The sequence below is a fragment of the Nicotiana tabacum genome, chromosome 3 (assembly GCF_000715075.1).
Source record: "Nicotiana tabacum cultivar K326 chromosome 3, ASM71507v2, whole genome shotgun sequence".
Classification (NCBI taxonomy): domain Eukaryota; kingdom Viridiplantae; phylum Streptophyta; class Magnoliopsida; order Solanales; family Solanaceae; genus Nicotiana; species Nicotiana tabacum.
The window spans coordinates 189,189,598-189,261,686 of NC_134082.1; the positions used below are offsets into that span (position 1 = coordinate 189,189,598).

At 37.3% G+C, this 72,089-nt stretch overlaps 2 protein-coding genes and 1 long non-coding RNA gene across 6 annotated transcripts; 1 reads left to right on the forward strand and 2 right to left on the reverse strand.

The window, feature by feature from the left end:
• The first annotated feature begins 22,053 nt into the window (after nt 1–22,053).
• Nucleotides 22,054–31,611, forward strand: LOC142179564 (uncharacterized). Its single transcript, XR_012708077.1, has 2 exons — nt 22,054–24,467; nt 31,247–31,611. It is a non-coding gene; the product is annotated as an uncharacterized LOC142179564 (long non-coding RNA).
• Nucleotides 31,612–37,263: 5,652 nt separating this feature from the next.
• Nucleotides 37,264–40,720, reverse strand: LOC142175407 (uncharacterized). The gene is made up of 4 exons (XM_075242055.1): nt 39,026–40,720; nt 38,361–38,874; nt 38,173–38,196; nt 37,264–37,561 (listed from the first exon to the last, which is right to left on the reverse strand). The coding sequence occupies exons 2-4, from the start codon at nt 38,719–38,721 to the stop codon at nt 37,488–37,490; spliced, it is 459 nt and encodes a 152-aa protein (XP_075098156.1). The 5' UTR covers nt 38,722–38,874; nt 39,026–40,720; the 3' UTR covers nt 37,264–37,487.
• A 1,298-nt stretch (nt 40,721–42,018) lies between these two features.
• Nucleotides 42,019–45,318, reverse strand: LOC107768562 (equilibrative nucleotide transporter 3-like). Of its 4 annotated transcripts, XM_016587686.2 has the most exons (10): nt 44,869–45,009; nt 44,630–44,714; nt 44,417–44,521; nt 44,144–44,299; nt 43,913–44,056; nt 43,712–43,817; nt 43,392–43,567; nt 43,140–43,300; nt 42,522–42,780; nt 42,019–42,426 (listed from the first exon to the last, which is right to left on the reverse strand). In XM_016587686.2, exons 2-10 carry the CDS (start codon nt 44,675–44,677, stop codon nt 42,316–42,318), a joined length of 1,266 nt encoding a protein of 421 aa, XP_016443172.1. In that variant the 5' UTR covers nt 44,678–44,714; nt 44,869–45,009; the 3' UTR covers nt 42,019–42,315. The 4 variants fall into 4 exon arrangements, with proteins under 4 accessions (XP_016443172.1, XP_075106435.1, XP_075106436.1 ...); XM_075250334.1 differs by lacking the exon at nt 44,869–45,009 and adding an exon at nt 45,118–45,318 and having other exon boundaries at nt 43,913–44,299; XM_075250335.1 differs by lacking the exon at nt 44,869–45,009 and adding an exon at nt 45,010–45,318 and having other exon boundaries at nt 43,913–44,299.
• Between the last annotated feature and the right edge of the window lie 26,771 nt (nt 45,319–72,089).

The window sequence follows — 72,089 nt, forward strand, 5'->3', positions numbered from 1 at the left end:
TACAAAAATGTACAATTCCTAAACTACCCCTTCCGACCTTACTGAAACTCAAAATCTACCAACCGGATTGAAACGAAGGTGTACGGACTTTTTTGACAGACCTCGATCAAAGCTTGACCAAACGACGACGAACATGAACAAATGAAGCCGCGCCGAAGCAGCAACAGTAGTTGACGCGGCAGAAACGGAGGAAGTAACATCGCTTCACAGTAGAGCTGTTCGACGCACCTGTGCGTGCTCGTCCATGGCGGAGAAGCAGCAGCTCGGAGGAGAAGAAACAGCAGCAAAACGAGCTGAAGAAGCATGGACGCCGCTGGTCGTTTGGACGTGACGACGACGAAGATAACAACGAAGCTATACGCGGCCAGCAGTTCACGTAGCTCGCGACTAGCTATATCGCGTGACAGCAACAGCTCATGCCTGGGCGGTAACCTGGCGACTGGGTTCGTCTGGGATTCTGTCCGGCGATGAGGTCATCCAACAGATGGTCGTTCATGGGACGCAAGGGGGAGGAAGAAGAAGAAAAAAAAAACAGCGATGGAGTTTTCTTGAGGTCGTTTATGGAGTTTGAGGTCGTTCATCAGTTCATGGGAGGTCAGCTTGGAGGTGTTTGGTGAGTGTGTGTGTGAGTGTGATGTGGGGATAAAGGGAATGGGAGAGGGGCAGCCATGGTTGGAATGGAGTTTTGAGGAAGAAAAAGGAGAAATGGGGGGGGGGCGGATGCAAGATAGGGGTATTGGGTCTTTTGGGTTATGGACTGGGTCGACCCAGTTCGAAATGGACTGGGTCGTAGGGAAGATTGGGCCATTTTTTGGGCCTGTGGCTTGAAGTTGAAGAAGAGGCCTAATTCCGACTTTCTTTATATTTTCGCTCTCTTTTCTTCTTTTATTTTTCTAAAACTAAATTATAAAAATACTTAAACTATTATTAAGAACTAAATTAAGTTATAAAAGTGCAAATTAACTCCCAATAACAATTAACGCACAATTAAGTATTAATTAAGCATAAAATTGTATATTTGGACATTAAATGCTAAAAATGCAAACGATGCCTATTTTTGTAATTTTTAATTTTTTTAAAACAAATTTAATTATTATCAATTATAGAATTAAATCCTACATGCAAAATGCGACATATTTTTGTATTTTTTATTAATTTAGCAAATAAACACGCACAGACAACTACAAATAATTATTCAAAATATCACAAAATTGCACACCAAAGAAAATCATTTTATTTTTGAATTTTTGGGAGTAATTATCATATAGGGCAAAAAAATCACGTGCTTACAGCTGCCCCTCTTTGCCCGGAGACACGAAGGGTTTTCGTGCAAAGATAAAGCGAGCGATTTTTGCCCATCCGAGTACTCTGTTGAAGCATTTTTTGAAAAAGATTTGACCGAACCTTTGCTTCAAAGGTTTCCTACATATCCTGGGCTAAACAGGAATCAGGTCAATGTAGTTCGGGAAGTCTTGGTAGCTGGGACTACCATGGGACTGCAAAGTTACTGCTGTTGCATGCTACTTTTACTGTTTGCTGACCTCCTTATTACACCATGCTAAAAAAATAAGAAGCTAGACTAAGCTAGAAATTACAGAATCTTATCTGTTTTCCCCTTGCTCCGGTTGCCTTGCTTTTTGTCGGTTTGTGTTTCCTCTGGTGCCTTTTTACCAAGACTTCTGGCCCTTGGTTTTTTTTTTTTTTTTTAATACCAGTTTTCGTCATTTTGTTCGGTCCGCTGGGGACATGGCTTTCTTCATTAAGCTTTTTGGTTGTTCCTCTTGGGACACGATTATCTTCATCAGATTCATCAAGACGCGTCTTTTCTTTCTTTTGACTCATGCGCTTGAATTTGCGCTGGGACTTCTTGTTTCCACCTTCTGCCTTCCGGTGTTGGGATTTTTATTGTTTCCTGCTGGGGATTCTTGTTGTAACCTTCTGCCTTCCGGTGGGGTTACTGACTTCAAAATCTGCAGTATAAGACTGAAAAGTATTCCTCTCGTTATACAGGTGGGCGCCTGGACATGAAATGAAAATGTATACCCGCAGTATACTGGTGGGCGACCTGGAAATGGAAAAATGAAATGTATGCCCGCATTATACTGGTGGGCGACCTGGAAATGGAAAACTGAAATGTATGCCCGCATGACCTAGAACATGAAATGAAAACATAAATGCATACCCGCATTATACTGGTGGGCGACCTAGAACTGAAATGTATTCCCGCATTATACTGGTGGGCGACCTAGAACTGAAATGTATTCCCGCATTATACTGGTGGGCGACCTAGAACTTAAATGTATTCCCGCATTTTACTGGTGGGCGACCTAGAACTTAAAAGTATTCCCGCATTATACTGGTGGGCGACCTAGAACTTAAATGTATTCCCGCATTTTACTGGTGGGCGACCTAGAACTTAAATGTATTCCCGCATTTTACTGGTGGGCGACCTAGAACTTAAATGTATTCCCGCATTTTACTGGTGGGCGGACCTAGAACTTAAAAGTATTCCCGCATTATACTGGTGGGCGACCTAGAACTTAAAAATATTCCCGCATTATACTGGTGGGCGACCTAGAACTTAAAAGTATTCCCGCATTATACTGGTGGGCGACCTAGAACTTAAAAGTATTCCCGCATTATACTGGTGGGCGACCTAGAACTTAAAAGTATTCCCGCATTATACTGGTGGGCGACCTAGAACTTAAAAGTATTGAAATTGCTTTCCCGTTCTTCCGAGAAAATTTTCGACAATTGGCAGAAAATTTTCTGCCCCGGTTTATACTGGTGGGTGACCTAGAACATGAAATGAAAAGATAAATGCATACCCGCATTATACTGGTGGGCGACCTAGAACATGAAATGAAAACATAAATGTATACCCGCATTATACTTGTGGGTGACCTAGAACATGAAATGAAAACATAAATGTATACCCGCATTATACTGGTGGGTGACCTAGAACATGTAATGAAAAGACAGAAATGTATTCCCGCATTATACTGGTGGGCGCCTAATTGGTAAAGAATAATTTGAATTTGTTTCCTCGATTCTCCGAGAAAATTTCCACTTGTGGCAGAAAATTTTCTGCCCCAATACTGGCGATCTTTCTTATGGCGTATCTTTAGGCCATCATCAACATTTTATTTTCCTGTTCAAATCAAAGAAAATTTTGTTAGTTTTTTTTTCTTTTTTTTTTGAAATATGGCGAGTGGTCATGTCACTCCTGATGGGGATGATTGTTCCCTTTCCCTTATTCCTGTTCGGCGTTCTCAAAACTTGTTGGGGATGATGTTATTTGCTGGGGATAACATTCTGCTGGGGATGGTTTTTCCATTTATCCCTTCACCATTTTGTATCTCAAAAATTTCTGGAGGTTATTTTGCCGAAGATGAATTTTCCTTTCTTCCCTTCCCCTTCTGTGTTGTCCGACCACCTCGTAGCTTGGTTGATATTCGGTCGGAGTACTCTGGGGATCGTCTTGGAACTTGGCTTACAATTTCCTCAACATGTGTTTTTTTTTCGGCTCTTCCCCGTACTTTCCTTGCCATTTTAGGACTGTATGATTCGGCCTAGCAACCAACGTCTTTTGTCTTATTGCCTTGTCTCTTGCCTGCCCTTTTCACATTTTATGTTGTACCATTTTGGCAACTGGTAGTAAGCTCTGAAAGACCTTTCTTAAAACATAAATTTCTAGAAAAATTCTTTTAAACAAAGAAATGAAAAGATAGAAAAATGAGAAAATCTTTCTGAACAAAAAAAATGAACTTATCTGGGTGATACAACCGATTCCAATGATCATGTTGTGCATTCCGGATTAATCAACCCAGTCTATTTGTGTCGATCAAACTTTCTGATGTCTTCACTTGCTGGGGATAAATAGGTGCCCAATTATTCGCAAAATACGGATCTTTTCCGTCAATCTATCTTGTCGCCTTATAATGCCCTTCGCGGGGTTTTCACTAACAAGGCTCTCTCATTTCTCACAACTCCCGTCGCCTTATGGCGCCTGTGAAGGTTTTCGCCGATAAGACTCTCTCATCTTATTTTCTCAGCTTGGGATTGGAGTGTTGCCGATAAGATTTATCTCTGCCGAGAATTCTTTTGGCTATAAATTCTTTCAATTCATGATCCTCATTCAGTCAGGGACCGACGTTTTATTCTTGGTTTTCATTTGCCTATCTTAACACCTCTCGGATACTGATCGGGAGGTTTTTTTTTGGATATCAATATAGGTTTTAGAAGAAAAGGATATAAAATTCAAAATAACTTTGATGGGTAAAGTATTACAACTCTTGGAATCAAACTCTTTTTTTTTTCTTTTTTTTCTTTTTTTTTTCAAAATTTAGAAACATAATTTCTGCCCCAGTTTTCTTACTTGGGGATTTTTCTTTTGATTTTTTTTTATTTTATTTTATTACCTTATGACCGAGCCGTGAGGCGCCTACGTATCCTCTTTGAGGAATCAGGTCGAACGTAGTTCACTGACTCCTTTGTTTTCTTGCGACCTTCAAAAAGTTTTTTTTTTTCATACATTTTTTTCATTAATGATTCCAAGAGAGGGGTATAAAAAGATAAGTATGGCTCAAAGGGGTAAAGCAAAGGTTAAAAGTGTTTGGATAGAAGAAAGAATTGCCTCCGTCATTTCATTATCCGATAAGCACTAAGTACACACAGACAAATAAACAACAAAAGAAATTACACATAATATCTTTTGACTGCATCAGAATTGATAGCCATGTCGACGCATCTTCCTTCAACATCCGTCAGACGTAAAGCGCCATTGGATAATACTCTGGTCACAATATACGGCCCTTGCCAATTCGGGGCGAACTTGCCTTTTGCCTCAATCTGATGTGGGAGGATCCGTTTCAATACTTGTTGCCCTACTTCAAATTTTCTGGGCGCACCTTCTTATTGTATGCTCTTGCCATTCTCTTTTGATACAACTGGCCATGACATACTGCTGCCAATCTTTTTTCATCCATTAAACTCAGCTGCTCTAGTCGGGTTTTGACCCATTCATCATCGTCAATCCCGGCCTCAGCGATAATTCGAAGGGAAGGAATTTTAACTTCTGCTGGTATTACTGCTTCGGTTCCGTATACCAACAAATAAGGAGTCGCACCTATTGAAGTACGAACAGTAGTGTGGTATCCTAACAACGCAAATGGTAGCTTTTCATGCCATTGTCTGGATCCTTCAATCATTTTCCTCAATATCTTCTTTATATTTTTGTTGGCTGCCTCAACTGCTCCATTCGCCTTGGGCCGATACGGGGTGGAATTACGGTGTGTAATCTTAAACTGTTCACATACTTCTCTCATCAAGTTGCTGTTAAGATTAGCACCATTGTCCGTGATTATTATATTTGGGATCCCAAATCTACAAATGATATGGAAATGGACGAAATCCACCACTGACTTCTTGGTTACAGACTTAAAAGTTTTGGCTTCAACCCACTTAGTGAAATAATCGATGGCTACCAGAATGAACCTGTGACCGTTCGAAGCTGCCGGCTCGATAGGCCCAATGACATCCATGCCCCATGCTACAAATGGCCATGGTACGGACATTGTGTGCAATTCCATTGGTGGAGAATGAATCAGATCTCCGTGTATCTGACACTGATGGCATTTTCGTACGAAACTGATACAATCATGCTCCATAGTGAGCCAATAATATCCCGCTCGCAGAATCTTCTTTGCCAACACATATCCGCTCATATGGGCCCCACAAACTCCAGCATGTACCTCTGTCATCACTATCGTGGCTTGACCTACATCAATACATCTCAGCAATCCCAGATCTGGGGTTCTTTTGTACAACATTCCTCCACTGAGGAAAAATCCATTTGCCAGTCGTCGAATGGCTCTCTTTTGATCTCCGGTTGCCTGCTCCGGGTATATCCCCATCCTGAGGTATTCCTTGATATCATAAAACCATGGCTCGCCATCCATTTCTTCTTCTATTATGTTGCAGTAGGCATGCTGATCACGAACCTGAATATACAATGGGTCAACATGGATTTTGTCTGGATGGTGCAACATCGATGCTAAAGTGGCCAAAGCATCGGCAACCTCATTGTGAACTCTCGGGATGTGTCTGAACTCCACTGATCGAAATCGCTTGCTCAGATCGTGCAAACATTGTCGATATGGTATAAGCTTCAAATCCCGTGTTTCCCATTCACCCTGGATCTGATGTACTAGAAGGTCCGAGTCTCCCAAGACCAAGACGTCCTGAACATCCATGTCTGCAGCCAATCGTAGGCCCAAAATACATGCCTCATATTCAGCCATGTTGTTAGTACAATAGAAACGTAGCTGAGCTGTAACAGGATAGTGATGTCCTGTTTCTGAAATAAGTACTGCTCCTACTCCAACTCCTTTTGCATTAGCAGCCCCGTCAAAGAAAAGCTTCCACCCTGGCTCCTCATTCAGTTCTAACTCCTCTATATGTATCACTTCTTCATCAGGAAAATACGTCCTCAAAGGCTCGTATTCTTCATCAATAGGATTCTCAGCCAAGTGATCGGCCAATGCTTGAGCTTTCATGGCCGTCCTCGTCACATAGACAATGTCGAACTCTGTGAGTAATATCTGCCATTTTGCCAATCTTCCTGTGGGCATAGGCTTCTGGAAAATATACTTTAATGGATCCAGACGTGAAATAAGGTAAGTAGTATGTGACGACAGATAATGCTTAAACTTCTGTGCTACCCAAGTTAGAGCACAACATGTCTTCTCAAGTTGAGTGTACTTATTCTCATAGACTGTAAACTTCTTGCTGAGATAATAGATGGCTTGCTCTTTTCTTCCTGTGATGTCGTGTTGACCCAACACGCAACCAAACGAATGATCCAGGACCGTTAGATAAAGGATTAATGGCCTCCCCGACTCAGGTGGAACCAATACAGGTGGATTGGATAAATAACCTTTGATCTGGTCAAATGCCTCCTGACATTCTGCCGTCCATTCTATCGCGGCATATTTCCTCAGCAATCGAAAGATGGGTTCACAAGTTGTTGTGAGCTGAGCGATGAATCTGCTGATATAGTTCAATCTTCCCAACAGACTCATTACTTCTGTTTTATTCCTTGGTGGCGGCAATTCCTGGATGGATTTGATCTTTGACGGATCCAACTCAATGCCTCGCCGACTGACGATAAATCCTAACAGCTTTCCAGATGGAACACCAAATGCACATTTGTCTGGGTTGAGCTTAATGTCGTACCTTCGAAGTCTTTGGAAAAACTTCCTAAGGTCTGCTACGTGGTCTTCCTGACGCTTGGATTTGATGATCACATCATCTACGTATACTTCGATCTCTTTGTGTATCATATCATGGAACACAATAGTCATTGCTCTCATGTATGTTGCCCCAGCGTTCTTCAAACCGAATGGCATTACCCGATAACAATAAGTCCCCCATGGCGTAATGAAAGCTGTTTTCTCTGCATCTTCTTTATCCATCAAAATCTGATGATACCCAGCGTAGCAATCCACAAAGGAGCCGATTTCTCGCCCGGCGCAATTGTCGATCAAGATATGGATATTGGGCAATGGAAAGTTATCCTTTGGGCTTGCCCTGTTTAGATTACGGTAGTCGACGCATACCCTGATCTTCCCATCTTTCTTTGGTACTGGCACTACATTAGCCAACCAATCAGGATATCGAGAGACCCGAATAACCTTTGCTTGTAGTTGCTTGGTTACTTCTTCTTTAATCTTCACACTCATATCTGTCTTGAACTTCCTCAGTTTCTGCTTGACGGGGAGGCATGTCGGGTCAATGGGTAATTTGTGAACCACTAGCTTGGTGCTTAAACCCGGCATGTCGTCATACGACCATGCAAAAACATCTTTAAACTCAATGAGTGCTTTGATTAATTCTTCCCTGATGCTAGGCTCAATGTGGATGCTGATTTTGGTTTCTCGGACATTATCCGCATCCCCTAGATTTACAGCCTCGGTGCCATTCATATTAGGCTTGGGTTTCTCTTCAAATTGGCATAGTTCTCGGTTTATTTCTTCGAAGGCTTTATCCTCATCATATTCAGACTCATCGTCATAATCGATCTCTTGTATCATTAAATCAGAGTCAGATTGATTTATTAGACTAGGTCGAAGATCCGTCGTGCATGCCATGTCATTAGAACCAGTAAAAAGAGAACTGTTCAGAAAGAGAAAAGAATAAAACAAAATTAAAATGAGACAAGAAAAGAATTTTATTAAAATGCGGGATAACAGGGTTCACACTTTTACAAGATAAAATAAGATTTGGATTACACCCTGAATAATCCGAAAAATAAGAAAGCAAAAATCAAAGCCTACTACCAGGACTCTCCCCGAGTAGGAAGAGGAGTAACCGTCCAATTGTTGGTTTTGGCCTCAGGCCCCATAAACTGTATGTTTGTTCCGCTGGAACCCTCTCCGACTTCTACCATATTGACATTAGTGAACAATCTTTCGAAGCTCTGATTCAGATCCCCGTCAATCCCAATCAATGGCCCGAGAACTTTCGGGACTGGTGACCCCTTGGCGCTTGCTCTAACAAAAGATCTTGATAGACGTGGCACAGGTTTGGGAAGAAACCAAACTTTCTTCTTCATTTTCCGAGCTCGTTTTACATCTGCCGCAGTCGGTTTGAACCCCAACCCAAAGGTCTCCAAATTCTTGGGCAAGGAAACAGGTTGAACAATTCCCTGAAGTTCAGCTCCCAAGCCTTTTCCTGGCATAAACCCATTACCCAGCATTTCTGAAACCATCATAACCGTTGCGGAAGCTATCCTAGGATGCTGAATGATTTCACCCTCGGGGAACTTGTTTGCCGACACTACATCAAAAATCTGGTAGACCCAGGGACCTTTGTCATCATTGGTCTCTATGAAGGGTACAATGGCGCCTCCTACGGTGCACACAGTGTCCTCGCCGTGCAACACGACCTCTTGTCTATCCCACTCGAACTTGACCATCTGATGCAAGGTGGATGGCACTGCTTTGGCTGCATGGATCCACGGTCGTCCTAACAGAAAGTTATAAGATACCGTAGCATCTAATACCTGGAATTCCATGGTAAACTGGACTGGACCGATGGTCAACTCAAGTATAATATCCCCCACGGTGGCTGTTCCATTTTCGTCAAATCCTCGGACGCAAATGCTATTCTTTTGGATTCTTCCGTGGTCGATCTTCAATTGGTTCAGGGTGGATAATGGACAAATATTGGCACTTGAGCCGTTATCCACTAATGCCCGAGTAACTGCCGAATCTTCACATTTGACAGTTAGGTAGAGAGCTTTATTATGCTCCGTGCCCTCCACTGGCAGATCATCATCTGAAAATGTTACCCTGTTCACCTCGAAAATTTTGTTGGCAATCGTTTCCAGGTGATTTACAGAAATCTCATTGGGCACATGAGCTTCATTCAGTATCTTCATCAGGGCCCGACGATGTTCATCCGAATGGATTAATAATGATAGCAGTGAGATCTGGGCCGGTGTTTTCTTCAATTGTTCGACCACGGAGTAATCCTGCACTTTCATCTTCTTTAAGAAATCCTCAGCTTCTTCTTCTGACACAGGTTTCTTTATTGTAGCTGGATTGGGTCTTCTCAACTCCGCCGGAGCAAAACACCGTCCTGATCGAGTTAGTCCCTGCGCCTCACAACTATTCTCCTCCACTTGTTGTCCCTTGTACATCACTACTGCCTTCTCATACTTCCAAGGCACAGCCTTGCTATCAATCATTGGTGTTTGAACTACTGGTTTTATGATGACCGGTTCCCTGCAGACCCCTTTCACAACAACCACGGGTGCAGATGATGCTCCCGTTATTACCAACTTGGCTGGTTCTGGTTTCCTTGTAGCGGCAGATGGATTCTTCCCCAATATCACCACTGGCTTGACATCTTCCCCCTTCAACTGTACCCCTGCTTCCTCATTGATCGATTTTTCTTTTGGAGTGGCACGGATCATCATCACTGTCTGTGGGGGTTTCTTCGGCTCCCCTCCTTCGTGCACAAGCTCGATCATGTGGGCTTCAGGGTGCTTTGGCAATGGGTTCTGGTTAATGTTAGGTGCCTCCGGTGCTTGTACCTCAATCTTGTTGGTATCAATAAGATCTTGTATTGCATGTTTCAGCCTCCAACATTTCTCGGTATCATGTCCGGGAGCTCCCGAACAATATTCACATCTTACCGAGTGATCCATATTTTGGGGTAAGGGATTTGGTAATCTAGGCTCAACAGGATTTAATAAACCCAACTGCCTCAATTTGTGGAACAAGGCAATATAAGTTTCCCCCAACTCAGTAAAAGTTCTTTGCCTCTGCAATCTTTCATTTCTGGCGGCCGGATTTCCCCTGAAACCCATCCCTGGAGGGTTCCTGTAGGCTCTTGGTGGTGGGTATGTGTTATGTGGAGGTGGGTATGTATTGTGGGGAACCGGCGCGCGCCATTGTGGGCGAACCGGAGGTTGGGGGTATGTCTGGGCTTGATGGACGGTGAAATGTTGTTCTTGTGGTTGGTAGTAGGGTTGTGGAGGGTAATTTGGAATGTGTGGGTAGTTTAGACGATGGGGTCTGGGTTGGTAATGAGGGGAAGGACCTCTAGATCTGGACCAATTGTCGGCCTCTAATGTCGTGACCTCCTCTCTCCTTTTCTTCCCTAGCGCACCTCCCGTGCCGCTCTGAATGGCCTGAGTTGTTGCCTTAATTGCCGAATAACTCAGGATCTTATTGGACTTAAGTCCCTCTTCTATCATACCTCCCATTTTCACAACTTCATTAAATGATTTGCCAACTGACGTCACCAAGTGACCAAAGTAAGTTGGCTCGAGAGTTTGTAAGAAGTAATCCACCATTTCTCCTTCTCTCATTGGGGGATCAACTCTGGCTGCCTGTTCTCTCCATCGGAACCCAAATTCCCGGAAGCTCTCTCCGGGTTTCTTCTCGAGCTTTAGCAATGTGAGACGGTCTGGGACTATCTCAAGGTTGTATTGGAAATGTCCTGCGAAAGCCTGTGCCAAGTCATCCCAGGTGTACCACCTGCTCGGATCTTGTCTTGTATACCACTCTAACGCCGACCCGCTCAAACTTTGGCCAAAGTAAGCTATTAATAGCTCATCTTTGCCCCCTGCTCCCCTCATTTTGCTACAAAAACCTCGTAGATGTGCCATAGGATCACCATGCCCTTCGTATAAATCGAACTTGGGCATTTTGAACCCTGCTGGTAATTGAACGTCAGGGAAAGGGCATAGATCCTTGTAAGCCACGTTGACTTGGTTACCTAACCCGTGTATGTTCCTGAAGGATTGCTCCAGGCTTTTAAATTTCCGCATCACCTTGTCCTGCTCTGGGCTCTTAGCCGGCTTTTCAATCTCCGCCGGGACCTCAAAGTGGGGATTATAGGTATGTGGCTCGGGTGGTTTGAATGTGAGTTCAGGGGGTAGTATTGTGTATCGTGAGCCTGAAACAGTGGCTCACTAGATGATCTGTGCAATGGGGCTGGGGGAGGTGCCACAAAGACGGGAACATTTGGTGGAGGAGGGTTTTGAGTGGGTGGTGGAGCTTGGGAATCATAAGCCTCTTTCTCTGATAATAGTGATGGCTTGGGAAACTTGTTGAAGGACCGGGAGAAGGGTATTCCGGCGTGTGTGTTGGTTGGAGGGTAGGAGTAACGGGTAGTTCTTGCCCCTTCTGGGCTCTAGCTAAGGCTATCTGCATTTCATTCATTTCTAGCCTCATTTTTTCCATTTTCTCCAGGGCTTCCTTCAGCATCTGATTGGCCGTTTTTTCTGACTCAACGCTGTTGTCTGACCCAGTCATGCTTTCTGGTATAGGACCTTTTGATCTTGTCTGATAATGGTACGGTGCCAGTACGCTCTAACAACTAACTGATATTGATTGGAAAAACAACAAACTTGTCAGTGTTAGAGTCTTAACAGATATTGTAATTGCACGTTAGGGGGATGCAATGCTCCTAGGCAGTTAATCATTTCTAACATGCTTTTGCTCCGACCGTATGCATCATCCCGGCTTATTTTTGCTCTGACAAATATATATTCTTCCTTTTTTTTCTTTTTTTTTTCTTTTTAATTACGGTCGAATCCTATAGAGATTGCCTACGTATCGTGACCCCGCACGAATCAGACCAAGCGTAGTTCGTGCCATAAGACCAAATATTTTTTTTATTACTCAAAATAATGCTATTACAAGCCATCACAAAAAAACAAAAAATACAGACTTTATATATATATATATATATATATATATTGTTTTTTTTTTTTTTTTTTGTTTGAAGAGAGAAAAAAAGAAAAAAAAACATATAGGTAGACAACAGACTCGAAAAACAAACAAGTGCAAGATTGAACTAGGGATACATTAAAGCTTTGAATTTTGGTGCCCGCGAGGCATCATTCGGCCTTTCCGCGGGCTTGGGGGCCAGGCTTCTTTGCAAGCTTTTTAGTTCCTCCATGATCTGATGGACATAACCCATGATTGAGGCAAATAGGACATCACGAGGCATCTCTTCACATGTTAGGCACTTTGTGGTGATATAGCGCCCTATATCATTGATCCTACCCTTGATTCTATCCCTCTCTATGCACAGCTGTTCTATCCGTTGATTCTTTAGTCCCAATATTCGAGTATTGTCAATGAGCTGCTCTTGGAACCTCTCCATTTGTTCTTCCATCCGGGCTATCGACTCATGGCAGTGTTCTCTATATGTTCTAGCATCCTGGGCTTGTTTGAGGACCCGATTATTGAGAATGGAGTTTATCTCTCTCAATGTCGCAACACTCATTTCGTAGTCCCTTTTTACTTGCCATAGGTGCTCTCTCCGTGATGTTGTAACTGTAGCCCACCTGACCCGCATTCTTGTTATACAAGCCTGGGATCTCTCCAAGTCTTCTCGGCTTTGGCTGACTTGATTTCTCAATTCCGCTATCAACCTTTCATCAGAGCGACGTTTCTGTCGGTCGCTATCACTCTTACTGACTTGGCGAATTCGGGCTTTTAGTGCCTGGTTTTCTTTGGCTAATTTGTTCTTCTCACCCTGCTCTGAGGCTACTTGAACGTTGTTTTCAAACATAAGCCTTTCAATTTGTCGCTTCAGCTTCCCGATTTCAACCCGATAGCCTTCCTCTCTCACTAACCAGCCCCACTGTTCCTGCGAATCATCCGTAAATTGTTGGACGTGAGCTCTTTTGGCAGGCCTCTGACGAATCGGGAACCTTTTCCCAAACCAAACATCGTATTTTGGGTCTACCTCACCCTTAGCCAGCTCTCGAACCATAGTCTTGGGTTCAAGGAATCTACATTCGTGCCACAGCTTTCTAATTTTTCCTTCGGGGAACACGACTCCTGGACTCAACTCAATGGCGTGCTTGCTTAGATCCTCATCAGTGGGAATTACCTGAAATCTTCCTAGTTGGCGCAGTACCCGATGAGGAGCATATGGTTGGATGCTACGAAGTCCCATCAAAAGAACATGACATTCCTCGGCCGCCATGTATATTACCTCAGTATCATTCAACCACCCAAATGCCCATTCAACTTGGTCGGCTGTTGTTGACCTCAATTGTGCAAGCCATGCTTCGACGCCTTCGGGAAATATGACGCCTGTCATTCGTTTCTCAAAGCCGCTAATGCAGTTTCTCTCAGTCAACCCGTGGTTCATGTATCCCACTCGGTGATGGAGGTGTTCTTGCATCCACAGCTGGAGTAACAGATTGCATCCCTGAAAGAACTTGCCTCCTTCTCGGCATATAGTTAAAGCTCGGTAGATTTCGGACAAAATCAAAGGAACCACAGTACTGTCGGTTCTTTTGATTGCAACATCGGCCATCCCTACAAGGCCTATCTCTATTTTTTTATCTTTGCGGGGACAGACCACAACTCCCAGAAATGCTGTGATAAATGCCAAAGTACGTCTTGCTTCCCACTTGATTCTGTTCCCAGTGTGAATTAATCCGAGGTTTGGTTCTTCCAAACCCTGAGGAATTCCGTACCGTTGATACAAGAATTGGAGAGTACAACATCCCTTCGACAAATCATCATTCTGTACCTTCCGACTAATGCTTAGCAAATCCAAGAACGCGTGCGGAGATACTGGTCTTGGTGAAAGTAAATACTGCCCTCTTAGTTTCCCATTCAACCCCGCATATCCGGCGACTTCCTCTAGTGTAGGTGAAAGTTCAAAGTCAACAAAACGAAACAAGTTCAAAGTTGGGTCCCAGAACGGTATTAGAGCCTCGATGATATCTGTCCTTGGCTTGATATTCAACAAATCGACAAAACCTCCCAAAACTCTTTCCACTATCTTTATACTATCCTTTCCCATATCATTCCACCACATGTGGAGTTGCGAAGGGACCTCGCTACACACTGAGAATGATTCATTTTGACTTGTGCTCATCCTGCACATTTATTATAGTGATTAAAGAAGGAAAAACTTTTATTTGACTTAAAAACTATCTATATTCTAAAGAAATATTTTTTGGACTTTAATTTGTTTTTTTTTTTTTGAAAAAACTTTTAAGGAGAAAGGAAATATTTTTGAACTAATATTCTGAATTTATGAAAGAAATACTACAGAAAAAATATTTTTGAATTTTATTTTGAATATCTTTTAAACAAATAAATGGGATTTTGAAATTAAAAGGAAATATATTTTTTTTTAAAAAAAATTGAGGTCTAAAAGAAAAACTTTCTAAAGAAGTGAGTAATGTTAAATATTTTTGGATTTTTTTTTTTGAATACAGTGAGCCGAAACCAAAGAGGTTTGTCTCTGATCTCACATCCGGTGAGAATCAGACCTGCGTAGTTCAGGCTATAAACTAACTAATTTTTGAAAACAAACAAATTTTTCCTTTTTCTTTTATAGCAAAAAAAAAAACTATTTTCCTTTTTTTTTTTTTTTGAAAATAAAGCAAATTAAAATAAAAGACTTATTCCTACACACTTTCTGCTTTCTAAGCAAACAAACAATTAAAAGTAAAAATATATATGTTTTTTTTAAAAAAAATTCGGCAGCATTTCGACAGTACTTGGACACTGATTTTTCTAAATTAATCATCTAACTTTCCACTTGCTATTTTTATTTTATTTTATTCTTTACACTCCCGAGACTCAGAAGCCGGTCAACATGCAAGACCGAGCAAATAAATGCACATAAAACAAATAAGATGCATCAGGATGGTCATTTTCATTTTTGGTGCACCTGTCCTAGACAGACCCAACCCCTGTGTTGAGCCTCCAAAGTCAGATGCACGTGATGCAAACAAACGTTCCTAGTAGGGATCCGGCATGTGGCTTTGTTATACTAGGTTCAGAACCTGAGTGTTTGTTCTAGACCTGGCTTACCCGAGCGGACAGCTCGAGCCGAGGGGGTAGCGTACCGGGAATACAGAAGCTTCACCGGCTTAGCAACTTGTCCGAACCTCGTTCTAAATTGGGATTTTACACTATACAGAAAAGAAGTCGTACGAAGTACACCCTTCTTCATGATTTAGAAGACTCAGAGAGGAGATGGGTTTCGGCACAGTTTATACACAGTTCATGTAATATCAAAGCGGTAAAAGCAGCATTTAGCATATTAGGCTCAAACATGTAAAAATCAGATAAAACCAAATATAACAATTTATATGAGCTCGAATTTCTAACCCTGAACCACTGGTTCTGGGTTAATTCCCCAGCAGAGTCGCCAGAGCTGTCACACCTCCTTTTTCCGCACCGCGAGGCGCGTAGGGAGTTTTTCCAATTAAAGGACAATCAAAACGGGATTTATTTATTCATTTCAGAGTCGCCACTTGGGAGATTTAGGGTGTCCCAAGTCACCAATTTTAATCCCGGATCGAGGAAAAAAATGACTCCATATTACAATCTGCGTACCAGAAATCCGGATAAGGAATTCTGTTAACCCGAGAGAAGGTGTTAGGCATTCCCGAATTCCGTGGTTCTAGCACGGTCGCTCAACTGTCATATTCGGCTTATTTATCTGATTTTAAATACAATTATGAACCAATGTGCAAATTTAACTTTACCACTTTATTATTATTATTATTATTTAAAAAAAAAATTGTGAACATCGTTTAAAACATGTCTTTGGATTACGTCACATGAAATGCACCCGCAATCCGGAACACATTTTTATTCAATGTTTTAAGATTTAGATTTGGATCGCATGAAATGCGCATCCGAGTTTAAGAAGGTAAAATTGATTAAATCGCGCCTAAAGAGTCTAGCGCGTCATTATCTTTGGGGAAGGAAGTGAAATTCACTAAACAATCCATCCCAAATTCTAAGTAAAAATTATCTTTTTTTAAAATTTTTTTTAAATAAATAAATGAGATTGGAGAATTCTGTAAATTTTTGTATTATTTACATCTATTTATTTTTAGCGAAATCCTTCCTTATTTTAAGAATATCCTTTAATGACTACCTTTTTATTATTACTAAGTTTGTTTATAAATATAAAATCAATATCTACATTCTTGAAAATGACATATTAAATAGAAGAGGAAAATAAATATTAACAGAAAGTCATAAAATTATAATCATAAATACAACATGGAATTATCGAAAAGTAAAAAAATAAAAATAAAAAAAACTAATTATCCCATAGTTGGATTAAAATTTTTAGTAAGACTTAAGCTTATTGAAACTAATTATTTACAAATACTGAAAATTGAAAGAAATAAAAATAAAAACTTGAGTACTAAATCATATTTCTAAAAATTTAAACAATTTAACATTAACTAACTTTGTTTTAATTCATCATGTCCTAATACTTGTTCGCAAACTAATTCATGTTATAACTGAAATTGACTACGTGATTCAGATTAACTTATCGTTGACGAAAAACCTTATGAATAAGGAACTTAATTAATTTTTGCCAAACTGATTCAATAACGCCATTTTTACGTTATTTCTTCTATTTTTTGTTATTAAACAGTTTTAATTAATAATCAAGCTTAAATATATTTCCTAATAATCTGGTTAAGGCGTTATTTAATATGTCGCTATAATATGCCTAGTTATGCCAAAGGACAGTGATTTACAGAATAATAATACATGAATAACCTAAATACAATACAAAAAATTAAATTAAACTAAATTAAAAAATTAACACTCCATTCTTCATTTCAGCTTACAAAATGCCAAAATTACAGTTGTGTACCTGATATTGTCAATATAAGAAGAAGAAAGTCAGCAACGTAATACGTAACACAACAACAGCAACAATAACCAGCAATAACCAGTCAACGAAAATCCCAGCGACAGCTTTGAGAAATTCAAAATAAAATCCAGGAATGCCAAAATAACGGACAGAAACCAAGGGAGATTTTCAGATTTTTGAAAGGCTAGTTAATCTTCAACCCTTAATTTCTACACATGTATACCAGAATATTTATCAGGTGTGTACTACTTTCTCTTCTAATTTTCAACTCTTTTTTTTATTTTTTATTTTTCTCTTTGTATGCTTTTCTTTTCTTGAGAGTTTGAATGTTTTTTCGGAATAAATGTTCAGCTCTTTTTTTTTTATCTCTCTTTTTTCTCTGTCTGTATTTCTTCCTCCCTATCATTTTTCAGACCTCTATATATATAATCCCCACCCTTTAATCAATTAAAATCAATCCTTTTCTCTACCAAACTCATTATCTTCCCACTCATCCCCATTACATTAAATAAATATATCACACCACCCCATTTTATTTTGTCCCCCATGCTTCTTTTAAAATAATGCAAGATTCCCCTTTAAATTAAATCTTGTCCCCCCTTTATATTAAATAATAATATCACAAACCACCCCATTTCATTTTGTCCCCCATGCTTCAAATAAACAATTACAAAAATGTACAATTCCTAAACTACCCCTTCCGACCTTACTGAAATTACCAAACTACCCCTGAACGTATTACAAATTTACCAAACTACCCATCAGCTATAACACATCAATTAATCAAACTTAACCAAAATATAGACAATATGATCAATTTCTAACAATGTTCAAACAACAATATGAACATGGATGAACATCATAACAACAATATCACATGAACATGATTTTAACAACATTTCAACAACAAATCACATGAACACAAATTGAACAACCAAGAACAACTAAAATTTGATTGAACAATATTTTAGCAACAAACAATCCTATTTTCGGATTCAACACCAACAACAAACAAAGTATGAAGATTTCTAAATTCAATCATATTGAACTTAAAATCAACTCTAACAACATTACTACAAACAATTCTTATAGTAAACTTAAACAAGATTATGAGACAAATTTAAAAAAAATAATCATAAGTGATAAACAAGAAATCAAACTATACAAAATTCGGATTCAAGATCATCTAAACAAAGTATGAACATGAGTAAATCTATTTTAACACAACAAACATGACGGATTAAACGATTAAATCAATATATTCCTTTAACACAACTAAATTCTTTAAACAAATAACAAGATCGACGAAGAAACAATTATTAACTTAAACTTGAACTTAACAATACTAACAATTTCTAACAATTCATAAACACATGAAACAAATTGAAGAAATAGTTAATTAAATTTCAATTTGAATCTAACAAACAACAAACTAACAAATATTCACTTAAACAATAATACAAACATGAAATAAACATGAAAACAACTAATTAATCGTTTATTTGAAATCTGAAAAATTAATTTAACAAAACATATGAACAAACTAAAAAAAATTAATTCAAACGATAGACATGAACAAAACAAACATTTGCCGTTTTTAGATTCGAGAAATATCAAAACAAAATACGGATAAAATAAAACTCAAAATCTACCAACCAGATTGAAACGAAGGTGTACGGACTTTTTTGACAGACCTCGATCAAAGCTTGACCAAACGACGACGAACATGAACAAATGAAGCCGCGCCGAAGCAGCAACAGTAGTTGACGCGGCAGAAACGGAGGAAGTAACATCGCTTCACAGTAGAGCTGTTCGACGCACCTGTGCGTGCTCGTCCATGGCGGAGAAGCAGCAGCTCGGAGGAGAAGAAACAGCAGCAAAACGAGCTGAAGAAGCATGGACGCCGCTGGTCGTTTGGACGTGACGATGACGAAGATAACAACGAAGCTATACGCGGCCAGCAGTTCACGTAGCTCGCGACTAGCTATATCGCGTGACAGCAACAGCTCATGCCTGGGCGGTAACCTGGCGACTGGGTTCGTCTGGGATTCTGTCCGGCGATGAGGTCATCCAACAGATGGTCGTTCATGGGACGCAAGGGGGAGGAAGAAGAAGAAAAAAAAACAGCAGCGATGGAGTTTTCTTGAGGTCGTTTATGGAGTTTGAGGTCGTTCATCAGTTCATGGGAGGTCAGCTTGGAGGTGTTTGGTGAGTGTGTGTGTGAGTGTGATGTGGGGATAAAGGGAATGGGAGAGGGGCAGCCATGGTTGGAATGGAGTTTTGAGGAAGAAGAAGGAGAAATGGGGGAGGGGGGTGGCGGATGACTTAGTAGTTTTAGGGTTTTTTCTTTTCTTTTTTTTTTATTTTGTTTGTAAAATAATAGGGGTGTTGGGTTATGGACTGGGTCGACCCAGTTCGAAATGGACTGGGTCGTAGGGAAGATTGGGCCATTTTTTGGGCCTGTGGCTTGAAGTTGAAGAAGAGGCCTAATTCCGTCTTTCTTTATATTTTCGCTCTCTTTTCTTCTTTTATTTTTCTAAAACTAAATTATAAAAATAATTAAACTATTATTAAGAACTAAATTAAGTTATAAAAGTGCAAATTAACTCCCAATAACAATTAACGCACAATTAAGTATTAATTAAGCATAAAATTGTATATTTGGACATTAAATGCTAAAAATGCAAACGATGCCTATTTTTGTAATTTTTAATTTTTGTAAAACAAATTTAATTATTATCAATTATAGAATTAAATCCTACATGCAAAATGCGACATATTTTTGTATTTTTTTATTAATTTAGCAAATAAACACACACAGACAACTACAAATAATTATTCAAAATATCACAAAATTGCACACCAAAGAAAATCATTTTATTTTTGAATTTTTGGGAGTAATTCTCATATAGGGCAAAAAAATCACGTGCTTACGTTGGGAAAAAAAATACTTTTTCTGTTCCAGGAAAAGAAAATACTTAGTTTGTTGAAATGAAAGAAAATACTTTTTCTACATCCTGAAAAAAAAAGTACTCATTTTGTTGAAATGAAAGAAATTACTTTTTTCTATATCATGATAAAAAAGTACTCGTTTTGTTGAAATGAAAGAAAATACATTAACTATATCATAAAAGAAATATACTCATTTTGTTGAAATAAAAAAAAATATTCTATCTACAACATAAAAAGAAAATACTCTTACTAATAGTTCTATTTAGGGTGGGCGGGACTGGGGTGGGTAGGGTGGGGTCGAGGGGAGGGGTAATTTGGGGGTGGGTTGATTGGTGGGAGTTGGCGGGCATGAGAATATGGCGGAGAAGGTTGAATAAGAGTTTTGGAAAACGTTTTCTCTTCTTTTGGTAGGGAAAACATTTTCCTCCAATTAGAAGAAATTGAGTTGATAAGGAAAATATTTAAGCCAACCAAATATGGAAAAATTGGAAAATATTTTCCTTCGTACCAAACACACTTATTGTCTTTGAATAACAAAGCCCCTAAATGATGTTGGATGACCTTTTTTAGACCAATATTTATATTTTGACCACGTTAAAAAAAGTCTTAAGAAATAGCTTCACGTCAGAATTTTAAAGCACGCTTACCAGAACTTTGAAGCAACATAAATTATGACAATCGCCATAATTTTAAAGTACCAGAAATTCTCACGATTGTCAAAATTTTCAAATAGAATGCTGAAAATTATGGTGATCAGGATTTGTGATGAAATCTTGCATAATTGTTGATATTTTTTCCAACGTGGTTTAAAATTATAGCGATCGAGAAAATTCTATCCAACATGTTTTAAAATTGAGGAATTTTCAGAAATGACTATTGTTTAGTGGCTATTAACTTCCTATAACTACCATATACATAATTACTTTCCGTAGCTATCTTTCAGTTGTTACGGTAATGTATTCGATGTATTCGAGCTACTATATTCATAAATACAGTAGCAAAAATCAGCTAAAAAATAGGGCAATCCAGTTGTCAGCCGATATATTCACATGTATTCATACCATGTATTCATGAATACAACATAATAATAGGTCTCTCAAGTTGTTTAATAATGGAAAGTTGCTAATTTAACGGGATACACTCCTAATATAACTCACCTAAATCAATTATCACACACAACATTATCAATCCAATTAATGAGAAGATTTATTAGACGCTATACACCCAAAAACAGAGCATTTCAGAGTTTCAGTCCCTCTTTTTTTCTGATACAGTTCGAGTTTTTTTTCCTGACATTGTTGGAGTTTCTGCTCAGAATGGATACAAGTATCTACAGAAATATTTTGAAATTCGATTTTCTGTATATAAATATATTATGTATTTATGCCGGATACAACCTGTAATAGTAACCTACTGCCTGCTGTAGACATGTGATTTTTGACCATCCCCAAGATCTTTTATATATTAGCGTAAACTATTTAATTTAGGAATAATATAGATATTTTAAGTAATTTTGACTCTTTTACTTTATTTTAGTACAAGAAAACAAAAATTACAAAAAATAAGTTCATTAGTATTTTGTAGTCATTTTTAATCTAAAAAAAATATATATAAAAATAGTATCGTATTTTTATTTTTAATATAATGTTTGAAAATACAAAAAAAAATAAATTTGTTTTAATGGTTAGTTTTGTTTTAATAATTATTTTAATAGTAGGACTAATTAATAAATGAGCGCGTATTTTTAATCTCATTCGCGGCAAAAGAATAGAGTTTGGGCTCGAACAACCCATCTTTAGGCCTAATTTTGGACCTAGCCCATAATTTCTAGGCCCATACCCCTTAACCTAAAACCCTACCACTAACCTAGACTTATATATATTAAACAAAGCCTTAATACATTGGGGGGATCAACAAAATACAAAAAAAGATAGACCTAAGACTAAGGAGGATATCCGCCGTTTCCTATAAAAGAGACCGCCCCCATCGGATTTTGGCTGCTCTTTCACATTTCAAGAGCTAGCTTCATCTTCTTAAAAGAAAACAAAAAAGAAGGTAGCCTTTTGGACCTAGAACACATCTACGAGCAGCCATTTTTTCTGATCTTCAGTAACCCCTTCAGCACAAAACAACGTCCACCTTCCAATCGAACCACACTCATCGCCGCTGCTTCTCCATCCCAGCAGCGCCGTCGTCTACCACCATAGAAGCCCTGCCCACCTCACCAACGAGCTCCCTCACCACCACAAACAAAATACACACACAGTTAGCAAGAACACAAAAATGGGAACGGATGGAGAATTAAAAAAATGAAATAGAAAGAGAAAGGGAAGGAGTTTACAAAGGAAAATTCTCCTTCTGTTTTCAGTTTCCTTTTCAGATTTCTTGACATAGCTTAATTTTAAAAAATACAAAAAAAAAATCAAAAGTAGATCTATGTTTCTTCAGTTGATTTTCGGATTTTTGTTCCAAAAATGGGGTTCTGATTGATGTTTGGTTTTAAGTTCACGTTGGGGTTTTCGAGTTTGCCGGCATCGATTTGAGGTTTCCGGTTCGAGGTTCATCATTCAGTCGAGTTTGTTGTTCTAATCTTCTGTTTCGTGATGGAGATTCTCGTTTAATCAATTTCAGAATCATTTTGGGTTATTCTAAGGTTCATCTCTTCTCTTTCCTTTTATTTTGTTTTAAAATATTATGTGATGTGAAGAATGGTATTAGTTCTTGACTCAATTGGCATTGGTTTCTTGTCTGAAGATTCGTTGAAGCTAGTTCACGTTGCTCCAGTTCTAAATATGCTCATGAAAGTTCATTTTATTATCTTAAGTGTTCTTCGAGTAGTGTAGGAATTATGTATTAGTATAGAAGGTTTGTTTTAATATTAGTTTTCTTATATCTTATACTACTTCCTTAGTCTATTCTTAAAAGTTTGATTTTAAAAAGGGAAGGTACTGGTTGTAGAGTTGACATTCGTCTTCATCAATTTGGAAAACAATCGAATAAGCTATTCAAGTAATTGTTAGATCTAATGTTACTAAAGTTGATTCAAATATCAAATATGTTAGCCTTTACTTGAGAGCCAAGTTAGCTCGGGGATATTTTGATTTATGAGGTACATAATTGTTTCTTCACAAGAGTAATATTCTTTAGGGTGAAGTGATTTTGTTTTTATCTTAACAAATTTATAAACTCAATTGGATTCCTCACATCTTATTAGATTGAGTTCTCACTATTTCCCTTTAGTCATCTCGATCTTTGATTCCTTTGAATTGTCTCAAATTAAGTTAAAGGGTTGATATCATGTTTAACTCCTTATTTGCTTTGGTTGTTTGTACACATGTGATTTTTGACCCTCCCCAAAATTTCACTCATTTTAGCATGTAAATATTTAGTTTAGGCCTAATATCGCTATTTCAGCTAATTTTGACTATTTTACTTTATTTCATCACAAAAAATAAAAATTACAAAAAAATTATTTTAGTTTACGTATCTTTCATAAATTTAAATAAAAAATATACAAAAATAGTACCTTATCTTTATTTTTTATATAATCTTAAAAACAGAAAAAAAAAGTTTTATATTTTATAGATTAGTTCAATTAATTAAAATTAGTTTTATATTTTTATATTATAATTGTACATAATTTTAGAAGGAGGAATTAGTTTTAGGTTGGTTTATCCCGTCTTTATAAATCTTGTAGTCCATTTGTTTTTAGTCTTTGACCCAATTATCAAGCCCATAACTCCTAGGCCCACACTCCAAACCTAATCCCTACCCCTATAAAATAACCCTTTAACTCCTAAACAACAAAGGATCGAGACTAAAAAAGAGAAAAGCGGCATAACCCCGGAATCTTCCCAAAAAAACAAAGAGGAAATTTTATGAAATCTTCCTTTTACATCTCCCTGAACCTAACGTTTCTCCCTCTTACATTTTACCAAATCTTCATTATCTCAAACACAAAAAGAAAAGGATACACACTCATAGAAAGAGTGGAAAACGAGATAGAGGGAAATTGGGGAAAAGAGATTTGTTTCGGACAAAATTTTAGGGAAGGGGAAAATTGAGACAAAGGGAGGTTCCAAGAAAAGTTCCTTTGCTATATTTAAAAAAAAAATCAAAAAATACAAGAAAAATACAACTCTGTTTCTTCTTTCTGATTGCAATTTATATTTTCAAAAAACTGGAATTTGATTAAATCTTAGCGTGGTTTGAGCTCGTCGCATGTTGAAGGTGCCAATCCGAGGTCCCGGCGTGGTCACCTTTAGATCCGGTTGTCATTCAGTTTGTTCTAGCGAAAATTCCGATTATGGATTTGCCTCGTTAATACAAAGGTTCATTTCTCTTTTTCTATTTTGTTCTTCTTGTTAATATTCTGGATCATTGTGGTATTGATTTAATTGGTGTGATAGGGATGACTTTTATATTTTTTAGTTTTCTATGTTTGAATACTGATCTATTGAGTATGTTTCCTGTTAGTTCATTCTTTTAATTTTCTTAGCAAATCATATGGTTAATGTCATTAGCTATCTGTTTTAAGTCATTTCCTTAGTAATCAATTTGTCTGGTGAAGTAATGATATGGAAACTTAAGTTATGAGAGTTATCTTCAATGAATTAATGGGTTTTCCGTCTCATCATGCTTTAGTTTCATTTTAATCTTCCTCTTAACAATTAATTTGTTCTCTCCGTATCTATATGTCCATGCCTTGAATTTTTGGTCCAGTCTCAACTCTCAAGTATGGGCTAATAGAATTGATCTGCAGTAACTTTTATTAGATTGGATTGGGACATGCTGGGTGTAAGGTTTTATTTGGGCTAAAGGGATCCAATATAATTATGGGTTGTTTAATTCTAACTTTGCTAATGCCCAAAATAGTAAGCACACCCATGACCCTCACCTAATTAATTTTAATCCTTTAGAAATCGAGGTGTGCCATTTAGTGAATTTTCCATGGCCCTCGCAAACTGAAAAGTGCGTAGTTGCTTTAGGCGCGCAATTTAAATTAACTTTCCTAAACTCGGGTGCACATTTATGTGACCCAAATCCAAATCTCAACAATGTTAAAATATGTCAAAGACCGCGGGTGCATTTATGTGACGTGGTCCAAGACGTGTTTTAATAGCGTTGCAATCTTCCTGAAAATAATTAAATAAAAGCGGTTATAAAGTTAAAATCGAACCATAGGCTAAAACATGTATTAAAATCAGATAATAAGCCAATTATAACAATTGAGCGACCGTGCTAGAACCACGGAACCTGGGAATGCCTAACACCTTCTCCCGGGTTAACAGAATTCCTTACTCAGATTTCTGGTTCGCGGACTGTTAACAGAGTCATAAATTTCCTCGGTTCGGGATTCAACCGGTGACTTGGGACACCATTAATCTCCCAAGTGGCGACTCTAAATATTAATAATTAAATCCCGTTCCGATTGTCCTTTAATTGGAAAAACTCCTTTGCGCCCTTCCGGGGGTGTAGGTGAAAAAGGAGGTGTGACACCTGCATATTTCATAATAAACCTTGTGCTTGTATCTAACAGTTGTATTCAATGTATTCAAGTTTATTTTTGTATTCACAATATTTTATTTATTCCTAATACATGGTATTATTGCTTTATTAAGTATATTTCATTGGTTGTATTCATTGATTTTCTATTTGTATTGAGAGTATTTTACTGTATTTCACTATATTGTTGTTTTAAATACTGGTGGATACAGTTAGGTTTAAAATATAGATGAACATAGTTAGATTGAATGCATAACTAATTGATGAATAACACCAAAATGATAGAACTAACAGTGTATTTAAAAATATTGTTGTACGAACTCAAATACATATAAATACATCTAAATACAACAGTCAAAAATCACTTTACAAAATAAAATTCAGTGTATGCCTTATCGAATACATATAAATACATCTAATTATAAGAAGAAAAAATCACTGTAGAAACTAAGAATCAATGTATGCGGACTCGAATACATATAAATACATCTAATAGGGTCATTGCGTATTTTTGTTCTCTTTCGGCTTTAATGGTTGCTGATCTTGCAAATACGGGTTCCTCTTGAGTATAAAAGCTTTATTGAGTATATTTATTCCTAATACATGGTACTACCTTTACAATTTGGCAGAATACATAAAATACCACCTGAACTTGTACCCAAATCCTTGTTACACACCTGTTGAACACGAAAATATTTTTACACACCTAAACCTTTCAAAAGTATGTCTGTTACATACCATTTTGATTACATGGCAAGAGCATGTTTTGCACACAAATTAGGCGAGTGAATAGGAAAAGAAATGTGTGAACTCTCATATGGACGCCACACATGTCCATTTTTCTATTTTTTAATTTAAAACATCATCTTCTTCGCCAAGAGCTTAAACAAAACAACCAGATCTCGCAACGATGGAAAATTTATTCCCTATTCTTTTTCTCCAAAATCTCACCATAGAAAACTTTCCTCCCTCTCCCATTTCTTCTATGTTTTCTCCTTTGTTTCCTTCCATCATTTTTCGAAAAATCTATTTATTAAACAAATCTCCTGAAAAACAGAGAGATTTTGGCCCCAAAAATCCCAGACATTTAGTATATTTCACTGTTTATTCCGATTACATGAGGCAGTAGGGCTGTTCGTTGGACTTTGTTCTATGATGAAGCAAGGACTGTGTGAAAATATCGTTTTAATGGAGGAGGTGGATGTGGGTTCAAGGATAGATGATGAAAAATGAATGCAGGTGAAGGAATATTGTGCTTATAGTGTCATGGACTGCGGGAAGGTGCCAATGAAGGAACATTTTCTTCAAAAGAATGTGATGGTGTCAAGCGGCGCCTATGGCTGATTGATGGTGGAGCAGCGATGAATTGAAAAATTTATGGTAGTGGGCGATTGGATGGTGGAGAGGCGACTGGGGTTCTTGACAAGGGTGGTAATAGAGTCTTTATTTAGGATGGTAATGGAGTCTCTGTAATGGGGGTGGTAATGGTAATGGAGATCTTCACAAGGGTATTTGGGAAGATGAAGCAAATGAATTTTTTAAGTGTTTTCTTTTATTTCCTTAGTTAATCCACGTGTTAAGATCCAATTGGCGCGTGACATTACACATACTTGTAAAGAGTGGTGAAATACAAAAACGGTATGTAATAGATTCACTTTTGAAAGGTTAAGTGTCTAAAAATATTTTCGTGGTCAACAAGTGTGTAACAGGGATTTTGGGTACAAGTTCAGGTGGCATTTTATGTATTCCGCCTTACAATTTCAAATTTAAGAAAATGACCTTTTTAAATTTCTTATGTGTAAAAAATAAATCTCTTACGTGTAAAAGTAAATCTCTCATGTGTAAAAAAAGAGGTAGGGTCATAAAACTAAAAATAAGTGTATAAAGAGCCACAAAACCAATTTGGTTAAAATGAGTTGGGTTTAATATTTTTTATTTTTATTTGAAAAATCAAGTCTCACGTAATTAACGAGTATTTGGATACATCACTTTCCGACTTGAGTGACCATTAAAGGGAAATAGCAAAAGATAAATAGCTTTTCTGATACAAAAAAAGTGACTTTTTGAGTCAAATAGCAAAATATAAGTAACTTTTCTGATATAAAAGAAAGAAAGATAAATTTTCAGAAACCACTATTATTTAGTGGCTATTAATTTCCTATGGCTAGCATATACATAATTACTTTATATAGGTACTATTTAATTGTTAAGGTAGTGTATTCGCTGTATTCACATGTATTCGCGCATTAAAAGTGCCTAAAATTAGGGCAGTCTAGTTGTACGCGCATGTATTCACATGTATTCGCGCCATGTATTCATGAATACAGTAATGACGAACACCTTAAAAATAGGTATGTCCAGCTGTCTATTAACGGAAATAATATATATCAATTAGCGTGTTACACTCCTAATATAACTCAACAAAATCGATTCTAACATGCCTCATTATCAATCCAATTAATTAGAATGATTTTTTAGTTGTATATGACTTTTGTATTTAGTGTGTTTCAACTTTTTTTTACTGTTGTATTCATTAGATTCAATGTTTGTATTTACTGTATTCATTATTTTATATTCAGTGTATTCAAATGTATTTGTATTAACAGTATTTTAGTTATTTCTAATACATGTTATTACTGATGTATATAGTATATTTCATCGATTGTATTCACTGTATTTCTATTTGTATTCAGTATATTTTACTTATTTCACTGTATTTTAAAATTAAATATATTCATTGTTTATATTATGTTGTTGTTTTAATGTTTATATTAAGTGTATTTCAATATTTATATCATGTATTCATGCATACTGTATGCACAGTATGTATGAATACATGTGTATTTGTGAGCACGTGATTTTGCTTCACGGAAACTACTCCGAAAGAAATCAAAAAAAATAAAACAAATGTCCTTTAGGTACAATTTTAAGAATTTGCATGGCATCTTTGGATAATTATTTGTATTTTTGTCTGTGAATGTTTATCTTGTTTTAATTAATTAAAAATACAAAAATATATGTTGCATGCACATTTAGGATTTAATTGTGCACTTAGGAATTAACTGAACCATGTGTTGTTTTTTTCTTAATTAATATTTAATCTTGTGTGTCAATTATTATTTAGGTTTAATTAATATTCTTAATTTAATTTTGGTTTTACAACTTATTTTAGAATTTTTGGTAATTAGGAATTAAAAAGGAAAATAATAGAAAAGAAAAACAAGTGAAATAAGAAACACATTCGGAACTGGGCCATTTTCTTTGGACCCAAAATCAGGCCCAAAACATCCCATTTACCCGGTCCAATATGCCTGATCTTTCAGATGACTCAAATGATACCGTTTAGGCGTCTCAAATCTGAACCGTTGATCAAACAGATCAAACGGTCCAGTTCAGCCCCAGCATTGGTTCAAACGACACCGTTTCAGGTGATTAAATCTGAACCATCCGTTCCTTTTGATCTAACGGTCCCAGGCTTCCCCCATAACCCGGTCCATTTCACCCCGGGTCGACCCAGTCTCGTAGCATGGCCAAACGATGTCGTTTCCTATTAGTAAAATGATCCAGGCCGTTGATCGTGATTGATCCAACGACCAAGATCAAACGCCCCTTCCATATATAACCCTAATCCCTTACCCCCAAACCAAACCAAACCCCCTCACCCCATCGTCTCTCTCTCAAGCTCAGAGACGAACCAGACCAAACCCTAGCCGCCATTATTACACCTTCGCCTGAAACCCGGCGGCAACAACGCCGCCGGTCACCAAATTAACACCCCTAAGCTATCTGACCACCCTCGTTACGAATCCGTTAACCGTTTGCCTCGAATCAACCTCTAGCTTCTCGAATCTTCAATCGAAGATTCGAGCAAAACCTAAACCTACCCCAACCAGTCCCAAATTCACACCATGGCACACCCTGACCTCCCTCGTGCCCAAAATACCTTTGGCCTGGTTCGAATCATGCTAGAACCATTCGAACCCCAAATGGAACCAAGACCCCTATAAAGACTAAACCTGGGTTTTGTCCGAAATTAAAGGAATTTGGGCGTCTAATCGACCTTAGTGGAAGTGTTCTCCGTTGAGAACACTCGATTAAGGTCCGTTCGACCTCAAAAAGTTCGGGTCAAGAGTTTGACCTGGGTTTGTCTAGTTTCTGTTTTGTTAAGGTATTTTTTTTCTTCTTTCTTTGTTCTATTTTTGTTACGGTTAATTGTGTTTAGTTTAGTTATAATCTAGTTTTTGTTCATTGCTTCTTCTTCTTCTCCAATCAGACCTTTTTATTTGGTCGAGTGTGCTTCTGTTCATGGTTAAATATATGTTATTAGCCATGTAACTTGTTAGTTTATAAGTGCTCTGTTTTTGCCAATACCACTCGAATCACTTGTTGGTCTGTTTATTCTGATTGTTTGTTGTTAACTGCTAAATGTTATAGCCTGTGTAATCAATTGAATAAGCGTCGTCGATTAGTCTTTTAGGCTTGAATGTTATGTTAACATGATAATAGTTCAACCTTTGGTTCATACCAGTATGTTTACCATCCTGCATCTTGTATATACTTGAATTAGAGTTGTGTTTGCTCATTCCCTGTATTTGGTTTGACCTCCTGTTCTTTATAGTTGTTCGTATGAACCTCCTTGATTCATACTGCTTCAATTTTGGTTTGTATTATTGAATCCCTGCTCAATCACTGGGTCTGAGTTGATCAGGATTGGTTCCCAATATGATCAACTCATTCCCTTTGATTGATGCCATGTTTGTAATTTAGTGATCAATTAGAAATTAGTTGTTAGGGTTACAACTTATAAAGTATTAATAACAGATCAATGAAGCTTAGGGCAGGGCAGTACTACACAGGGGTTTCATGGGTAGTTTTGGGATTTAAAAGTTGGCAAAATGGTCTTGCTAAGTGGGCTGCAAGTAAAGCACTTAATTAACATTAAACTAATGCATTTGTTTAGTGCTAATGGGGAACAAAACATAATGGTAGGGGAAGGCTTAAAAGGGATTGATTAAAATATATGACCCATGCCTGTTTAAATATTAAATAAGGAAAAGACATACTCTAGTGGAATTAAAAGAAGATCATGGGCAGAATTAGTGGGAGGATTCTGCCCGAGTGCTTTTGAGAGGGGGGCAAGGTTAGTGTTTGGTATAAAATAGGGGTCTGGGCAGAGTTAAAGGGGGCTGGTTTTTTTGGAGAAGAGAAATCAGTTTTCTTTCAGTTTTTTTCCAGAGAGTCTAGGCTGGATTTTTAACATTTAAGAGTTCAATAATTTGAGAGCAAAAAAAAAAATAGGCTGGTTTTTAATCCTAAAAGGTTCAGTGTTTGAGAGCTAAGAAACTGAAAAGTAAGGTCTTTTCTCTTACTGCTGAATATCAGAACTAGTACCGTTACTGTTTCATTGGTGTTGCTGGTTGGTATTTCTGGGGTTTCAATTATTTTTTCCTGAGTTTGCTATTGGTTATTTGCTACTGTTTCATTGGGTGTTGCTGGAATTCTGCTGGTTTTTTCTTTAATCTGTTACTGGGTTGTTCTGTTACTGTGTTGCTTTTTGCTACTGCTCTGCTGATCCTCCTCTTCTTTTTCTATTGTCTATTACCAGGTACACTTTCGAATAACACTGTGATGTAGCTGTGAGATGTAAAAGTGAAAAGAAAATGCTCGAGTAGTGGAGTACTTAGTGCATCTGTAATTTAGTAGATAAATGATAAGTTGTATAGTCTATCTTTATAACTCTATGAAGAATGTGGACTGTGGAGTTTGTATCTGATAAGGACTGTATTGGACCATTAATTTGCCTTTCTTAGTTGTAAATTTAGTAGTTTAATACCAACTTTAGTAGCATAGAATTAAAAATCAAACTTCCAAGTTAACTGTGTTTTTCCCGAATAGTTAAGCATGCCCATTATTGTCAAATTGTTTAGTCAAATAAGTGGAATAAGATGAAGATAGCATGAGTTTGTTCTATTGAACCTGCCTGTTTAAACTTGCTAGTTTCTCTAGCTATGAAGGTTTTAATATTGTCAACAGTAGGTAGATAATGATTGTTGGCAGCCCATTTGCTCAAAAAGTTGAAATATTGGGTTTGGCTTCATCATGTAAAGCAATTGGCAATAGCCTGTGTATATTAAATCAGACTCGAATCCGCTTCTGTGAGTCGAACGCTGAACTTGGCCCGGATAACGCATGAAATCTGGTCGTAGGAAACGGGCTCGATCACAAGACCATACTTAAAAATCATACAATAGAGTTAAGTAACAATTGGTTGGGACCTTCATTTTGTGTTTAGAGACGAACTTAATAGAAAAAATGTAGTCACTTTAGGATCGTCCTTTTAAAATAAACGAGATGAGCCTCGCCAAATAAAACGCACAGATTGCGGGGCCCTCACAAATGTATGTATTAATTACTTAGAACTCAGGATCGGCCGCTTAGCGAACTTCACGGCCATTTCCCGAAATAACCACGCGTTAGTCTCTTTAGGCGCGTACTTTAAATAACATTACCTTCTTAAACCCGGGTGCACATTTATGTGACCCAAATCTAAATCTCAACGAAGTCGAAATGTGTCGCTAATCACGGGTACATTGATTGTGACGTGGTTCGAGATGCATTTCCACGACGTTGCAAATTCTTTTTAAAAAAAAATAATGAATGAGACGAGCCTCGACAAACAAAAATACACAAGCTGCGGGGCCCTCTATACGTATTGGTAAAATTACTTAGACTTCGGGATGAGCCGTTTAGCAAAATTTCACGACCTTAGCCAAAATAATGATACGCTAGTCGCTTCAGGCGCGCCTTTAATAATTTACTTTCTTAAACTCGGGTGCACATTTATGTGACCCAAATTCAAATCTCAACGGAGTCGAAATGTGTCGATAACCACGGGTACATTGATGTGACGTGGTTCGAGATACGTTCTCACAACGTTGCAATTCTCTGTTAAAATAATAATAATAATAATAATAATAATAATAATAATAATAATAATAATAATAATAATAATAATAATAATAATAATAATAAAAAATCGGTAAAGAGCTAAAACTTGCATATAAGCTCATAATTGTTAAAATCAGATAAATAAGCCGAATGTGACAGTTGAGCGACCGTGCTAGAACCACGGAACTCAGGAATGCCTAACACCTTCTCCTGGGTTAACAGAATTCCTTATCCGGATTTCTGGTTCGCGGACTGTAATACAGAGTCATTATTTTCCTCGATTCGGGATTAAACTGGTGACTTGGGACACCCTAAATCTCCCAAGTGGCGACTCTGAAATAAATAAACAAATCCCGTTTCGATTGTCCTTTAATTGGAAAAACTCCCTCTGCGCCCCTGCGGGCGCGGGTAAAAAGGAGGTGTGACAGTACTCAGCTGTATTAAAAAAATATAAATATCCAAAATACATAAATACATACAAAGAAAAATATATTTATATAAAAATACAATGTGTTTGAGTGAATTTATACAGAATACAATGTATTTGTATCACTATATGCGACTAAATAGCAAAGAAGAGAAAAAAGTTCATCGGAGATGGCGTTTTCCTGCTAAGAAGAGAAGAAAGTTCGTCGGATCCGTATAATAAATTTACTATAAGATTTTATCATATTGCTCCTTTCCGTTTAAAAAATTCACTCTTTTCTGTTTTCTGGCTGCCTTATACTCTATTCTAATGTCTCGTCGACCATCAATACTATGGCGTGTATCTTGAGTTGCTCGAAGAGAGAGAGATTCTTCTTTCTCATCGGCCATAAATACTAGGGCTTGAGTTGCTCGAAGAGTGAGAGAAAGAAGAAAAAATTTGAGAGAGATTCTTCTTTCTCGTAAGCCATCAATACTAAGGCTTGAGTTGCTTGAAGAGAGAGAGAAGAAAGAAAAAGAGAGAAAGAAGAAAAAATTTGAGAGAGAATCTTGTGTTAATTGAAAGAAAGAGAGAGGAAAAATATAAATAGCTTAGGTGCTCCAATCTCTAGTATATTATGCTGGACCGGTGTATTATACTGGAACTTCAGTATATTATACTGGAGTTCCAGTATATATTTTTCCGGATATTAACATTATTTTCGTTTAGATTTATCTTTACATGAAAAATGGCTAAATCTCGATTACTTTTGAAACTGATGACTTTTTTGAATGACCACTTATAAATCTGGCTATTTTTAAATTTCTCCCCAAAAAATCAATAGTAGCACAAAAATATTTTTGTCATTCTATATGGGCCAAAAAACATACCATCAGCTTCAGGCCCAATTAGTCGAACCACAAATGAAGTGAAATCGATAAAACCCCATTTTCTCTAAACAAGAAGAAAAGAGGGAATTATTTTATAAGTATAAATTCTTCAGCTTAGATTTCATAAATCATTCGTCGTTCTATGCCAAATGCAGTGGCGGACTCAAGTGGTGGCTAGCGGGTTCAACTGAACCCGTTTAACAAAAAAATAATACTGTGTATATGTATAAATTAGGATTAAAGCTGTGTAAATTTTGTATAACTATTTCTTTGAACCCACTTGACAACTACTATTTTACGACTAAAATTATATACTTGTAAGATTGAACCCGCTTGCACAAAATCCTGGGTCCGTCGCTGGCCAAATGTGTGACAAGTAATGATAAGGGTGAGGTCAACTAGGTGACCAACAGGACTATTAGGCTAGAAAAAATTGTCAGACCCAACTTTTACACCAATCGCATTAGTTGATCATAAGTTCATAACTAAGCAGTAGATCGAGTCATTGAGGTAATTATAGTACTAATTAACTAGCTTGGTGACAAAGCCTACATGAAAAATATACATATCAATTCATTATAATTATTTGCTGATGGCCCATAACATTATTCCAGCTATTTATTGAGGAAGTGAAGTCAAAAGAAGTAGCAAATCAGCAGAAAGAGATGAACTTGAACATCGAGGTGCTGTTTATTGATAGGTTGAACAAGTTTTTGAACAATTTAATAATATACGTAGTAGGAGTACGTAGAATGAAATGGTATCAAGCCTTGCCCGCCTAGCATAACGTGTGAACACGGCAAGTTTTGCTCATCTCACAGAACTTGTTCAAAAAGTTATGCCCCGTCCGCCAATATTATGCCCCATAGCTATTTTTGCAAAACTTACTTGTGTATTGGGAAGAAACTGAATTTATATATTGAAGATGACGTGTCATGACACGTGGACTGGTCAAATGATCAAAACACGGTAATCAACCAAGAAGGCACGGGCGACAACAGATACGGAGAGAAGAAAGTTAAATAGGCACGAGTCGTTATTCAAGAGGCACGAGTTTCGTACCTATATAAGTCATTTAAAACCCCGAAGATCGGAAAGGATTGAAGATATGAATCTGATGACGCAAAAGAGTCCAAATTCAGTATTAAATATCAAATACGTTAGAGAATTTGTATTTAATAGGAATGATTGAGTAACGTTTCTTTTAATGTCATTTATTGCTCATAATTGCCTCATTAAGACAAAGGCATTACACCTTCTCCTAGAATCAACTATAAAATGAGAAGGACTCGACATCTGTAGAGGGGAAGATTATTGAGACTTTACTGAAATACAAAGCTATTTACTGCTTTATCATCGTTCTCAAAAATCTGTTATTATTTTCGTCTCCTGATTATCAGTAACCCGAATTTCTCTTCGTTTCTAGCTTTGACCAAAGACTTAGATTTTTGGTTAAACAACTTGGACGGGGACAAAACCTAAAAAGTGCCTCAAGTGATCCTCTTTGTGGTCCGGAAGCATAAGCTAGAATGGGGCATTTGCATCTATACCCGCTTTTTGTATCACATTTTAACTTGTGCACGCTTTGCAAAAAAGATTGCAAGCGTACCCGCTTTTTCGCATAGCTTCAGCACACGGGGCTGAAGTAGCAAAGGCAATCACGCAAAACTTCAGCATTCTAGTAGTCGGGTCTAAAGTTCAGCTCTAGAGCTGAACTTTTTGTGTTGTAACTGGGAAACTTCAGCTCTAGAGCTGAAGTTTTTGTATTATAACTGAGAAACTTCACTAGAGCTGAAGTTTAATATTTCTAAGCTAACTTCAAATTGATATTTCGTTAGATAGTGACCATTAGAATCTGTCTCATGAGTCTTATTCTGACCATTAGAATCTGTCTCATGAATCTTATTCTCCAAATTACCAGCATCTCTGCTTCGCTTATGTTGTGCAAGATCAAGAAAATAAGGAGTCAACATAGTTTCATATTCAGACACTTTAGTATAACCGGGGAAGTAATTAATATCAATAATAAGATATCGATTTCCAACTCTATTATCTCTTATCATATCATAGTTAAAAAGATGCAGTTTCATAGCATTTCTTAGTTGATTAGAAACTTCATTTATGAACCCCATAGGAGGCATTTCAGCCGCTTCCATCATTTTTGCAAGACTCTAATCACTCTGTTCTTGATCGGCAAAATAAGATATCATAGAAAACGGTATCAAGCTCTCTGAATTTCCCATTTTTTCATCTAATTCCCTTTTAGTATGTATGCAGATAAAAAACTGCATTTTCTCTTCACTTTGTTGATACTACTATTCTATCGTTATTTATAAATGTTAAAACACAATCTTGCTTTCTTTTGGTAAGGTACTGAGGGGGAGGAGAAATGGAGCTGAAGTTGTTTAAAAAGTGGGTACAAGTTAAAAGTTTTAAAAAAATGGGTATAGGTTAAATGGGGGCGACCACATAGGGCGCCCCGTGCATTTTTTACGCTAGACACTGGATCAAACAAGGTAAAAATAGCACGGTATAACCAGTTTTCGGACTGGTCATTCAAAAATAGCCAACATTTACGAAGTCAATGAAAAATAGCCACTATTTTGCTACAACAGAGACCGATCCAGCATAATATACTGGAGTTCAGTGCACCTGTGTATGAACTCCAGCATATTATGATGGACCAGTATACTTTGCTGACTCCAATATAATATACTGGAGACTGGAGCACCGGTGCTCCAAACTCCAGTATATTATACTGGACAATTATACTTGCTGGAACTCCAGTATATTATGCTGGAATTCTAGTGTACTTATGCTGGAACTCCATCATATTATGCTGGAGTTCTAGCATACTTATCCTGGAACTCCAGTATAATATGCTGGAGTTCAAGCATACTTATGTTGGAACTCCAGTATAATATACTGGCGTATTTTCCGGGCTTTGAACAGTATTTTTGCTCAGATTTATCTTTACATGAAAAGTTGCTAAATTTCGATTACTTTTGAAACTGGGCTATTTTTGAACGACCAGTTGTAAATCTGGCTATTTTTGAATTTCTCCCTCAAACAAGGGGTAACTTGAAACCACCATAGTACATACCAATTACTCCTACCTGAGATGAGGAACTACTGTAGAATCCAATAAAGTTTCATCAATAGAGTGTAAAAGCTTTTTCTACAGAATTGCTAATTGGTGTAACTAATAATTGAAACTTTAAATTACCGGATTTTCATTTTGAAACTTTAACCAGACCATTTTACGAGCTGTAGAACATACATGGTAGAAAATGAACCAAGAAAGAAATTGCAAATTAGCATAAGTCAACATACTAGTGATTTTAATGTGTAATCAAGATATAATCACTGACGTTTCAGTTTTCTGGTTTTCAGGAGATGGAGGCTTTTATTTACAACAGCAGCAGGCTGATAATGTTTTCCATTTTTCAGCCAAAAACAAAGATCACTGCCGCAACAAAACTCAAGTATTTATATATAGTCTAATGCAAATGCTGATCTGCTACCACTACTACTAATACTGATGAACTTGAACATCTCATACATCAAAAGACAGCACCAGCCCCTGGTTTGAGAACCATAATCTAGGCAGACAGCCATGCACCATATTGATAATTTTTAAAGAGACAACATCCATTGCTCCATGTACTTCTTGCCTCTGCAAGTGAAACAGGAATTAGACAAGAAGGAAACTATAATCATATTTGCATATCCATTACACAGACTACACAGGAAAGCTTAAAGATTATATACAGATCTATCTTGAAGAATCATTATAAGTCTGCCACTTTTTAGACGAATAGTTAAAGACATCTGATGTCTAGACACTTAACGGGGGGAGGAGGTAGGAAAATAAGGTAGATCACAGAAAGGGAGTCCATGTTGAGCTCAGCATACAGGTGTTTCCTTGGTCACAGTTACTCTTCAATAGGACATACTCATAATCTGTGAAGCATATTTTAAATTAATGAAAAAGAAGAATAACCAGACAACTAAAGAAAGTAATGGGCAGGAGTTGACTACCAATCCGCATGAAGATAATTTCAAGAGTCAAGACAGAAAACGGATGCCAAAAAGAAAGCAGCCGCGGAAACATATGTATACCCTAGGTATTGGCCATGTTCATGTTGAAATGCTGTGAGAAAAAAGAAATTTAGTTTGATGAGAGTATTTATACTACTTAGTCACGATGTTGCAAATAGAAAATGGTATCTAATATTGCCATTGAATAGGAAATCTTATGCGCCAGAGAAGAAAAATCTAACATACCATCAAGTGACGAGGAATCCTGTCCTGTAATTGAAAATCCAAAGGGTGGTTAGACTTGTTAATGAACTGCATTTTATACTAGATCATGCTTTAACATGCACCAAAATAGACTTTGAATACATTTAGTAAAAGTGTGAAACATTTTTTGTACATTATGTAAAAGATCCATAGAAAAAGAAAATACTCACCATAGTAATAGTTGAAATATGACATGACCAGCACAACAGGAATGTAGATACCTCCGAGCGCCCAAGACAAATTGATCAGCTTATAATAATGTTTCTCAAAGTCAGAAAAATCTATAGCATCAGAAATATTCTTAGCTCTGTCAATAAAAAAATCCGTGCTCATGACAAGACCTTCACTGTTATCCACAACATTAGCTGCTAGCCTTCTTTTCCTGTTCTGTTCCAATTCCATTAGAATTGTTGCGTCTTCTCTCACCTTTTTATATCTTTCTGTAAAACCCTCGATGAACGTGTTCATTAGTGTAATCCTTGATTTTGCCATGCCTACGAGAACGAATGTTCCAGCCAAAAATAAACACATCAATAGAATAGAGATGGCAAATTCCTCCCGTGAATGCCAAAAGAAAGAGGATATTATTGGACAATTCAGATATGTCCTTGTCAGCTCGTCTTTCTAAATCATCTCTCTCCCTTAGTATTGCGCTGCTCCTCTGTTCCACCTCTAACAACATCACTACATTTGTACACAATGCGCATAAAGGGACTATCAAATAAAAAAAAGGAGAGAAAAAAACAAAAGAAGCAAGCAACTTGAGAGAATTAAATCTCAGCATATCATAAACTAGAAATGCAATATTATTATCTGCACAAGTCTAAATCAATACCTTCGCGGCTTTCAATATCATCATTAGTTATATCGTCTGTTCCAGCCATGAGGATACCAACACCTTGAAGTCTTCAGATATCATCAATTTCTCTATCTCTTGTTCCAGCCAAAAAAAAAATATGCAAATTTGGTTAAACAAACACTGAAATCAACTCCCCAAACCCGAGTAGCAACCCAAAGACAAACTATGACAAGCCAAATAGAGGAAGTTCCACCACAAGCCGAGAGACATATGTTTCTATAATGTAACTTTTCCAGCTTTACAGATGAATGATAAATGTACATTCTTTTTCATGTATAACGAAAACAAAATGATGTTCTTACTGAATAAACATAAAAGTGCATAAAATTTAAGCAGCGTAGGGTAGGGGATTCATTCCAGAAGATAAATAAATGAGGTTGTCTAAGACCTCTTAAGGCACCCATGGCCTCAGTGCTATGAAATTCACATAAAGACGGCTCTCTAAAACATCTGACAAGAGTACATTTTCCTTACCAGGTGTAATATCTTCATCTCTCTTAACTATCACCAGAAAGACTGACTAAATTAAAGAAAAAAAAAAGTATAGGGAAAAATCTTGAATCTTACTCATATCAATAGTTGCTTCAAAATATAATGTATACACTTAGAGTCAGTATCATTAGCTACCAACCAGCTGTATATTTGCAACGGATAATAGCTGCAATGCTTTGGGTGAATTGGTAGTATGAGCAACATCTTTCGAACTGTGAAGGAGATACCCTAATTAACTTATTGAGCTTAAATGCTTGGTCTTGTCACTTGCGTATATAACCTGGTGACTATATTTCAGAGGATGGGCAGGTAGCATATGTCGCTTTCCCATGGTCATTAGACACTAAGGTCGCAATGAAGAACTTGCGCAGGAATAGTAGGGAAGAAAACACAAGGCAAACATGAAGAATTTGACATGTGAAATGCACAAAATCTATAGTGTCGTCATAAGAATTATACCACATAGCTAGTAGAAGTACTAGAGTCGAACACATAAAGTGTGTAGACACAAATAAAAGACCCCAAGAACAAGAAGTGTTCGTCAAAGAACTTTAGTTCAGGCACCAAGATATTTTAAGTTGTGTCTCATCACCCATGAGGTTTGAAGGCAACACTAAACATAACTATTTCACTTAATTATTTTTTAGTCCTTTGTCATATATATATATATATATATATATATATATATTTAATGTTTACAGTTATTATTCTTAAATTTGATAAATATTTTAAAGTTTTCTCTTCTGTTGTGTCTTTCTTCATTAAAACTCGCGCTATATTTGTATTTCGCACTCAAAGCTCCAACAGTCATCAACACAATATTTGCCTAGAACAAGTCATCAGAAAGAGGAACAGAAATCCTAATAATTATTAAAAGTATTAATGGTGAAAATACTAGAAAGAAATACACATTCATCCAACTGATATGAAATGATAGAAGATATATTAATAAAATTCCATCACATTCACCAAATGCTAAAAGCTGAAAGCATTGATGACCTAGCACAGAGATGAGTTGTGACTCATAGAGCAGAGACGAAGCGAGAGACGAGCTTAGACTTGGGTTTGCACTTCACACTGAGATGTGAATCACACCCCAATTTATTTTTGTAATCAATTTTGAGAAATGACAAAAATGGAACCTTAAGCTTGGGGTAGGTTTAACATAGTCCCTTAAGTATACCCTGAGTAGTTCTGGTCCTTTTTAAGTTTATAAAAAGTAAGTACTTTTGGTGTCCGTCTATATTTAACAAATCCTAGTTCTTAAATTTAACATGAGTTCTAAACAAATAAATATCTAACGTGAACTCACATTTGAAGGAACATTTTTTTCAGTTTCTCCAATCTTCGGTCTATGTTTATTTTTAGCGCAATTCTTTGAGGTGTAATTTTTTGTTTTTTTTAAATCTATTTCTCGTGTCTAGTAAAGTTTTTAGAATTACAATTTCTGGTGGGTTCGACAAGAAGGTCTGGTTTTCGACAAGACTCCAACGGAGTTTTTGGTTAAATATTTATTTCGCAATTTTCGTTAAATGTAATAACTACAGTTTATTTGATTTAGACAGAAAGTGCTCATTTTTCGACATTTTTAAACGACAAAACTATTCATGAGTACATTTGAAAGACTTTTAGACCTATCTCCAAGTACAAGGAATCAATTTTATCATTTTCTCAATGTTTTATTAATTTCTTTCTGTTCTCACCCTTTAGGCACCAATTCCGTCAATTGGCTAGTAACAACCCAGATGCTAATGGGCTAAGTACACAAATTAGTTGTTTTTGGGACCCCCTATTCAAGAAATAGCCGAAGTTCACAAGTTTTAAAAGTTTAGCTGCATTAAACTTAAATTCAGACAGCGGGACAGAAGTTGAAAATGGCGAGTCTTAAGAGAAGTACTTTGTGCTTTATGGAAATTACTTGTGTAGCTTACTCTGAGTAGGTGACTTGTCGCCTAAGAAGTTCTATCATGATGGAGTTGCTTTTGGTTAATGAAATACTCCTAGAAAATATGTACTAGCCTACTAGGATTCTTTTGTGGTATAAGAATTTTCTTTTTAGAAACGGATTCTCGCAATTAGTTTGGTTTCTTGATCGACTATTGTGCTACTAATGCACCCTAACTATCAAGGTTAATGATTCTCATTGAAGAAGTGTGTGCGTTCAAAGTTTAGCAGCCAAAGAGAGCATAGTATCGACCAGCTCATTGTTTTCCGGAAAAGTTAGGTTGAAATTCCTTAGGTTTGTGCGTCATGATCTTTTCACCTTTGAGTCATAGTGATTTCTACGTAAATTAATCGTGTGTTCTTTACTTTTATGGACTTTACTTTCTTACGGCTCAGTTAATTGTTAGGAATACCAAGTGAACCAAATTCAATGTAATAGTTCCTATAATTTGAGCAAATTTTAGGTAATTTTAAGATAAGATAAAATTCGTAACAACCATTTCACCTTCCCTCATATGTTGTGTGAGTGCATGAAACAACAAAGGAAAAATTATTTTATTGATAAACAATTATGTTTACAGTTTGCACCAACGTTAACTTGAGTATTTTCCTGTTAAAGCTTCTTTAACACTCTTTGCAATCGACAAAGAAGTTTAATCATCACGTATGGCAATTTCATCATTCTCTATACTCAACGAATTGTTCCTAAAAGCTGAAACGTGATAGGAAGGAAGGAAAGAAATGCAGATTACAAAGCCAGAACTATACGATCATTTCCACTAAATAACAATGTTAGCTATTGTTCTGTCAAATCATACCATCTGGAGTCCTCAGAATTTCCCGTTACCAATAATCCATAACCAATCTAAGGCAACACCAGAAAATATTCCACCTAGTAGGAATAGCACTAGTATGTTACCCAATGCATTTTGCTCTGGCCCCTACAAATATCAAAATTTCAGCAAATGTTAAAAAAATTAAGAAAAGATGAAAAAATGACAGCTCTATGCATTCTGAAACAGTAAATTTTACCAACCTTGTATCCTTGAGGAGCAACGGTCATGACACAAACAGTGAGATAACCATTTGTGAGTCCCAAGAAGGATACAAGAAATATCATCCAGCCTTGATCGCCGTACTTTGCAGTGAAGTAGAAACAAGGGATCAGCAAGAAACGAGAGAGTGTCGCGATCATGAGGCCTTTTCGTGATTTAAGCTTGATTTTCTCTATCAGTGGAATGTATCTTGCTATTAAATCCCAAACATTGTACATTGCTATCAAAACTAGAGCATACCTGTAACAAAACCATTTTTTAAGCAAAACATTATTTTCAATAATTCAAATTAATATGCAGTTAGCTTAGTTTCTATCAAGCCTAGCATGTCTTATCTTCTTTGGGTGAGAACTCCAAGATATCAAGTTGACTCTGCACATGCTCAAGATAATATGGAACAGTGTGCCATTTGAATTTCAATTTGATACTGTAAATGATCACATGGAGTTCCAGAATGCTAATTCTACATATTGGAACATTCTATATATTTCATTTTTTATCCATTTTCTTAAAATAATGCCTAATACTGACAGTTGAAAAGGAAATTAATGAGGTATTGCAAATCATTATAGCAAAGATTTCTAGGCATGCACACTTACCATGAGCCCAATTTGTGGGTACCAGTATTCTCATACAAGAATCCGGGGAAAATTGATAAAGTGAGGACATATATCAAGTATAAGTCCAATGCATAATCAATGTTCTGGAAAAACAATTGTTTGGTACTCAGACGTTGTAATTGCTTAGCATCATCACCAGCCTGTCGAGTTGAATGAAACATATCAAATGTTATGATCATGAAAATCACTTATAACAGTTTTTATTAGTTTGAAGAGAAAAAAGTTGTTTACTTTTTCGATTTGTTGAGTTTGAATGCCTGCAGCAGCTAAGTCTGCTGCAACAGTTGTTGATCCTTCTCCAGCTGCCTTTGTGCGATAGTGCTTTACAATTGGTAGCTTAGGGAAGATGAATGCATATAGAAGGATGCATAGAAATTCAAAGAATGTAGAAATGGCAAGAAACAACACTGCAAAATCAAGAATTCTAAGTTTCTCACAGGAGGAAGACTCAACACAGATATCGAAAAACATCAATTTGGATTGGATTGAACGTAAACCAAGCATAGTGTTATTCCATTTAACTTTGCAACAACGAGATCAGAATTACGTACTAACTCCTTTGCGTAGACCGTTGCTACTGTTTTCAAAAGCTGCTTTGGTCATTAGCCTTAAACCAGAGGTGAGAGCTCCAGATGCAGCAAGACCAGCTAAAAATGACTGCATAATTCATTGAGTCAAAATACAAACTTAATTCAGGATTTCATGTAGTAATTGAAGTAGAAATAAGTTAAAAAAATGTTACTGCAACCTACTTGGATGAACTCAGGGCACATGAATGATAAATCTCCAACCATTCCACCTTGAACATGAGCATCTGCAACTCCAAATGTACCTACTATAGCACATACACCAATGTAATTTCCAAGTCCACCTTTACCAGACGTCGCCAAATCCAACTGGACAGAAGCGAAAACACATATTACGAAAGAGTGAGCAAAACAACGACAACATAAAAACCAGAAATCAGAAAAAGCAGAACATACCACTATGAGTGAAAATGTGCTTAAGGTGAAAACAGTATATCCAGCTAAGTTGCGCATTCTTGTATCAACTTTTGCCTCATTATATGCAAGAAGTGCCATTGTTCCAAGTGCAAACGGTTGATAAACTAGGGTGAGAACCCTTGAAGGATGATAATTCTTTAACACGAAGACAAAATAAAACCAGTCAGTAAATAATAAAAAATTCAAAAAATCCAAGGTGATTTGATTGCATCATTTCAACTTTTCTGTGTCTACATTGGAAGAAAGACTGACCGGATACAGTGCATAGTAGTAATCTCCAATGCTCAGCAAACTATTCCAAGAAACAAGTGAACCAAGTCCCAGAATCCAACAAACAAGCATACCCATAAATTTCCCCTGAAAAAATTTACATACTTTATATCTCAAATATACCATATTTTCAAGTAACTCCTCCAATTGTACCATAAAAGGATAAAGTAACGAAAATTACTGTCTGAAACAAACCTCAAGCCTAGTAGGACTTGGACTAATGCTTGAAATAGCAGTAGTCATGGCTGCTTCTTTGTTGATCAAATTCCAACACCAAATACTGCAGTTGCACAAACTATCATATATCAATCTTTGATACTATAATTCAGTGTAAACAGAAATCTCACGACAGGGCAACCCGGTGCACTAAGCTCCGGCTATGCGCAGGGTTCGGAAAGGGCAGGACCACAAGGGTCTATCGTATGCAGCCTTACCATACATTTCCACGGCTTGAACCCCTAACCTCCTGGTTATATGGAGACAACTTTAACAATTACGCCAAACCTCCCCTTAAACAGAAATCTCACAACGAATTTGAAATTCATAAAAAAGAAATAACAAGGTATGAAAAAGACCTTATAGCAACTGGTTAGGATGAAGAAGACTGAAATAGCAAAAATAAAAGGGTTCATATATAGATGAACATACATTGAAATAATAACTAATACTAGTAGGACAGAGACCTTATCAAGTGACAATAAAAGATAAGCTTCCTTTTGTTACAAAGGTATGGAGTCTCTGTTGACTGCAAAAATGTAAAAGGATGTGAACGGAAGATTCTTTTATGAATTTTTGGGAATCTCTAGGGTCAATTCAATTGTGAATGACTCATTAGAAGTGATAATTGTAGAGCAAGTTGTGGAGTAGAAAAACCTTATAAAGCGGCTTGGCGGTAGGGGAGTAATTGATTGGTATCGGATTCGTATATTTATGCATTTATTGAAATCCATACTATATTTAATGGCAAAATCCATGCAATAATAGTCGGAATATAATTAATGTTGGTATTGTCTGCTCATATTGATGATAAATTATTGAAGGTTATTATTAACCCTCCACTTATAGAAAACCATTTAATTATTATCAAACAGAACTTTACGTAATAGGTATGAAGCGTTGCGTACTCTACCACTACCAGTCAACTACTGTAATAGTTAGGTGGGGATTTGATTAGGGGGTCTTAACATAGAATGATATTCAAGGGTTATTTTCTAAGATTCAATTAATGTTACTTTATGAATTTAGAAAACGAGATCAAAAAGTGAACTGGCAATATTCATTGTTTAAATATAAGGTCCTAGAAAATATAGAAAGAGTTGAGGGTGCTAAAATAAATAAATAAATAAGAGATAGCCCGAATTTAGTGACCTTAATTTCAAACGTCTGCTGACTTATTTGAGTTACCTTTTTCTCCCAAACTCTTTAATGAAAAAATTATAAAGAGAGAGACTTCCAAAACGAGTATAACTCTAATGAAAGACGAAAATTGTTTTATCTGCATAAGGAGGGCAAAGGAGTATTCAGAATATTCTGCAAACAAAGAACAAAAAGTCGAATTAATTAATACATGGGTCTCCATTGAAGAAAAGCTATCTGGTTTTGTGTCCACATTTTAAACTAAACATCTACGAGGTACTAAAGTATTTGTTAAGGTGAATTTAAATTAATGGAACTTGTGAGTTTCGACTATTATTAGATAATTAAAAAACAAAAAGGTCGTACTCATCGGCGTATAGCTGTGGAAGAGAATCCAAGTAGAAGATACAAGCGAGAAAATGATGGTCAACTTCTGAATTTCGTTATCACTACTTTTGAACTGTATGCCAGATTTTATTGGATGTTACTCATGTTAGTGTATATCATCGATCACATCATTTTGAAATACCATTCGGTGGACAGAAATCTTGGAACACTGTTTTTGGCTTGGTTGGCTCCATCCATTACGAATTGTCAATTTTGTAATCATCTTTTTTCCTAGCTTAATTTGTCGCATTTAGGGAAGAGTTGGGTATCTGGGAGAGTAAAGAAATTTGGTAGACTTTTGGTACATACAATTGCGCATAGGGCTATGCATAGTTTGATAAATACTGAAATGAAAATTATAATGTATGTTTTTGTATTTTTGATTTTTATACGATATTTGGTACGATATTTTTTTTAAAAATATTGGTATTTGGTATGTCATTTGGTGTTTATAGAAAAATACCAAAACCTAAAATTTCAGCATAAAAGCTTCTTGATCTAGCTGATTAAAAGATTGTTGCTTTTGAAAAAAATTAATAATTTTATTTAGTATGTTCTAGTGTATTAACAAACTAGAGGACTGTTTTTTTCCGTTTGGTTACTCAGTTTATTCTCCTCATGCTGTTAAAGTCTCTTCTGGTTACGCATGATATGCCCGTTGTTACATGTCACTAATAAATGTCGAAAAACTATTAACATAAAAGTTATTTTCTTACAATATAATGTAGAAACACGTCATACGGTAATCAGCATTTGGTTTCCAAAGTACATGAGTTAGCATGTGGAAACGTATACGTACTATAAGTCCCAAAAATGTGCTAAGTTGAAATGCTGGTGTGTGAACACTCAACAACTCGTTCACACAAGGACTACTACAATACTGCCCAACTTCCAGAAACGTGCATTATATTAGGTCTTGCTAGCTCTCTTGTTCACTCGTTTCCTCTCAGTTTTTATTTGCTCATGCTGTAGTCTAACAAGCAATTTTTGGCTGCTGTAAGTTGTAACCTAAGGGCAGTCGTGGAGTCAGGAACATGATTACTAAAAGAAATAAGTTAGAAAACACCTTGGATTCAGACCTATGGCATAAAGTGATTTTTGAGTCACTACGTAAACGAGATTCAGAAATATACATGTTAACAAAAAAAAATTGTTTTCTGTATAAATAGTACTATAATTTTGTGAAAGAGAATCCAATTGAACTTTCTTGAGCAATGAGTAGCTCCATTTCTGCTAAGGCCTAAAGGAAATGCTAATTAACGACGAGACTGAGAAATTTTAGATGGTCACAATTTAAATTTTCCGAATGGGCTTTTTCTCGATGTTTCTAGAAAGCCCAAGAATATATTTTGGGCTGACGGGAAACGTCGGCCTAAAGAAGTAGCCCGCCTCTTAAAGACACCTCCTAGACGTAAAAATTGCACGGGCGTCTTATTTGGTCGCCATCATTTAACCTATACCCATTTTTTTAAAAAACTTTTAACTTGTACCCATTTTTTAAACAACTTCAGCTCCTTTTCTCCTCCTCCTCTTTCATTTTCTTTTTTCTTCTTCTACAACGATGACTTCAACATTGCTCTCTTTCTTCAGCTTTAGATAAGAAACTTCATGCACATGTTCCTAATTTCCAAAGGCACCGATGTGCTTGCTGCTTTGTTGGTCATTCGGAAGAAATCAGCATTGATGAGTTAAATGAGAGGAATGCATCTGAAACAGATGATTCAAATGAGATAAGATGTCTCACTGACAATGTCTTAAACATTAACTATTCTTGATCCAAGATAGCAATGGCAGGACATGGGACCTAAAGCAATTTCTTAGTGACTTTTGCCATTACAGAGAAGCTTTTGTTATGTAAGGCGATTAGTATATGTATATGTACAAAGGATTTGTTATCTATATTTGCTTAGCTTATCACTTTTTCTTCACGCAAGGAAGACCAGATATTTCATGATCCTTCTCTTTCATAATCAAACAAAAACTGATCATACCTGCAGTTGAAGTCTTTCCCCTACTTAGTGGCAGCTTCTTCCAACAACTGAACTACTCCAACTTTTGGCGAGCTGTGCAATTTATTTTTTTCAAAGGCCAGAGCTGAAGTTTCCCAGTTACAACACAAAAACTGCAGCTCTATAGCTGAAGTTTTCCAGTTACAACACAAAAAACTTCAGCTTTAGAGCTGAAATTTCCCAGTTACAACACAAAAATTACAACACAAATACTTCAGCTATAGAGCTGAAGTTTCCCAGTTACAACACAAAAACTTCAGCTCTAGAGTTGAGCTTCAGGCTCGACTACTAGAATGCTGAAATTTTGCGTGATTGCCTTTGCTACTTCAGCCCCATGTGCTGAAGTTATGCGAAAAAGCGGGTACGCTTGCAAATTTTTTTGCCAAGCGAGCACAAGTTAAAATGTGACACAAAAAGCGGGTATAGATGCAAATGCCCCCTCCTAGACCCACATAAGATGGTACTACTATTTTGGAGAAGTTCTTAGGCATTACACTCATAGGGATGGCAAACGGGATGTCAGGTCAGATATGGGACGAGTCAAAAATGGATAATGCAAAAATGGATAAATTATCCGATTCCGACCCATATTTAATACTGATAAAAAATGGATTAACTAGCGGATAATATGGATAATAATATTATCCATGGCTTCTTGAATATGGTTACTTTTGAGAGAATTCCTAGTCTCCCAAACTTGAGGAACTCCCAATTTGAGGCTTTATAAATGCAAAAGTTAAACTCACTAGTTATCCATTGGATATCTATTTTCTAAGTGGATATGGTTCTTATCCATATTTGATCCGTTTTTAAAAATTTCATTATCCAACCCATTGTTAAATGGATAATGTGGGTGAATGACTGTTTTCTTTTATCCATTTTGTCATGACCCAAACCGATGGGCCGTGACGGGCACCCGGTACGTTACTCAACTGAGTACCAACTTAATGTATCTTTCTTATTACATCATCATATACACGTGACATACGGTCCTAATAGACCAACATGATCATTTATAAACTCAGAACATAGGCCGACAAGGCCGTACAATCTTTTACGTACATGACATATGTCTACAAGCCTCTAAGAGTACATAAATATCATAAAGGTCGGGACAGAGTCCCCCCATACCAAACAATACATGTCTAAATCATACTAACCAAACGAGCAACTCCGAAGCAAATGGAGCGCACCAACATCTTCCGCTGAGCTGATAGCCTACTTGGAGAGCTCTCGACCTGTCTATCGGGGCCTGCGGGCATGAAATGCAGTGTCCCCAGGCAAAAGGGACGTCAGTACGAATAATGTACCGAGTATGTAAGGCACATAAAAAAATCCATATGAGACATGGGAGAAATATAGAGTATATGACTCAACCTGTAAGTCTGAATAACCTTGTAAATCATAAATTACTTTTAGCATCATGCATATGCGTATGAATGTCATGTTGTGCATAGGTACATGCTTCATAAAATCATCAGCCTCTCAGGGCATCCCATCATGTCATAATGGCTACTGTGGGCAAAATCATCATCGTATACCAGCTGATCAGGTGGTGGTGCGTATATAACTCTATAACCTTTTCCATATCCCATATACATATATATATACATACATATATACGCATATATAATGACGTTTGAACACATACATATATACGCATATATAACGCCGTTTGAATCATATTTTAGCCACTGTAGGCAACATCATCATCATATACCAGCTGATCAGGTGGTGGTGCGTATATAACGCTGTAACCTTTTCTCATATCTCATATACATATATTTACATATATACGCGTATATAACGACATTTGATCATGGGTCAATGCACATGAATGCAATGCATGGAAAGTACGTTAATAAAATCTTTGGAGCTTTATAAGATCATTTTGCCTTTGAGTAATATCATAAAGTAAACTCTTTTCAACTTTCATATTTTTTCTGAGACCCATGAACATATGATAAATATTATGACACGTGGAAATTCCAGAACATAGATGTCTCTAATACTTCTATGAATAGAGTCATTCATGGAATTTGTGCATTTGCACGTTTCGTTCGTATCGTGAGGATCATGCCAAAAGAAAGAAGGGATAGCCTTAACATACCTGGAGTAGGGAAAACTCTATTTAATATTCTTGGAAAATATTGCACCGTACTCATTTAGAACCGCAAAATTCCGTTGCTGTTATACAGTATAATTTTGTACGAACTCCTCTGCTAAACCAAGAACCTACATTTCTAATACAGTATGAAGTGTTGTCACGAATTTCGGAATAGTAGTTACTCTTATGCCCTTCCTGTCCACAATTTCTATAGTAAAATTTCACTTCTGCAGTTAGAAAAATCGGCTATTATCTTCATCTTGAAGAGCAACGTGCTTTCATTTTACAATTTTCAAACAAAATAGCATATTGAATTCAGTATAAACAGAAAACCTTAATGAGAGCTTCACTTGATATTCAGGAATATGTGCCAAAGACATTGGCTTTTCTGATAAGTGAAAAGGATAATAATGCCACCTACTCATAAATCAATATGAGTCAATTTCTCAAATAGTGGCCTTCTGCCACGTTTTGTTGGGGGAGGATTTAATCTTATCCACTTATTAGTTAACCGGGTAATATTTCGTTATCCGGTAATTAATCTATTACCCGTATACTTTAAAAATTACCACAAATTACTTAAAATATTACTCACTTTCCATACACCTTATACACCTTACTATCATGGCCATGTAGTACCTTGTATGACACTAGTCCATAAATACCGAGTATTTTAGCTCGGGCCGTATTTTACCCCAACATGCCAAATTTCGATAAAATTCATTTTCTTTGATATTACTTACCCTATTACCTTCACGAATTTACTTATCACTTATAATCCTTATAATCCCCAAATAATATTTTTCTTGGACTGATGTCAATTACCTTATGACAAATTCAACATACATTACTGCAGGGTGCAATATCGTCGTAACTTATTACTGCAAAGCGTAACATCACCGTAATGTAATACTGTTGGGTACAACACTGTCGTAACCTAATGCTGCAAAACGCAACATCATCGTAATATATTACTGCATAGGGTAACATCATCGTAATATATTACTGCAGATCATAACATTGTCGTAATATAATACTGCCGAACGTAATATCGACGTAATATTGCAGGACTTAACATCATTCCCCCCTTTGGAACATTCGTCCTCGAATGTTGACTGATGTTCTTATTATTTTCGTAACTTAGAGCTCTTGTGAATACCTTAATACTCTTATTTCCATTTAAGCAGTTGTTTCTATGAATAAATCCAAAGTCTAGGGTATTCCTCCTTTAGTCTTTTTGCTCATATCATGACCTGTGGTCGAAATCTTCCTAATCTTGCAACTTCTGTTACCTCCTGTCATGCTACCTATATGACCCTGGCTTTATAGGCGCACTTATGCGATTCATCTTTCCTTTTTCCTTTTATCTTTTAGCCAGTCTCTAGGCCTTACTTTGTATATACAAGGCTTAATAGGATACCTCTCTGGGCCTCTATAGGTATACTGAAGTCCTTTACTCGATACTTTGTAGAACTTGTGAATATGGCCATATCTTATTTCATAGATCTGGTTATCCATTCATATGACTTTACTGCATTTCCATGGGTTATAGTATACCATAATTTTTACTTCAATCTACCTTTACTGCGGTATGCTTACCAAATTCTCAGTTACTTTTGTTGCCTACCCTTTAGGTATAAATCTCAGTCCTTCAATGTCCCTTCATTACCGTTCGTCTTAAGAATCATGGCCTAATCTCATGTCATACTTTGTAACTTATATCTAACCATTGTTGATTCGCCTCAATGTTGATCTATAATCCTTTACTTTAAGACTTGAAACTTCATACGTAATACACTACCGCTAGGGCTTACGTTGTATTAAGGAATATTCGAAGTAATTCCCATAATCGTATTTCATAGTGTCTAAATGTGATCACCTTATGGGGGTATCCTAATTTCGTGTCGCCAGCGAAATCGTTTCTTCTTCTCTTCTTCTATTTTCTTTTTTTTTTCAAATCATTATTCAAACGAAGGTCCAAACGTCATCCTTTATCTGTCACAATTATAGCCTCATTTTATTACTAGGTCAGCATTTTATTTTTTCTAAATGGTATTAATCTTAGACTCCTTTGAGTTCATTAAGGCTATACTGAACTTTCAATAACTTAGAGAAACCATTATCTCTCTTATTTTCATAGACTTAATCCTGAGGACTTATCCATTCTCGTCACCTTTTCACTTGCCTTTCCTCATCCTTACTCATGTTTCCTTAAAACTTTGTCGTTATACCATACTTTATCTTGTGACCTATACATATTCATATATAAACTTTCCTTCAACTTGCTTGCACTATAGATTTCCTTATGTTATTATGGAATTTCAAGCGAGACATCACATCGTCTCCAAGTTTTCTCTATTCTCTTAACTAGATCTCTCAGTACTTAGAAACCAAAGGCTGGAAGACATGCCGCTGACGATGCCACTATCATTCTTGGTTATTGGATTCCCGTGCTTATAGCCTTCTATCCGAAGTATGGACTATTCTCGATCTTCTGCCTTTAGGTATCTCATACGTTGTTCATCTTTACCTTACTTACCATAAAATCTCGTATCGTATCTTCTATCTCTTTCGTGACCTCCCTTCCACCTAGGTGTAATTATTGTCCATAACTTGAATTTCTATTATAATACTCGCACCTCTGGTACATACACAATCCGGTGGGATGTTCATACTAACTTCGTATGAGGCTGTTACTTCTTCTAACTGGCTTCCTTGTAGAGCAATTATAGATTATGGTTGTTGTGTTATTTCTCTTGAACATCTGATATTAAGAGTGATTCTGTCATGTTCTCCAGCACAACTTCTATAATTTTTCTAGGTCCAATAATCAGACTCTTGATTTACTTAGGTGATGTAATTCTTTAGTTTCCTCTTCCTTCTGATCAGCCTTTATATAGGTTTAAGCTATCTTCCCATATGTGGCTCATGGTATCAGTTATTACCTTAGCCTTTCATGGGCGTTAGGGAATATCCATGATACAATCTTCTAACAATTCAATCCTTTGTCTATGCCCTGGGCTTAATTCTTTCTTTTAACTTATACTAGAGTCTTCTATGGCTATATGATTATCAACAAATATGCTTCCTGGATAATGCTCCAAAATCTTAAGTGTATCTCCATAACGTACTAACTCTGGATCATTGATCAAATAATTCTTTCGTTCCATCTTAGCTTTCTTTCAACGTAAGCTATTACTTTTCCTGATCTTTCTGCCCCTCGTTGCGTCCATACTTAGCTTATCTTAGTGCCCACACTTGCCAGAATTTTCATACAACTCATACGATCTCGAATATTACTTTTAATTCTTACTTCCTGTTCATTAGTCACGATAGGTGCCACTCTCCTTTGGAATGCTTACAATATTGTTGCGAGATTGTTGTTACATGACCATTTCCTCTTTAGGTCGTTGTGCTTAGGTTGAAGCCTTCTTTCTTATCTCCTCAGCTAGTCCTTTGTTGTAGTACTTAGGGAGAACCCTTGACTCTCGTAAAGTTGTGAGCTTATTACAGACCTTTTTGATGTCCTTACTTGCCTATAATCATTTGTAGTTGCTTACTTCCATGCCCTTGTGCTTGTATGGTTGCTTCTGAACTGATATTTTGATTGCCTTCCTAGTGGCACTTTCTTTTATCCCTGTAACACTCATGTGGTACCTTTAACTACCCTGACTCTTGTTTGAATATACCTCAAGTATTATAGTGATATTCTCCGAGGCTGAATTCTCTATATTGGGTTCTACTATGTTTATCTTACACGATCTGATGACTCGTCTATAACCCCCTGTTTAGCCATAATTGAGATCTTCCTAACCAATTACTAACTAATCATTGGCCAATTCTCATATCAATATTCCTCGTAATCTTTCATGGGTTATTACTTTGTTTTAGCTTACGTCTCGCACTGGCTCCTTATTTATTAATAACAGCTCAGGCTGGGACCTTTACTTCCTCTCCTTGACGTTGTGCTTGCACAATATTCTTGAATCGTAGCGTATCTGTAAGATTTGGATAAGTGTCGTCTCATTCCTCTTTCATTTATCGCATTCTTCCTTTACCATTCTATAGTAACTAGAACCACTTAATTCTGACTTAATGCCATGTCACTCAATATTCCCCCCTTTAGGGGTGTACTAAGAGCTGAAGCCATGAGGATCTACCTATAGTTATTTTACCTCTTCATCTTTGGCATTGTTTCTCAATATCAATGATACTTACTCGCCTTGCGGCAATCCTTCTGTACCAAGGATGACAAATCCCCTTACTCGCGAGGGTGACACTTAATGTAACTGGTACATACGGTCCCTTAAGCTTAACTTTGTTAATATTGCTTGCTTTAGGGAAGCTTCTTCCTAAATGACCATTCTCTGAATTTCTCATGAACCTTCTTCTGTTGTCCGTCCTATTATTGCCGGAATGTGATCTGAAATTCTCATGATGCTGACTATTACCAAATCTCTCAGTCCTTAATTCATATTTAGTTTATCTTATTCACCAGCCCATACTGATTTCTTGTTACTCTGGGGTCTAACTTTTCCTCTTGGTAATCGCGCTAGAGTTGTGGACTTATTTCTCGAAATGAGGACATGACTGTATGGCCTATACTCTTTTGTTGTCCTAAGACCGGTCACCCCTCATCTCTTCCTTCACTTAACTATAGATTTTGTAACATTGTCATCTTTTGATCTACCGTTGTCATCCATGTACCACATCTTACTCATAATGCTTCATTAACTCTTTTCTTATTTCTCGCCAACATTTATGCCTATCACTTTATTTTGAAAACTCGAACAAAACATTCTTTTGCTTTTAGCTTCCCTTTGCTCCCTCTAGTGGCTCTTCAAGGTGCTTAATGTTCTCGCTTTACTAGGGACGCGAGCCACACTAAGGTAATATGTATCCCTTCAAGGCTTATAGTGCATGTCTTTGTAGTACTTATTTCTGGCTGCACTATTTTAAAGTGTACCATCTGGGTGTCTCACAAGGAGATCTATTAGCACATTTGCAATATCCTTTGGAAATGTCAACTGTCACAAACAATTCATCCATCATATCTTCTTATACTACTTTTATTAACCCCCATAGGGCATATCTGTAATGGGTGCGGCCAATTGTATATACGTCCGTTACTATTGAATATAACTCAAAAAGCTTATGTTCCTCTGCCTGAATTATAAACACTGTTATCCTTTGTTAACTGGACTCCTCATACTATTCTTTATCTTGCTTCTTTTGCTCGTTGAAACTTGTATTTATCTTCTTAATCTCTCATTTTCTTTCATCATAAAGGTGGATAGACATTCTTGCCTTAAGGCTTCTTATCAAGAGGCTTACACCTTTCAGTACGCACATAATCTGCTGAAGATCTCTCATTTACTTATCATAAGCATGATACAAAATCGAGTTCCTCTAATTCAACACTTCCACAGCTATATCCCTTATCGATAATCTTTCTGAACGTAGGCATTGTCTTATTACGAATAAAAATAGAAGTTCGGGACTTGAATTGTTATAAGTGAGCTCTACCACACGATCTAGAGTAAATAAAAAGAGTGACAGTCTTAAATGCCTTATAGCCTCCTGCTTATAAGTGTGGTGCATGACACACCCATAAACAAGACTCTACTAGACACGGCTTGTAGACTTCCTAGGACAGAACTGCTCTGATATCACTTTTGTCACGACCCAAACCGATGGGCCGTGACGGGCACCCTATACCTTACTCAACCAAGTACCAACATAACGTATCTTTCGTATTACATCATCATATACACGTGACATACGGGCCTAATAGGCCAACATGATCATTTATAAACTCAGAACATAGGCCGACAAGGTCGTACAATTTTTTACGTACATGACATATGTCTACAAGCCTCTAAGAGTACATAAATATCATAAAGGTCGGGACAGAGTCCTCCATACCAAACAATACATGTCTAAATCATACTAACCAAACGAGCAACTCCGAAGCAAATGGAGCGCACCAACATCTTCCGCTGAGCTGATAGCCTACTTGGAGAGCTCTCGACCTATCTATCGGGACCTGCGTGTATGAAATACAGTATCCCCAGGCAAAAAGGGACATTAATACAAATAATGTACTGAGTATGTAAGGCACATAAATAAATCCATAAGAGACATGAAAGGAATATAGAGTACATGACTCAACTTGTAAGTCTGAATAACCTTGTAAATCATAAATTACTTTTAGCATCATGCATATGCATATGAATGTCATGTCGTGCATAGGTACATGATTCATAACATTATCAGCCTCTGAGGGCATCCCATCATGTCATATCAGCCACTGTGGGCAAAATCATCATCGTATACCAGCTGATCAGGTGGTGGTGCGTATATAACGCCATAACCTTTTCCATATCCCATATACATATATATACATACATATATACGCATATATAACGCCGTTTGAATATATACATATATACGCGTATACAACGCCGTTTGAATCATATTTTAGCCATTGTGGGCATCATCATCATCATATATCAGCTGATCAGGTGGTGGTGCGTATATAACACCGTAACCTTTTCTCATATCTCATATACATATATTTACATATATAACGCCATCTGGTCATGGGTCAATGCACATGAATGCAATGCATGAAAAGTACGTTAATAAAATCTTTGAAGCTTTATAAGATCATTTTGCCTTTGAGTAATATAATAAAGTAAACTCTTTTCAACTTTCATATTTTTTTCTGAGACCCATTGAACATATGATAAAATATTGTGACACGTGGAAATTCCAGAACATAGATGTCTCTAATACTTCTATGAATAGAGTCATTCATGGAATTTGTGCATTTGCACGTTTCGTTCGTATCGTGAGGATCATGCCAAAAGAAAGAATGGATAGCCTTAACATACGTGGAGTAGGGAAAACTCTGTTTAATATTCTTGGAAAATATTGCACCGTACTCATTTAGAACCGCAAAATTCCGTTGCTATTATACAGTATAATTTTGTACGAACTCCTCTGCTAAACCAAGAACCTGCGTTGCTAATATAGTATGAAGTGTTGTCACGAATTTCGGATCAGTAGTTACTCCTATGCCCTTCCTGTCCACAATTTATATAGTAAAATTTCACTTCTGCAGTTAGAAAAATCGGCTATTATCTTCATCTTGAAGAGAAACCGGCTATTATCTTCATCTTGAAGAGAAACGTGCTTTCATTTTACAATTTTCAAACAAAATAGCATATATCAGTATAAACAGAAGACCTTAATGAGAGCTTCACTTGATATTCAGGAATATGTGCCAAGACATTGGCTTTTCTGATAAGTGAAAAGGATAATAATGCCACCTAATCATAAATCAATATGAGTCAATTTCTCAAATAGTGGCCTTCTGCCACGTTTTGTTGGGGAGAGATTTAATCTTATTCACTTAGTAATTAACCGAGTAATATTTCGTTATTCGGTAATTAATCTATTACTCGTATACTTTAAAAATTACCACAAATTACTTAAAATATTACTCACTTTCCACATACCTTATACACCTTACTATCATGGCCATGTAGTACCTTGTATGGCACTAGTCCATAAATATCGGGTATTTTAGCTCGGGCCGTATTTTACCCCAACATGTCAAACTTCGACAAAATTTGTTTTCTTCGATATTACTTAGCCTCTTACCTTCACGAATTTACTCATCACTTATAATCCTTATAATCCCCAAATAATATTTTCCTTGGACTGATGTCAATTACCTTATGACAAATTCAACGTACATTACTGCAGGGTGCAATATCGTCGTAACTTATTACTGCGAAGCGTAACATCGCCGTAATGTAATACTATTGGGTACAACACTGTCGTAACCTAATACTGCAAGACGCAACATCATCGTAATATATTACTGAAGAGGGTAACATCATCGTAATATATTACTGCAGAGCATAATATTGTCGTAATATAATACCGTCGAACGTAATATCGACGTAATATTGCGGGGCGTAACACATTTTACCATCACTAGGCATTAGGCATCTTCTCTTCTTTCTTTTTTTCCTTATCACTACATATGATTAAAGAAAAAGTAATGCCAATTAAAAAATAAATTAATATTTATCAAATTATTATCCCTGATTAATAATTTATGAGTAAAACTAAAATAAAGGTGCATTAGAAATACGAGATAAATATATAAATGCTTGTTAATCCTATTTAGAAGCGAGAAATCTACGTTAGACATTTTCATATGGTTTCAAAATCACTATGACAAGTACCATTAGAAAGAAAAGTGATTAATAAGTTAGAGAAAACGTAATAAACAACTAAAATATACATGAATAGATTTTCATTAGTGCACACTAATGTATGACTAATGCTTCTATTACAATTAACTTAATTTAATTTTGTGTTAACATCGTACAAGTATTCCATTGAAATTTTATATTAGTATTAATCCCCATTGCATCTGATATAAAAAAAAATACTATTGAAGTTGTAACATAACCACTGCGGAGGCTTTTAATTTTAAAGAAAACCAGGCAAATACCTGTTTGACCAAAAAATGTGAACCTTTGGTTAAACTAATTAAATAAAAAGATAAGAGGTTAATTTTAGTTAAAGATAATGACCTCAGATATGAAATTGGTCTATGTGGATAACGCAAGACAGTGTTGGAATGGATTTAATGCAATATGTATTAAATGTTCAAGGTAAATAATGGGATGATAATAACAAGCATTAAATAATAATAAATGACATTAAATGTAAATAAAGAAAATGATTCACCCAATATTGAATGAGGTGGATGATTCTTCTTTCTTAAAATGATGTGAGACAAATAACAATGGGAATATTGGAGACTTTCTCGGATCTGATGTGAAAAGTGTAGAATAAACAACGAATCGAATCTCTTTAGAAAAGTAGTGTTTGTACTTTTCTAGAGAGTCAACTAAGGCTGGCAAGTGGACCGGTAGCCTATTATGGTAGTGGGCCTAATCGGGCCTAATCGGATAGGACTGGGACCATGTGTGGGCCTGCTAAGTGGGTCGGTTAAGGCAAAAAGACCGTTAGGACCAGACCGTTTGGGCCCGGGACCGGGTCCTAAGTGGGCCGGTTCAACCGGTCCCAAACAGGCTCAAAGGGGCCCAACGGCTAAATTTTAAAAAAAAAATCCCTCAAAAAATTTGACCGTTGGCTCATTTAAAATATGGCTGTTGGACCTGCAAAAATAGCCGTTTGGGCTTTGCAAAATAGCCATTTAACCCCCCTCTCGCCCTCCCTCCAACTTTGTTTTAACCCCAAACTTTTATAATTACACTTTTCTGTATTTTTAACTATAAATACTCCCTCATTCTTTCATTTTTCTCACAAAATCATCAACCTCTCTCTAATTTTCTTCTATAATTAGTTACTTTATTGTCGCAATTTGTGTGAAAAAGTGTGAAGTTGGTGAATTGGAGTATTCAAGTCTTCAACGATAATTAATTTTCAATAAGTTGGTCGTCAATTCGGTAAACTCGTTCCAACTCTTTAATTTTAATATTATAGTTTTGTTTGTTTTATTTACTTTGTATAATTATAATTAAGATGGTCTATTCCTTAAAAAATATTTAGTAAAAATAAGGAAAAATCCAAGAGTGGTGAATCTAGTGGCCAGTCTATTCCTCCTCTAATTCCCCGGGAACCCTTGCCCAAACCTCATACCCGCCTTTCACCTGCTGCTATTCTTGATAGTGATAATACTTTATTACAATTTACTGAGAATCAATATGTGCATTAATGTTGGTGGCGGTGAACGCTTATATCATGAATATATGAATTCTCTTTATGGTAATCCAACTATTGATAAAGAATATGAGCAGGAAATAGATTTAGATGAAACGCAACCGGATGACGATACACCCACTAAACCTGTTGCTGAAGTAAACCCAACTAATCCAAATGATGCCCCGGTTGACCCCCCTTGTTACAACACCTACTTTTTCTAAACAACCTTGTAAACGGGCTGAAACATCTCTTGTTTGGCCATTTTTTATTCAAATAAGAGAAAAAAATAAAGCTAAATGTAATACTTGTGGCAAAGAGTTAGTTGTTAACTATGTTACTCAGAGGGACGGGAAGTTTGAGGAGACACATAATGATACACCCTCAAGATAAAGTTAAATATAATCAAATGAAAGTTGCGGCCGGGGGGACAAGTCTACCAAGTCAGCCTGACCCTAATACCGGGTCAAATCAATTTCAATCGGGAATTAACATTGTTACCGGTGGTATTTTATACTATGACCCAAGAAAAGATAGGGAAGAATTAGCAAAAATGATTACTGTTATGTGCTTACCCTACAGTTTTCCTTTTAACCCTCACTTTGTGCATTATATTAGAAGAATTTTTAATCCTACTTATAAAGGATGGCCTCGCACAACTGTAAATAGTGATATTTATAAATATAAACATGAATATGAACAGTATTTGCGCTATTTATTTACTCATATTAATTATCATGTTGCTATTACTACTGATATTGGTAGAAATGATAATGATTGTGATTATCTTACTGTTACAAGTCATTGGATTGATGAGGACTGGATAATGCAAAAGTGCATTATTGCTTATAGAATAATTAATTCACGTCACACATGGTAGTTTATTTCTAGCACAGTTACGGATATTTGTAGATATTTTTGCATTAGTGATAAAATAATGTCAATTTCAATGGATAATGCTACTAGTAACACCAATGTTGTAGCGTTGCTTACCACTACACTAAATCCTGCATTTAGTAACATTTTTCATGTTAGATGTATGTGTCATATTTACCATTTAACTGTGGGTGATGGTATGAGAATATTAAATGTTAAAATTGAAAAAGTTAAAATGGCTCTTCATTGGCTTTTTTATTCAAATTGTAGAAGTAGACTTAGAGAATATTTTAAAAGATGTGATGAATTTGGCCTAAGAGAAAGAAAATTTCTTAAACCTTGTCCAACTAGATGGAATTCAATGTATGAAAGTTTAGTTGTTGCATATGAATATAGAAACTCCATAAACTCAACGTTTAATGCTCATGTAAGTGATGGTAATGAGCACCTTACAAATGTAGATTGGGCTAATGTTAAAATGCTCGTAGATTTTTTAGAAAGATTTTATGTTGCTACAAATGATTTTTTGGCAATATTATCCTACTATTTCAAACTGTTTAGTGTATCTTGCAGAACTTGCAAATTTGTTTGCTTATTTTTCAGAGGTGGAGAAATTTATGAAGAAGCTATTGATTCTATGATAAAAAAAAATTTAAAAAATATTTTTTCCCTATTCCCCCTATTTATGGTGTTGATGCCTTGTTAAATCGTACTATGAAATTAGGAGGTCCTCAATATTGGTATCAATCTATTTATAATGGTTTAGCACTTGAAGATGAGGAGTTGTCTACACTTTCGGATGCACAAGCCTCAATTAAAATAAATGCTCAAACTATTTATAGTATTTATCAAATTGCAATAAATAATGCTAGACCAAATGTTCCAACTCCTTCGTCTTCTAGTTTTCAATCATCTAAAAGGACTGCAGGAGTAAGAGCACTTACTGCTTGGACCGGGTTCAGGGGTTCTCAAGGTTGTAGCACTAGTGATTGTTCATAATTAAATGAGCTTGAAGTTTATTTGTCACAGGGACTTGAGGAAGTGAATCCTGACGGCTCATTTAATATTTTGGAATGGTGGAAGGACAAAAAAATGCTTTCCGATCCTTTCAAGGATGGACCGAGACATTTTAACCTTTCAAGCTTCAACAGTGGCATCAGAGAGCGTTTTCAGTCAAGCAAGACGTCAACTCGGTGATTATAGAGTGTCTATGAGGGAGAACTTGGAAAAATCAGTACTTTTCAGAGATTGGATCCGTTCGGAACGAAGAAATTTTGGACTTATTGAATCACAACCAAAGGTAGATGAAGCTTACGAAGAAATGCTAGCTGAACTTGCGGAGGATGTAGCTTCACCCGGAAGCGGTGATGAATAAGCTTCTTTTCAGCCACCACCAATGAAAATTCCTCTGAACCTTAATGGATTTATGAAATTTGTAAGAGATACCATGTAAAATTAATATGTAATTTGTATTTTGGCATATCTTGATTAGTTTCTTTTTCTTCTCAATGGTGGTATTAGCACCTTGATTGTGCTCATTCCATTGATTGGGTCATGTTTTGTTAATGTCATAATAATAAAATTATAGCGCATTCCTTTGAATATCTTTTTACAATATTTTGTCTTTTAAATTTGAATTAAAAAAAAAGGTCACAACTATATAATATAATTTACAAGAAATTATCTTAGATAATTTTTTTTTTAAAAAGCAAGGCCCACTTAGGCACACACACACACACACACACACACACACACACACACACATATATATATATATATATATATATATATAAAAGCAAATCTTTCAATTTAAAGACTAAAAAGTCGAGTCTCAAAAATCTATGTATATATAGGCCCGTGACCGACCCACTTAGATCGAGACCATTAGTTCGTGGTCCTGGTCCTGGTCCAGTTACCTCCGAAAGCCCACGAAGCTCGGGCCCACATAGGATCGGCCCACGAGACCCATTTAAGACCGAGCCCGGCCCGTTTGCTAGCCTTAGAGTCAACTTTTCAAGAGAGTTCTTATCAGAATCAATAATACATGCCCTTTGTCTTCTCTCTCCCTTTCTATTTATACGGGACATGCTCCTAATCAGACCTAAAAGTACATGTACAGAGAATGTTCAATGAAATATTCTCCCAAATATCCTATTACAAGACTAACCGTTACTGTTGCTATAAGCGTTTGACCTCGGCCATAATCGACTGCTCGGCGGTAAGTCCATTAATCGTTATTCGACATTAGCCTAATCACTTCTAATAATATCCCCTCGTACCGAATTTCCTTAGTCAGATTTCGACCCATACAGTTAGTCCCTCCGCTTACTCAGTTTACTCTCCTCATATGTTATGGAGTAGTAAATCAAACCTCGAACTTGAGTGGATCTATGTTACGACCTGGATTTCCCGCCCTCGGGAGTCGTGATGGCGCCTACTCGTGAAAGCTAGGCAAGCCGAGTATTATAAATTCACTAATCCTTTTACTTAGTCTTTTTAACAATTTAAAATAATATGCGATCAACAGTTAAATATTAATAATAATTTAGACATGCAGAAGATGAAATCTGATAACTTAGCCAAATACAAGTACGAAAAATACAAAATACATCTCTACCCAGAACAGGTGTCACAATATCATGAACCATCTATGAATACTACAAACAATTGTCTGGAAAGAAAGATACAATCTGTCTCTGAAATAAATGAAAACAGAATATAAAGATAGAAGGGGACGCCAGGGCCTGCGGACGCCTGCAGGACTACCTCGGGTCTCCTGATGGACTGAAGGCAACAACCTCTTTCTACAGTCCATATGCTCTAGTACCGAGATCTGCACACAGTGCAAAGTGTAGTATCAGCACAACCAACCATATGTGCTGGTAAGTGTCAAGCCTAACCTCGGCGAAGTAGTGACGAGGCTAGGACAAGACTACCAACTAAACATGTGCAGTTAAAGCATGTATGTCAAGCAATAATAAAGGAAGCTAGTAGTTACAGATGGGAAAGGGGATATGTTGCGGGGGAATATCAATTACCAACAATAACTTAGGAGAAAAGCATAAAGAACAATTTAAAGTTCGCATCAGTAAGAATAAGGAATCAGTAACAAATCATTATTTACTTTTATCCTTTATTGTTGCGGCACACAACCCGATCCAATTCATAAAATTCAACAGCAATCAGTAAAGAGTCCCGGCAAGGGATCAATAAAGAAACAACAATATCTCGAAAAGGGAACCAACACTGAGAATAAACATATCCTGGCAAGAGAACCAACAGTAAGAATTATTGTTGCGGCGCACAACCCGATCCAATTCATAAAAAACTGTTGCGGCGTGCAACCCAATCCATATCATAAACACTGTTGCGGCGTGCATCTCGATCTATATCATAAACACTGTTACGGCATGCAACCCGATCCATATCATATATCACTGTTGCAGCATGCAACCCGACCCCTCATGTCCTCCCTTATTACTCCATGTTGCGGCGTGCAATCCGATCCTATATAATATTCTTGCGGAGTGCAATCCGATCCAAATATACAATTCAACACCAATCACTAAAGAGTCCAAATAAGGGAATCAACTATAACCAAACTTATACCAACATTTAACTTCACAAATAAAACCTTCACTGGAACCAATACTCAACAATAAACAACTACCACGAGAATAATCACAATTCTTGCCCAACACAGAGAATCAACAACTTAGGCATTTTGTAGTATTTATCAAGAACACAACGACTACAATTTAAGACTCACGAGTATGCTTGACAACGACGTATAGATACTCTTCACCACACCTATACGTCGTACACTACACTAGTACATAGCAACTAAAGCACAATACATATTCCCTCAAGCTAAGGTTAAACCAAACACTTACCTCGAACTTCTACGACCAACTCAAGCCTCAAACAACGTTTTATCCTTTAGAATTCGTCTCCAAATTACTTGTATCTAGTGCAAATTAATTTAACAACATCAATAAATGCTAAAGAATTCATACCCAATGCTTAATTATAGGTTTTCTATCATTTTCCTCAAAAAGTCAAAAATCGACCCCGAGTCCGCTTGGTCAAAACTCGAGGTTCGGACCAAAACCCGATCACCCACGAGCCCAAATATGCAATTAATTTCGAAATCTGATCCCAAAACGAGGCCTAAATTCCAATTATTCAAAAAGCCCTAACTCTACCCAAATTCCCAATTTCTACCATAAAAATCCTAGATTTTTGGATGAAGATTAACGAAATACAATGGAAAATCGAAAGAAAAAGGTTTAGAATCTTATACCAATGTTTTTGAGAAGAACTTGTTCCTTGAAAATCGCCTCAATGCTCTCTAGTTTGGAAAATATGAAAATGTTGGCTAAATCCCGACTTAGCTACTGTTTTAAGTGCTAGACGACAGTGTTTATCGCGTTCACGACAACACTGTCGCGATCGCGAATAGCTGCCAGAAGTGTACTTACGCGATCGCGAGATCTCCTACGCATTCGCGAAAGGTAAGCCCCCTGACCTTCGAATTTGCGGACAACATTACGCGTTCGCGTAGAAGAAATGACAAGTCCCAGCCAACCTTCATTTTTATACTATGCGTTCGTGACACCAGTCGTGTTCACGATGAACAACCCCTTGGTGCTCCGCGTTCGCGAAGAACAAATCCACCCCAATCCCAATTTCCATTTCACAATCACGAAGTACAGGATGTCTGTGCATCAGAAGCAGCATTTCTGCAACTTTTCTAAGTGTAAAAACCTTTCAAAACTCACCTGAGCCCACGGGGCTCAAAACCAAACATGTATACTAACTTAAAAACATCATATAAACTTACTCGGGCGATCAAATCGCTAAATTAACACCTTTAACAACGAATTTAGCATTAAAATCAAAGAAGAATCTCAAGAACTCTCAAGTTCGAATTTTAACAACCGAATGTCCGATTCACGTCATTTCAAGTTCGTTTCTTACCAAATTTTACAGGCTCAACCTAAATACCATATAAGACCTGTACCAGGCTCCAAAACCAAAATACGGTCCCGATACCATCAATTTCAAATACATTCAAATTTCCAAAAACTCTTAAGATTTCAGTTAAACAATTATCTTAAAAAATTTATTTCTCGGGCTTGGGACCTCGAAATTTAATTCCGAGCATACGCCCAAGTCCTATATTTTTCTACGGACCCTCCGGGACTATCAAATCACAAGCCCAGGTCCATTTACCCAAAATATTGACCGAAGTCAACTTAAATTCAATTTTAAAGGCCAAATTAGCATTTTTATCTAATTTTCACATAAAAGCATTCCGGAAATACGTCCGGATTGCGCACGCAAATTGAAATGAGATAAAAGGAGGCTTTTAAGGCCTCAAAACACAGAATTTACTTGTAAATGGTCATCACATTTTCCACCTCTAAAACAACCGTTCGTCCTCGAACGGACATAGAAAAGAAGTACCTGAGTTGGAGAAAATATGGGGATATCGGCTTCGTATATCAGACTCGGACTCCTAGGTAGTTGTCTCGGCAGGCTGACCTCTCCCCTGAACATGAACAGAAGGGTAACTCTTCGATTTCAACTGACGAACCTACCGATCCAGAATAGTTACTGGCTCCTCCTCATAGGTCAAATCATTGTCCAACTGGATAGTGCTGAAGTCTAACATGTGGGATGGATTGTCGTGATACTTCCGAAGCATGGACACATGAAATACTGGATGCATGACTAATAAACTCGGTGGCAACGCAAGTTTGTAAGCTACCTCTCCCACTCGATCAAGAATCTCAAAAGGACCAATAAACCTAAGGCTTAGCTTGCCCTTCTTCCCAAATCTCATCACGCCCTTCATGGGCGACACCCGGAGCAACACCCGCTCTCCGACCATAAATGCCATATCATGAACTTTGCAGTCGGTATAACGTTTCTGCGGTCGGTATATCCTGAATGATCTTAGCCTTATCCAAGGCATCCTGAACTAACTCTGTACCCAACAACCAAGCCTCTCCCGGCTCAAACCATCCAACTGGCGATCGACACCGTCTACCATATAGTGCCTCATAGGGATCCATGTGAATGTTAGACTGTTAGCTGTTGTTTTAGGCAAACTCTTCTTAAGGCAAAAACTAATCCCACGAACCTCGAAAGTCCATAACACAAGCTCGGAGCATATCTTCCAAAATCTGAATAGCACGCTTGGACTGTCCGTCAGTCTGGCATTGAAATGTTGTGCTCAACTCGACCTGTGTGCCCAACTCATGCTGAACTGCCCTCCAGAAATGTGAGGTAAACTTCGTACCTCGGTTAGAAATGATAGACATGGGCACACCATAAAGACGAACAATCTCCCGAATATAGATCTCAGCTAACCTTTCGGAAGAATAGGAGACTGCCACAGGAATAAAATGCACTAACTTGGTCAGCCTATCAACAATAACCCATAGTGCATCGAACTTCTTTTGAGTCCGCGAAAGTCCAACAATGAAATCCATGGTGATACACTCTCACTTCCACTCAGGATGCTCAACCCTCTTAAATAAACCCCCAAGTCTCTGATGCTCGTACTTCACCTGCCGATAATTCAAACACCAAGCCACATATACAATAATATCCTTCTTCATCCGCCTCCACCAGTAATGCTGCCACAAGTCTTGATACATCTTAGAGGCGACCGGGTGAATAGAATACCGAAAACTATGGGCCTCCTCTAGAATCAACTCACAAAGTCCATCCACATTAGGCACACAAATATGACCCTGCATCCTCAAAACTCCATGATCTCCAACTGTAACTTGCTTGGCACCTCCGTGCTGTACTGTATCTATAAGGACAAGCAAATGAGGATCATCATACTGCCGATCTCGGATACGCTCAAATAATGAAGAACGAGCGATTGTGCAAGCTAGCACATGGCTAGGCTTAGAAATATACAACCCCACGAACTGATTGTCCAAATCCTGAACATCCAAAGCAAGCGGTCTCTCACCGACTGGAATATACGCAAGGCTACCCATACTTGCTGACTTCCTACTTAATGCATCAGCCACCACATTGACCTTTCCCGGATGATACAAGATGGTGATATCGTAGTCTTTCAACAGCTCCAACCACCTACTCTGCCTCAAATTTAACTACTTATGCTTGAACAAGTATTGCAAACTCTTGTGATCCGTGAACACCTCACATGACACGCCATATAAATAATGCCTCCAAATCTTCAGCGTGCGAATAATGGCTGCTAACTCCAAATCATGAACTGGATAATTCTTCTCGTGGATCTTCAACTATCGTGAAGTATATACAATAACCTTGCCATTTCGCATCAACATCACACCAAGTCCAATACGCTATGCATCACAATATACTGTATATGGCCCCGAACCTATGTGCAAAACCAACACTGGTGCCGTAGTCAAAGCTGTCTTGAGCTTCTGAAAGTTTGCCTCATACTTATCCGACCACCTGAATTGGGCACCCTTATAGGTCAACCTGGTCATCGGGGCTGCAATAGATGAAAACCCCTCCACAAACCGACGGTAATAACCCGCCAAACCCAAGAAAATCTGAATCTCTGTAGCTGATATAGGTCTAGGCCAGTCCTTGACTGCCGCAATCTTCTTAGGATCCACTCGAATATCCTCTGCTGATATAACATGGCCCACGAATGCAACCGAACTCAACCAAAACTCACACTTTGAAAACATGGCATACAACTGACTATCCCCCAAAGTGTGGAGAACGACTCGAAGATGTTGCTCGTGCTCCTCCCAGCTGCGGGAATAGATCAAAATATCATCAATGAAAATAATCACGAAGGAATCCAAATAAGGCTTGAACACTCGATTCATCAAGTCCATAAAAGTTGCTGGAGCATTTGTCAACCCAAATGACATCACTAAGAACTCATAATGCCTGCACCGAGTGCGAAAAGCTGTCTTAGGGACATCAGATGCCCTAATACTCAACTGATGGTAGCCAGATCTCAAATCAATCTTCGAGAACACCTTGGCACCCTGAAGCTGATAAAAAAAATCATCAATCCTCGGATATGGATACTTATTCTTGATTGTGACCTTGTTCAACTGCCAATAGTCTATACACATCTTCATCGATCCGTCCTTCTTCTTAACAAACAACACCGGCGCACTCAAAGGCGAGACATTAGGTCTAATGAAACTCTTATCAAGCAAGTCTTGCAACTGTTCTTTCAATTCTTTCAACTCTGACGGGGCCATGCGATACAGCGAGATAGAAATGCGCTGAGTGTCCAGAGCCAAATCAATGCAGAAGTCAATATCCCTATCGGGTGGCATACCTGGCAGGTTTGAAGGGAATACCTTAGGAAACTCACGAACAATAGGCATAGAATCCATAGAAGTAACCTCGACACTAGAATCATGAACATATGCCAAATAGGCCAAACACCCCTTCTCGATCATACGACGAGCCTTCATATATGAGATAGCCCTATGGGTAGAATGACCAGGAGTCCCTCTCCACTCTAAACGAGGTAGACCCGGCAAGGCTAAGGTCATAGTTTTGGCATGACAGTCCAAGATAGCGTGGTAAGGTGATAACCAGTCCATCCTCAATATGACATCAAAATCAACCATATCCAAAAGTAACAAATCTACTCGGGTCTCAAACCCCCAATCACAACAATACATGAACGATAACATGATCCACTACAATAGAATCACCCACCGATGTAGACACATATGCAAGAGCAATCAAAGAATCACTAGGCATGACCAGATACGGGGCAAAATAAGATGACACATAGGAGTATGTAGATCCTGGATCAAATAGAACTGAAGCATCTCTACTACAGACCAGAATAGTACCTGTGATAACTACATTAAGGCCTCAGTCTCGGGCCTGGCTGGAAAGGCATAACATCGGGGCGGGCCCCACCACTATAAGCTAGATTTCTAGGACGGCCTCTTGTTGGCTGGCCTCCACCTCTAGCGGTCTAACCTCCACCTCTAGCACTTCTACCCTCACCCTTAGCTGGTTGAGCGGGCGATGAAACACCTGGTGTCAGAACCATAGCATGGGAGCCCTTCTGCTGCGACTGAACACCCACTAATCTCAGACAAGCTCTCCGGATATGACCATACTCACCGTACTCAAAGCATCCGCCTCAGTGCTATGGCTGAGGGAACTAAGACTGACCTTGGCGGGCCGGCTAACCATGAGAATAGCTCTGGATAGGGGGTGCTCTGATAGGAGCTGATGGTGCACTGTAGGACTGCTGATTAGAATACTGCATATAAGAACCACGACCCCCTGAAACACCATGAGAAGTCTAAAGTGCTGAATGAAATGGCCTGGAAGGGTGGACCCTACCAAAAGAATCCCTGCTAGGCACCCCTGAACCTGCCTGAATGACGGGGCCTCTTGTCAGACCCCTGACCACTACCCTGTGATAGAACCATCTCAACTCTCCTGGCCACATTGGCCACATCTTGAAAAAACATCTCGCTCCCAGTCTCCTTAGCCATCTGCAATCGAATCGGCTGAGTGATTCCCTCAATGAACCTCCTCACCCTCACTCTCTCGGTGGGAAGTATGATAAGAGCATGATGGGCCAAAGCAATGAATCTAGTCTCGTACTGAGTGACGGTCATAGAACCCTACTGGAGACACTCGAACTGCCTCCGATAGTCCTCTCTCCGAGTGATAGGAAGAAACTTCTCCAGAAATAGCTAAGAGAACTGATCCCAAGTCAAGGTAGGCGACCCAGCTAGCCTAGCCAAACAATAATCCCTCTACCAAGTCTTGGCAGAACCTGACAAACAAAAAGCAGCAAAGTCAACCCCATTGGTCTCCACTATCCCCATGTTCCGAAGAATCTCATGACAACTGTCTAAGTAATCCTAGGGATCCTCTAAAGATGTACCACAATAAGTAGTAGTGAACAGACCTCAACAAAGCATCGACAGACATGGCTGCTCCTGTCACACCTCCTTTTTTACATACACCCCCGATAAAACGTGTATAAGGGAGTTTTTTCAATTAAAATACAATTGAAATGAGATTATTTATTTTTTAAACTCAGAGTCGCCACTTGGAATAATTCATGGTGTCCCAAGTCACTGGTTCAAATCTCGAATTGAGGAAAAGATTGACTCTATATTATAGTCCGCGAATCAGAAATCCGGGTAAGGAATTTTGTTAACCCGGGAGAAGGTGTTAGGCATTCCCGGATTTCGTGGTCTAGCACGGTCGCTCAATTGTTACAATTGGCTTATTATCTGGTGTTTTATCCTATGGTGCAATTTTAACTTTATAATCGCTTTTATTCATTTTTAAAGAAAATGGCAACATTATCAAAACACGTCTCGAACCACATCACATAAATGCACCCGTGATCTTTGACATATTTTAACATCGTTGTGATTTGGCTTTGGGTCACATAAATGCGCACCCAAATTTAGGAAAGTATTTTAAATTACACGCCCAAAGCAACTACGTGTTCATCAATATTTTCTACATTCAAGATTCAGAGTGGAGAACAGATTAGGGAGGTATATTGGGAAGGTGTAGGATTCAATACTAAAGGTTATTAAACTCATTTAAAGTATACTAGCTATAGATAGACCCAACTAAGCTTAGTAGAATTCATTTTGTTATCATCCCAAACGAAAGACAGCAAATTTCCTTATCGAAACAATTTCACCAAGAATTAATCCCAAGTCCAATTATCATTGTTTTAAAGTGAAAACATATGACCCATTAATACTAAAGAATGAAATAACGTTATCATGAAAAAGGATATGTACGAATAGCAAAATACAAATAGAGTGACACTAAATAAGAGGAACAACAATAAGAGCCATCAGCCAATAATACGCAGGTGTTAAAAGAACAACAAGATAAAACACTAAGATGTGGAAATCTCTAAGTTAAAAACAGAATATGGAGAAATCAGACCTTTAAACAGCTTGCTCGACATTAACGCTTTCCAAAACAACTTAAAGTTAATCGAGGGACAAGAAACCCGGCGATAGGAACTCGGCAATACAACAAAAAACAATAAATGTTAAACAAGAATCACGAACCGTACTCGAACGACGACTCAGACTTTAAAACCAGTATCACCTCGAATCGATGCCAGAATACTCAAAAATGGACAGCACTTTGGGGCGATTTTGGAACG

Coding starts and splice junctions, on each gene's coding strand:
- LOC142175407 (XM_075242055.1), bottom strand. CDS start 38,721: ATGTGTTTATTTTTGGCTGGAACATTCGTTCTCGTAGGCATGGCAAAA. Junction 38,197..38,360: donor ATATTTCAACTATTACTATG/GTGAGTATTTTC, acceptor TTTCAATTACAG/GACAGGATTCCTCGTCACTT. Junction 37,562..38,172: donor GGATTCCTCGTCACTTGATG/GTATGTTAGATT, acceptor TTTCACTTGCAG/AGGCAAGAAGTACATGGAGC.
- LOC107768562 (XM_075250334.1), bottom strand. CDS start 44,677: ATGACTACTGCTATTTCAAGCATTAGTCCAAGTCCTACTAGGCTTGAG. Junction 44,300..44,416: donor ACTACTATGCACTGTATCCG/GTCAGTCTTTCT, acceptor TTCGTGTTAAAG/AATTATCATCCTTCAAGGGT. Junction 42,781..43,139: donor ACCCACAAATTGGGCTCATG/GTAAGTGTGCAT, acceptor GTTTTGTTACAG/GTATGCTCTAGTTTTGATAG.